Genomic DNA, 58,147 nt, shown 5'->3' on the forward strand with positions numbered 1-58,147 from the left:
AAACTCCCCCAGAGTTTTTTGGTTGGTTTTGTTTATTTTATTCTTTTGTTTTGTTTTGTTTGTTTGGGGTTTTTTTGGGTGGTGATGTGATGGTGGGGGTTTTTTTGCGTTGGGCAGTTCCAGCCCAATGTGGAGTTAGATGAAACTGCTTCAGGTGCTTCAGCTACCAAAAACCATTCTATGTGCAATTATACAAACTGATGCAAAGGAAATGAAGAGACCATAGTTAATTAGCAGATCAATTCTCACACAGCTCTCAGGCATTGCCCTGAATTGTGTATTTACCTGCTGTCATTCGGGACAAGTCCCTTACCTGCTGTTTCTGGCTTCTTCTAAAACACATGAGAAAAAGAATGATTCTGTAAAGGCTTCTGGAAGCCCTAACAGTACATGTCTGAAGCTGACTCACATTTTAGAGGTGACACTTATTTATCTGAGCCAGCATCTGCTTTTCTTTTCTATCACAGTGATGCTGATAAAAAGCTTCATGGAGTTCACATCAGTTGTTCTGAGCCAGCTGTTTTAGCAAGAATATTTTTTGCATTAATTAGAAAATGTGTTTTTCCTTCATAAAACCATTGGTCACTCAGGCCAGCTAACTGAATATAACCATAAATGTCAGTATTAAAGGTGGATCCCTGCTCAGTTCGTAAATGGGAAAGGGTGACAAAGTTTATAGAACGTGTAAAAAAAGGCCAAAGGATGAAAATCTGTAGACTGAAAGAAAATATCCATTCATTCACTAGTTATTTTCTAAAATTTATGAAATACTAAACCAGGTTTATGTATGAAGAGTATTTTGTTAAAAAATAAAAGAGAAATAGAGACCAAGCACTGTTAATTTAAATTTGTTTTAATACATTTTTAAGGAGAAAATAAACAGGTGTGGATCAAAAATCATCCGAAAAAAATCTGCATAAAGTGTAAGTATAGATTGCACATTTACTATGGAAATGCTTAATTTTCTTTCTTTTTATAAAGTGCATTATGCCAGAACTGTAAGACCATATATAGCCAAATTAAAAAATCTTCAAAATCCTATCCTGCATGTGTTAGGAAGTGTACACCTGACTAGAAGGCCATATTGTAAGGGTAAGTGTGAGAAAATATGTCAAACACATTACTGTGCAGGTGTGAAACAGTAATTGCTACTTTTAAAAAACTATAACCTTTATCACAAATTATGGCATTTTGGTAAATGTTTACCCTTATTCTTCCATCCAGATACTGAACAGGATGATGCATCAACCAGTTTTAGCCATTATTATTGCATTTGGTTTGGGATAAAGAAGTAGTTAAATTCAACACAGTGATTGTTATTAAATAAAATTCCAAACAGTACAAAACAATATACATGGGAAACAGCCAAAATGAAGGGAAATCTACATTAAAATGTTCTTATTAAGCATTGTGTCACTCAGTAGATTAAAGAGCTTTTTGATAAAAGCCTGAACTTGTTCACATTTAACTCAATGACAACACATATGAAATTTAATAGGAGTAGAACTTTCATTTAAAATATCCATGCTATGAAATGAAATGTATATTACTTTTACAGTAACAGTCATGGGATAATTGACTATTACATCATGCCCACTGACAATCTCACTGGGTTTTTGATGAATCCTTGGAAGCAAAGACAGGCCATGTGGATCTAACAGATACTTAATGGAAAATGGAAAATAAAAAGATTAGGTGAACAAGAGAAAGTAATCCTGTGAAAATTAAACTATAAAACCTATTATCTTCAATATGCCAAATACTCAGTTTAGAGTTGATCATTTAATCCAGTTATTCAGCACACGGAGTGGCTTCTTAGTCATTGTGGACTTTGCCTACAAATCAACCAAAGCTTAAATACAGCAGAAACCTCCCAGCACAAATGCACTGATGAAGATGGGGCCAAGAAAAGGAACGGCTCTAGATCATTCAGAAGGCAAATGTCACAAGGTTAAGCCATGTGAAAACAAAACTTAATTACTATACCTCCAAGCATCTTTATGCTTAAATTACCTCATATAAATGAGGAACACTTCACAGTGCTTGTAATAATTAGCACTTACCAAGCACCTTTCAGAAGTGCTTTGCAAACATTAAATAAGGTCAGAAATCTCATTGCTCTTTCACTAGAATACCCATAAATATGATGGGGAGAGCTTCCTCATCAATTCAGAGGAAGAACTGCAGGGCTCAACCCAGGGACCTCCAAAAGGCAGTGAAGATGTTTTTCTAATTTTTGTTTGTTTGTTTTTTGTTAGAGAAAAAGGGACAGAGTCCGTGATGAACTGGGGCACGAAGAGACTGCACTGCAGCTGGAGGGTGTCAGAGTTCTGCCTCACAAAGCAGCAATACAACCATACACAGCTACCTTTAGTGCTTTGTACTGGTACTTCTTTAAGCCCTGCCTGACACGAATGGCTTTGAACATTATCTGCTGTTCAACACTGAGTGAGAAAAGACACAGGGGATGAGTAGGACACAAGATTCTCCGGACAGGTTTTCCTTTTCCCCCATCTGGAATGCCAGGAGTGTAATTGTTTGCACCCTTGGAGTGACCATCTCCGAAAAGGGATATTTTCACACACTGCATAATGGCATTACTGAGGTTGTGATGCCATTTCCACAGCCCTTGGAAATGATACAAAAATATTGTCATAGCTCTACACATAAATAGAAAAGGAACATTTACGTGGAAAATTTCACAGATAGGGAATAACCCCATCTCTAGTGTATTCTTTTTCCTCTACAAGAGGAGTTTTTTGAGAGCTCTTGATGCATAACCATTATAAATTAGAAGATCCACGAAGAAATCCAAGTGTATTCTTGAAGATTCTGGGATCTCTCCATGGTTTCTACATGCCCCAACCCTGGCTGTCACATGTCATCCCCTTCTATAAATAGTCATTACATTTTGCTGAGGAAGGTCAAAATGAGTGAGGGGTGTAAATACTGCAGCAGTCATCATTGAGTCATGCCTTGATTTATTCTTGGAAACCCAGGAGCCGTGGAAGTGAGTGCCTTACAGAACTGCAAGTCACAAGTTCCTCAACAGAGTACTACAGTAAAACTTTGGAAACTACAGTCACAGCACTAGCAGGAAGAAATGTCTCAGGTTCATGGAGAAAATGCAGTGGTGCTGTCTCAGCTCCACTCTCCCTGTGTGTTTTGTAACTTGAGGACTCTCTTCCTTCCACCTTCACTCACTCCTTTCCCCTACTGCTTAAAATAAAGGCTGCACACCTGACAGTCTCCAGGCTGTTAGTACACAGGATAGTTCAAAGCATTATTAGACAGGTCAGCTTTCTCCAGTTTGACCCCACTACAGATGTTATCTCAGTTCCTACAATAGGCTTTATAAGAAATATATTTTAGCTGCTTTCCATTCATTTCAATAGGCCATTAAAAGTAATTATATAAAAATTATAGATAATTGTGTTTGCTTTGCTTTGTGCAGTCAAAAATACCTACCTAACTTTGCTGTATTTTAGAAACTGAAAATCTTTATAATTCAACCAATTTCAGTGCATGGTACCTATCTTAGTACTGCCAACCCAGATATACAGACATTTTAACATTTGAAGTTGAAGAACAAATCCAAGTTTCACAGTTCTAAAGTTACCCAGTAGCTACTGGAAAAGGCTTAATACTGGTTTCAGCAAGAAGTAACTCTATATAGGTGTAAAGTACTTCCAAATAGTAACGTGGATCAAATTTAAAAAAACTTTCCTTATTTTGTTAGGAATACTTTTTGGACTTTTTTTAAAGATGGCCAACAAGGAGATTTTACACTGAATTTACTGAGAACTTAAAGATAAATAAAATGTTACAATACAGAATATATGTTGTGTTTCTATTCAATTCCTAGAAGAATATGTTTGTTTTAAATAGCATTTCCATTTAAAGAGGGAAGCAGTAAGGGACTGATGAACGCCACGTTGTGCTTCTCATCACTGGAGTTCTTCATTTGTTTAGAACAGCTGGATCATCGACTCTCTTGATTTCCCAACTCCAACCCATTTAACTAGGGAGGAAAACACATCTGTTAGAACAATTACCAAGAGTAAATATTGCAATCAATGAACTGGAATAATTTTCACCTCTCATCATGCTTCACTACAAACTGGACAAATTTAGGAAGGAAGTTTCGTTGTCAAAAATCCCTTTACTCCAGCTGCACTACCAGACTAGAAAGTGCAGTATACTGAAGGCTGAAAGTATGAAATAATTATACCATAAACACAAAGCATTGCAGGTAGAGGGCCTAATAGAAGGTCAGGCACATTTGTTGCAGGTTTAACTGTCCTTGTCTTGAGTGACAGGATGTTTAGCTACATCCCTACAGAGAGGAAGCCAGAATTCTGCCAGACTCTGAAGTTTTTTGTGATGTGGAGCAGGAGATAGTGATACCCATGTGCCATAATACCAATAAATATGAGGCTGCAGTTATAAACATTATCCAGTGTGAGCAGTAAATTCCACACTGTAACGGTTCCACTACAGTTTTATTGCCCATAGTTACTAAAGAATTGACTGTAGGTAAGTCTCTTTTATCAAACCCACCAAGGCAGCCTGCTTTCACACAGAGAACCAGAGAAATAAAGTAAGGGGAGCTTTATTTACATATCCCTTCACCCACATCTGTGTCCTTGACCACACACTGAGTTTCAAGCTCTGCTATCAGATGCTTCCTGATCCATGAACAATACTGGAACCGCCGCAGTTGTAACCAGCCCATACTGCTCTGAGGCGACCTTTGAGGTGCTTTATGGAAAACAAAAGCACACCTACCATCTTTCCAAGCTTGCTATTGTGGAAATTCCCCTGCAAACACCACCATTTATGCCACACCTAGCTCTTGGCACCTCTAGAGCTCTAGAAGAAAACTGAATGGCTTGACCTTTGGAGATCGATGTGTTAAGATTTTCAATTTTTCCAAAGTGGCAGAACCGGGCTAAACAGTCTCATCTCTGTTATGCAATACTTCTCCTTATATGAGTAAGAATGGAAAAAAAAGTTCTCTGTTCAGAGAGGGATGCAGTGCAGGACGCAGAGAGAAAGGAAGAGATGAGGATGCTGGCCCAAGCACACACTGAAGCATGGTGCACAGACCCCAAAGTTTTCACTGACAGAAGGTGGCAGTTTGCCAAGAACAACACACATTTATCTTTCCCCGGTTAAATCCTTGCCAGCAGCAGCTTGGGGCTCTCTGCAGCACTGCAGACCTGCCTGCTGAACACCCTTTGCTGCTTCCTGGCAAGCTGTCTTTTACCACCATCAGCCCAACCACTGGTACTTCTGTTGCCTCCTGCCCAAACCGAGCGACTTCTGACTAACAGACTGAGAGCTTCCATGGAGCTGTGCCTGCCTCCTGTGCCATCCTCACATGGACACCTGCAGAAAGGCTTACCTGGCACGCCAACATGGTTTTCCACACAACGGATGTAATTCTGGGCCTTGGGTGGGAGGTCCTCCCATTTTCGTGCTCCAGTTGTGTCCGTCTTCCACCCAGGCATTGTTTCATATTCTACTTCCACTTTCTGTAGTATCTCCTGATTAGCTGTGGGAGAGCAATTTTTGTCACAGTTGATTTTAGCTGCTCCACCTTAATAGAACATACCTATGGTTCTTGACCAAAAAAGTCTTTCGACAACATTTAAAATCTGATATATAAAAAAATAGTATTTTTACTGTTTTTTCATTAATTCACTCATTCTTAATTTAGATTTATTTACAACATTTAGGAAGATAAGTCTGAGTTAAGAAGATCCAGAAATCCAGCTTCCTCTTCTAAAAACTGTAGGATGCACTCTATTCTGTCAACATAGAGTCAATAAAAACACTACTGTTTTATTTTTGAGGAAATAGATTTTTTGAGGTTTACAGTAGTTCCTCTTTTTGTTTTAGACTAGCACATAATAAAACAGTAGAAAAGGCACTACTGTCTCAAAGGTTTTTATCTTTATGGAATAGGGTTAAATCAGGCTTGTGAAAAACTCAGATGTTTGCACGCTTTTCCCCCTGGAATTTTCACTGTGTCCACACCAAGGAAGTACAAGCAGTGGTGGAAAAGCTGGCTGCTGCCAGCCTACCCCATGCCTCCAGAATCCCCCATCTCAACAGAACCAGCCCCTCATCTTGGCACAGACTGTCACAGGGATCTTGAAAACATAATTAATGTAAAAAAAATTACATATTATTACATCTTAAAAGTTTTAACATGAATCATTATCGAGGGGCAATATATACTTTTATTAACCACAGTGTTGTTGCTGTTAATTCCAGAAGCAGCTTTATTCTGCTTGTATCCACCTCATATTTGCACAGCTTAAGCACTGTTTTTATTATAACTTTACTTCACTAAAGGCTATTGCCAATGATACGGAGTCACTGACTCGAGTCTTGCTGACTTTCAGATCCCTGGTGTTGCCAGTAAAAAATCTAATGGGACAAGACATAGAAAAGCCCTAACACAAGATTTTATTTCCTCTGAAGATCTTGCCATTGTACACAGACTCAAGGTAAATGAAAAAATCAGTGTACTGGTACAGCTGCCTTTACACAGATACTGCAGCTCCACAAATTGCTACAGAAGGTCCAGCGAACAAGAAATCAAGCCCGATTTTAAAAAGCAAACAGTCTTTCCCTACAGGTGTGACTTAACTGGCAGAAAAGATAAAAATTAACATAGATGTTTAACAACTTACCTGGAAAATATGGAATTCTTTTTCCACCCAATTTGTAGGCAACACCAATTTTAATTTCATCAAGGACATCGAGAATATCCAGTTTTGTTAATGCCAAACTGCACAGAAAAACATCAGTTAAAATTACACATATAATGATCTCCTCTTCAATACTTTTCACCTTTTCTTTTTTCCCTTTCCAAAGTCCAGCTCAGGCAGCCCAGTCAGCAGAAATACATAAATGCATTAAACTATGAACACTGTTAATTCAATTTACGCCTCTGGAATGAATACATGACTGAGTTGCTACAACACATTTCCCAATTCTTGGCTGCTCACACAGGTGCACAGTGTTCAGCTCAGTGCATGAAAATGCACACTAGGTGAAGTGGCACTTGAGGGGCCTGGTTGGGGGGGGGTACAACATTTGACATCATTGACAGTGACTTTTTAGTACTCCTACTGATTCACAACAACTCTATGACAGATTTATTTACTAAGTTACATTTTTATAACAGAGCAAGCACGGTCTGGTTACTAAAACCACGTTTGCAGTTCAGTAGGAAGGATCCCAGCCTGAGATGTGTAAGTTAAAGCAAAATATAAATCCAAGTAAAAAAAAAAACCAACCCAAAACCTAAAAGTCCTTCTGATAAATTAATGAACAAGACCATTGTTCCTTTGTAATATCAGTAGTAGCATAAACAATATTAAATTAAGTCTCAGTTTATAATACATTAAAATTCCCAGTCATGTGTTTGCATATATGAACAAGTTTGCCTGAATGCATCAGTAAGTCTACACCTCATATGAACAGAACTGTTATGAAACTTTTGCAACTTTTTCTGAAGATACAGATTGGTAGTTAGTTACAAATTAATGGCTTGTGATAGCTACTAGTATTTTAGCACTAGACATAAGCTAGCTTGAGGGCATTATGGTCATGAACAGCTCCTTTAAACAGCCACTTTTCCTGTAAAATGCCAATTTTATATGTGTTTTGAATTATAAAATATTTTATCAACCAAGTAAGTCGCTTCATCCCAAAGAAAAAAAATGTCAGCCCATTAAAAGCAGAATTTATAATACAACATTTGACTGTGCCTTTGTAAATAAATGAACTTGGAATGGAAACTGTGCCAGCCACTATATACTTTGGGTCATCCCATTTATTTCACTTATAGAGGCAGTGGTTCCAAATGATGCAATATTGGCCCTACAAGTAGGATCCACTAGAGGCAACCAAAGCTCAAACCCAGCACAAGACAGTATGAAAGCACTGGATCAAGAACACTAGAGCAAACTGCTAGAAAACTGATACATTGATCCAATCTACACCGGCCATCTGAGGTAAGCAAAGTGAAAACATATACCAAAAAAATCACTGCTATGATGTCGTAAAGTTGCTTAATTAAAAAAAAAAAAAGGAATTAGATTATTATTAGCATTAAGACAATTCTCAGTTGCCCACTGTGAATTAATGTATTGCTTAAAATGTAACACTTTACTGGACTTATATTAATGTTACCTACATATTTATTCTGCGAAGCACAAAATTATCACTTCCAAATGTAGCGCAAAATCTTTGATGCTTACGCAGTGAATCCGTTGATCATATGAGCATATTTCAAAATGACAAGATCTAACCAGCCACAGCGTCTCTTTCTGCCTGTAGTTACTCCCCACTCGTGGCCACGGGACTGTAAAAGATCTCCAATTTCCTAAAGTAAGACAGAAAGAATGCTGATGGTATCTCACTGAAAAACTGCACGAACAGCAAGAAGAATATGTTCAATTTCAAGGCTTTTTTTTTTTAAGCAAAAATGAAAAAAAAGTTAAGTTTTACTAGGATGGGACTAAGGCAGAGAACAAAGCCCCTCATGGACAGGATTTTTGTATTGCAATCATTAGCATTTCAAACCACTTATTTAATATGACTATTTCATGTTCCAAGGAGACACTTTTCTTCCTTCTTCATCTAAAAGGAAGATTTCCTTGGCAATTCAGCCATCTTTAAAATTGTATTTGCTTCATCTGGTCTTTTGGCATCTATTGTTTTTACAGACAAGACTGTAAATGCTTGGGACAAGACCAATGCTTGTACAATATCTAGGTCAGACTCCATGTCCATGTCAAGTGATCCCTGGTTCTACCACAGTATGAAACTGTTCCTTTTGGACTGGCAGTGTCTATAACGGGCTAAAAATGAAGAAGGAAGAAACTTCATGCTCATGATTCATAAGCTTAAAGGATACCACTAACCCATCTGAGTTATTAGAGAAAGGATTTTAGTGATTAAATCCTTAAATTAGATTCGGAACACTGACCTAGAGATTGCCATGTGCATAGCTCATAAACAATACCTAAGCTTTCTAGTTTCTTGCTAATGAAAATACAGTAGACAGTTTAAAGTAATCAAAATCTCTCGCCTTCTTTTTACTGATCAATTTGTGCATGACTGGCTGATGCACATGCCACATTTATTCTATAAATCACACAGAACACAGGCTATTAAGCTCAGAAGTTTTATCTTGTAATTTATGCTCTCCTTTGACGTGCTGACAGTTCCAGTCTACAACAAACTCTCACCACTGAAATACACCTAAAGATTTTATATAAGATGATGAAATCTGTTTTCACATAATTCACTACAACAGAAGCATGGTCCCTGCAATATAACATCATCACACTGATGAAAAATACCTTAAGTCTGTAATGTAATTCTCCTCTTCACGAGCGCCATTGCTCGGCATTATTATCACAGTGCTTATTTATTCCTGGTATACCCTTACCGCATTCCATCGACTGCTGTTTGTTGGCAACTGTATACATCACACTTTGTAACGTTAAACCTACATTAATCTGCTCGGTGGGGAAGGCTCCAATTCCCACCCGAGTGGTGTAGGCCTTCACCACTCCATACACATCACCCACGTGCTGGGGAGGGACACCAAGCCCGGTGCACACACCGCCCACGGTGCAGTTCGACGAGGTCACGAAGGGATACGTGCCTGTCAAAACACAGCAGCACAACCCTGTTTCAGCAATGGTAAGAAACGAAGACTGTTTTTCCTTTATCACTTCAAAGGAGATTTTCACCTCTATGTTTGGCTTTAAAGCTAAACTGAAACAGCAGCCAAGGAGCGGGGAAATTCTTCTTGCTACATGTCATTCATTCTTTGTAACTTTCACTGAGGATGGTCCACAAGGGAGAAGCTGAAAAGCATCTTAATACTACATCCATTAGGCATGGGATCTATTATAAGATGCTGCTGCTGTGTAAAGCTTTTTTTCAATGTCTTGTGTATCACAGAAAGTATTTCCACTACATCCAGAGAGCCTGGTGTAAAGGTCACGGTCTGACATTCCAAATGCTCTACACAAGTGGCTCTGAGTATCTGCCACAAATTGTCTAAGTCTTAAGAGGTTACTCATAATCTCTACACCATGACTTCTGATTGGAGAATCTCTCAATTCTTCATTTCATTTTCATTGAGAACTAGGTTGTTTAATTAGACTTTTGGTAAGAAATCAGAGCAGAGACAAACTGAAGCAGCAAGACTTACAGGTTACTGCATGAGTTTAATCCTCCCTCCACTGCAGAGGAATTATCTCAGCAGCACTGCAATGAGTGCCTGGATTGTCTGGAAATGTGTTCACTCATATTTAAAGGTAATAAAGACAATAACGTCTGGAGTGAAATTTCAACTCCACCAGAATAAACTTCTCTAAAAATCAATTTTTAAACCCTAAGCATTTAATTCTGTTAATGATACAATTCCTGTCTTATTTGTGCTTTACTTCTGGGAGATCTGTTCCTATTAAGGAAAGACTATTTTGTTTCCCTATTTTCCTGCTGTTTGCCAAGTCAATACAAACTGAAATCAAAATAAAACTAATCAAAATAAAACCGATCTCTTAGGAGTTAAACTGAGTTTAGAATATGACTTACCAAAGTCAATATCAAGTAACGCTGCATTGGCTCCTTCAACAAGGATCTTCTTTGGAGAGCCATGAAGAGCTTCATACATAAAATACACACCATCTCGAACCATGGGTCTTATTTTTTCAGCATATCCCTGCAAATTGAGTATAAATGTCAGCTTGCCCAGACAGTGGCTGGAAGCAGGGAATACTCTGTTCACGTTTGAAGGACGAAACATACAGATAATTCTAAGCTTCCAGACTCAATAACTGTGTTTTCCTGAAAAATACAACCACTAGTTTACAATTTGAAAACAAATCAATCTATTGAACCACATAAGAAAAGATGACCTATTATGGCATTAGAATGCCATAATTTCTGTATAATTTCTGTTCACAGAGGTGTGGTATACTTAGCAGATTTTGTTGCCGTAGTCTCTAGATAGTGTGTTGATAGTCTAGACACACTGAGAACGGGACTTAGAAATAGTGCAAGCACCAGAAGAAAAAAAAGATCACTCCTTTTGAATATTAAAAAATATCTTTAGGGTGTCAGCTCTGAACAAGAGTGAGATAAAACTTGGGAAAGGTAAGAGATATTTTTATCATCCTCTTTTCTCACATATTCATGAAAGAAGCTGTTTTATCAGTGTCTCTTCTAAACCTATTTATAAAAAGACAATTTTCTTGTAATACCAGGATCCTGAAAAAGGTTTCCACAAACATTTCTTCAGTAATCATGGAAGTCCATCAGAAAGACTGGAGAACGCTAACTGAAATTCTCACCCTGCATTCTCTTGACTACTTTAATACAACAGTCATTTTAAACAACGCAAAAAAGTAAAATATTACAGGAGAATTAAATCATCCACAAAGTTTAAATTAATGCCTACAATAAGAGAAAACATTCTATTACAGAGCATAGTTACTGCTTATTAAAGCTTTTATAACAATGAATGCATGCATTTTTCATATAAATTAGTTAATTAGTTTAATCAGTGGTAGTTCTAGTACACTTTGGTTTTACTTTTTAAATGAAAATAAATATTACAACTGTTAAATCCTTACCTTTAGTTTTTTCAGTTGTCCTTCTGTATCAATTTCCAACGTGGGAAACATTGACTTGTATTGCTGTGCCAGATTTTTAAATCTGAAAAATATTGAAATTGTATCTCTGAGGAACATAGTCACTGTTCACAGAACCTTTGGCAAGAAATCAGTTTATATTATTTGCAGCATATACTGAGAGCTACAGGGAGAAAATACCAGGACCTTGATACCTCAACCAGTGCACTTCCCAATGTACAAAATTACATTTTAAATTATGAGAAAATCTGTGAAGTACACAAAATATACACACACACATTCTTTCCAGTTTTCTTCTCCTTCTAGACAATTTATATACAAAATTCAGACATATATTTAAAAACATCCCCTTAAAAGCAAATCTGTCAGCCAAAATATATCACTCTTTAACATAATATTTAGAAACGAAAATAGTTTTACCTTGAAGAAAATTCATCAAAGTCAGAAAGGAGGTCACAAATCCGAAGGCCTGTTCGTGCAGCTTTGGAAGAATATGTTGGTCCAATCCCCTTCTTCGTTGTGCCAATACTAAGTGAAAATAACACCCACCCCACCCCAACATGTATAAATATATGCAAAAATACACTTTATGCCAAGTAATTTCGTTAAAGCTCTTCACTATATCACATATTGGGCGGGAGGTCTGAGACATAAAAAGATATTAAAGTTCTATAATAACAAATATATACCAACTTTCAGGCTTTGCATAAATATTGCTAATATTTGTGGTATGCAGTGAAGCCTTGAGTCTGGCTGACAGTTTGTTAGTTTGTTCACTAACATAAGTAGAAGCAGAACTGAGTCACAGAATTAGTAATATCAACAAGACTCTTTGGAGATACAATGCACTTCTGTTTTCCAAAATTACACCATTTTTTTCAAATTTGCGTAACTATTAATGAAACTAGGGAGTTGAAAATATTTACTTTTTGCCTTCTTGTGCTTGACGCTGCACTTCCTGGAGCCCATCTACTGCCTGGTGAAAGTCAAACACTGCAATGGAAAATCAAATGGATTTAGTGGAAGACCAAAGGAGAAAAACATTCTTTACATCACGCACATCCATAATTTCAAGACAAAGTGCCTTTACTGTCACTGACAGTGCACAGGCCTCCTCAAGAGAAAACAGAGCGAGTATTCCTTAAAGGTTGTGAAAACATGTAAAACATCACTCTTCAGTGGCTACAAATTCCATTATTATCCTTCAGACACACAACATATAAAGAAGCTGTGTTAGATCAAATACATCACTCCTCTTTAGCATCGTGAGCTAAGCAATCATGTGCAAGGTTTTTTTCCCCCTTCAATCGTCACTTACCTATATGTGCTCTATCTGATATAATCAGTCTTTTCTCCCAATCTTTTAAACCTGTCAGAAGATATAAAGAAAGGTAGGATTTCAGCTGAGCTGATTGGTCAAACTTTGACATTGACTTTCAGTTTTTCTATGCTTTTCTTCAAGTTTATATAGCTTCTTGTTAAGAAGACTCCAGATAAAATCTATAAACCATAAGTAAACATCAAATATAGCAATGTTTCTGTTAACAAACTTTTATCATTTTTAAATTATCAGCTTTCTCATTTTGGCATGGAAAAAGATACTCACTTCTTAATGCCATAATGCTGTGGCTTACACAGAATTCTTACTTCAAGGAAATCTTGTTTAACTCACTATACCATACATCACTTAAACTCCTTTTGTGCCTCAGAAAATAGAGGATTTCTATATAGAAACATAAAACAATCTAGGTAGTAAGGGACCTTGGAAGGTCATAGGGTCCAAAGCCTCACTCAAAGCAGAATCAACTGAGTTTATATTTGGGCACAGAAACTCTGGGTTAAATCATCTCAGTCTGAGGTCAAAGGGAGCTTACCACACACTTTAGGATTTATTTTCCATCTAGTGTGGTTTCAAATGCCATAAAACTCCCCAAAACACATGAAAAGATTGATTTTGAAAATATGTCTGAAGACTACAACACAATTAAACATTTTAAATACTGTTTTTAAAATCCAGACTGTTATTGCACCAAGTACTTACGGCCAGAAACAACAGCTTACAAAAAACCTCAACCTGGCTGTCAATATAAAGGTAGGTTAAAAATTACTTGATACAAACCTTTCTTTTCATTCTTTTCAGCTTCTTCAAACAGGCCTGGTAAATGTATAACCACTCCATTACCTTTGGGAACATAAATGATTTATTTTAAAGTGAGGAATAAAATACTCACTCTTAGGAAGTAAGGCATTGTAAACACTTGCTGTCTGAAGTTTTATTTAAAAAGCAAAACTAAATTTCTCACAAAGTGATCTTGAGAACTTTTTGGATAAATCCTGATTCTGGGTAAGCAGCTACTAGCCTACTAAAATCAGGAAAACCAGAGCGGGCTTGTTTCAGGCGTGAACGCCAGGCTGCTGCACAGCCAGCTGAGGTAAGCAGATTCTTGTCTTTGTTTGTGGTGGACTTTGCCCCACGACTTCAGCCTCAATTGTTCACAGGGAGAAGCTCAAAGAAGTCCGTGGCGTGAAAATACGTAAATTTTCTTCAATACTCAGGTATTTGTTTTAAACTCAGCTCGAACTTGTGCTGTAATGCATTAGCAATGCTTCACCCCTGCTTTTGAGCACAACATAGAATCCACAAGCAGTACAGGGCAGTGCTGGCGAGATGTGGAGGATTAGTGATGCAGTGGGCTGGAAACAGCTGCTGCCTCCTTGGGAACGTCAGAAATACATGCAAGAGCCTGTCTCAGCCTAAATTTAGCAAAACTTAAGTAATAGTCATTACTAATTGACAAGGGAGTAAAACAGAAAGCAAGATAACACAGCATATTTAGCTAAGAGGAAAAATATGTTTAATATATTTCAATCATTTATTTGGAAATTATCAAATGGAAAAAAACTGAAAGTCCATGACTCACTAAAATTAGACTCATTTCTTGCACAGACTGTACATAATTTCTGTCAGAAAGAATCATAAGTTTGGGCCTTAAATTTGCCTATCATTTGAATATGAGTTTAATGCCCAGTAGGCAATGCAAACCTTTTTATGATGCCATCTGCACCAAATATCTTTATAGCAAAATACAACATCACCCTTAACAGCTGGTACTGTGAACAAAAAGGAGACTGGATGACAACCTTCCAAGCAGAGTCTGGTATCTAGGGGCCTGCTTCTGAAAAGTCAGTAAAGAGATGTCAGAGATAAATTATTTATTTATTTAGCCTAAGTCCTGGGGTTAGTGTCCTCAAAGAATAGCACACAGATTTCTGACAGTATAAAAGGAGTGTACAAGTGGAATCCAAACTTGCACCATAAAGTATAAGAAAGAGTAAAATGATAGGAAGAGGGTGTTCTTGCTCTCAGCTTTCTAACAGCAAAAACTAAACCGACATTGAAAGTAGAGTAATTCTTCATGTTAAAGCAGCAGTGGAATAGAAGTCATACAGCTGAAGCAAATCTGACTGTCACTTATATGATTTTCTTTACTTGTTACTAAAACATACAGTTGCAGCTATCCACTATACAATGTAATTTTATATAATAAATTGCATAATTGTCTTACCAATAAAAGAAATTGCCTTTGGATTAATGATGCCACTAGGAAATAGGTGAAAATCATATTCTTTCCCATCAACGACGACAGTATGGCCTGCGTTGTTCCCACCCTGCAACAGAAAGAAACACCTGAAGATTAACTGCCTTGTATCATCACCTGAAACTCTCAATAGATGATTTGACAAGACCATCTTTTTTTATTTTAACATATCTTTGGTCACTGCTTTCTCCACCTTACAGTTTCTTGTGAAAAGGTCTCAGATAGGACAACGAGGAGGCTGAAGGATTTCAGCAAGACTGTGTAAAATTATGAAGCAGAACAATACCATGGAGCCAAGGCAGGGCTGGGGCAGAGCAGGAGTAAACCCAGGAGTGGTGACAGAAGCTAGAAGAGAACTGAAGCTTTCTGGGAACAAAATTGGAATTAATTACCACCCCTGGAGTCTTGTCTATGACATGCCTACACAAGCCCATCCTTTTTAGGCATCTTCTCTACATGGTCATTTCCTTGGGTTTAAGCCTACAATGCCCAGTATTTCCTCTTGAATGGAAGCTCTTCCTGCTGCCCACCTACAAACAGCTACTGCTTCTCTTCATGTTCAAGACAGAAGGTCTTTGTAAAAGCAGGAGCATGTGTAGTCTTGGCAGCTTCACTGAATGTCCTTGTCAATCACAGAATATCCCGAGTTGGAAGGGACCCACGAGGATCATCAAGGTCCAACTCCTGGCTCTGCACAGGGCCACCCCAAGAAATGGTCAAGGGATGATCTTCCCAGTTGTTGCCGCCACCACTTTATAGAGTCTGCTACAATCCATGACTTACATGACTATCTGCCAGGACTTAGAATAGGAGATGGTATTTTCCTCAATAAACTGCTTTTTCACAAACAGTTTTAAAAGAGAGTGATGCAACAACACACAAACTTGGAAAGAGGTGAGTAAATCAAGGCCATGAGTTGATTTGACCAGCAACTTAACGAGTTTTAAAAATTAAAGGTCCAGTTTTCTCAGCAGGCTTAATGTTTGTTGCTGTTCTGTCTTGATACAACTTCATCTCCTACTGATAAGGTTGGGAAATCTGACTACTTGTCTGCTCCAGTGCTACAGGCCTTCAGCTTTCCAAAACAATTACAAATCTTCGTGGACTTGAAGTGATGTCTGAATGATGTAAAGCTGTCTAGAATGAGGGTATCTGCTGGGAGGAGAACTGAGACTGTCATTGGTGATTTGCAGACAATGAAGAGTGTTGGCTGAATGAATGCAGTTATATGAAAATTCTGAGAAAGGATAGTCATTTATAAAAATGAATACTGTAACACATGTTATTCCAGAGTTTCATTTACCCTTCATTTACTGATTTGCCCTTTTGTTTGTATGTAAAGCACGGGAAAGTGGCAACTGGCAATCCTTTCAAAATGTGGATAAATACTGAACACAAAAATTAGAAAAGAAAAGCTATGGCTTACAAAAAAAGAATTTTTTTTTTAGCAGTGTGATGGAGGAAAACTAGGAAATATGCCTTCAAATACGACAAAACTAAATTTCATGCTCTGGAAGATGTGAGCTCAACAATGAATTTTAAAGTGATAATCTGCTAAGGGAGAGCTGGGTAAGAGTTATAACACAAATTTCATTTGATTAAAAAACTTCAGGGTAGCTCATCCTTGAGATGGGAAGGATTCCCAAGTATCTTGCTAACACAGAATTATAACTTGTCCAGAGAATCCTGAAGGAAGTTGAACCACCCTGGGTATTTTGTTTGCCTCTCAGATATAATAAAGCAGTTGTAGGATCCTGGATCTAGTTAAGAGTATTAAATTACCTAAAAGGTTAATAAATCAGGTAGGAGAGTCCTTTACATGGTATTTAAGAGGTCTGACACAGGATGGATTGAACTGGTTGAAACACTGGTTTATTTTATTATACTGGTATCAGGCTGAGAAAGAGGTTAGTAACTTCTGCTGGGACTGCCAGTGTTCCCTTTCTGCTCACCTACTGACGATGGCAAGATGGAAACTTTAAAAGAATTAACTCCCTCATTTAACATTGATTTAATTTCTACAATAAACAACAATTTTCATGTTTCCTCAGAAAATGGGGAACCAGGCTGCTTCAAAAGTATTTGTTGTCACTAATGCTATAGTTATATTTTACTTAATCAACATGAATATGAACAAATGAAGTCAGGCTTGAGGACTCACATTCTGAGACAACGGCACTCCTAAATTATAGTCAAAGCTGTTTTCTTGTATCCTGAAACTTCAGAAGTTGGGATACACCAGTATGAGAATATTTATGAAAGACAGTTTATGCTTTTGGAAAATTTCCTGAACAACTGATACCCAGACAAATGCTGCCTCTTTCTTTTGCAAATGCTTAAAAGAGACTTTAATCAAGCAGCTGTGAAAGTTGGCATACATAAAAAAATTCTGAAGCACAGAAACACCAGCAGATCTGATATATCCTTCAATGCCCAAAATATCTGAACACACTTTCAGTCTCTCTGGATAGATAACATGATTCAAGAATTCAGTGACAGACCTTATAAACCAGCATTTTTCTGAATTAAAGCTAGTATTGACAGCTCTGGTACTGCTTTTTGCAGTGGTCATGCTAGTCTGTGTTTTCTGAACAAGTGTCTTACAAGTATATTTTTACAGCTCAATTAATTACATTTTTGTAAATGTAATTAAAAGTGGTAGCAGAGCATTGAATTGCCCAACAGACATGACCACACCTGCAAAACATAACACTGATCTGATGAGGTACTTTCTTTTTATTATCTGGTCATCTCAGTAGTTTCTCATGTTCAGTTACACAGTTATTCTAACCATATGGGTAGTCTAATAGCTCAGATATTGCAGACATTTACTAAAGTTTTTTTACTCAAGTTCTGAGAGTCAATATAGGGCCTCCATGAGCCATTGCTTGAAACTGCTCGAAATATAAGGGAACCTAAAAGCTTGTACAGGCTTAATTTGAAGATTACATGTTTAAAAGCACAGAAAACCTCCTGGTACACTGCAACTGTGTAAGTTCCCTTCTTTCCCTCAAATGGTATTTCAATAAAGTGCTGTGAACACTAATGCAGCAAGTGACAGTGTTCTCTGGACCCTCAGGATGCTTCCTGTTGGACCAAGAAACTTTTAGTGCCTCTGCTTGGCCCGTGCTTCAAACATTTCTGCATAATGAACTTCCATTTAATATCCAGACTCTGGCATGCACCACTGAGCCCACCTGAAGTTTATTTATGTTCTCTGTTTGCAATTTCCCAGGTCACTAGAGATGGTATCTGCCGCCTTCTGCAGTTCTTCAAACACATCTCTAACACAGGGAACGTTAAGGCAACAACTTCTGACAGGTTAATCACCAGTGTCACTCTGGCATGATCCGCATTGGGAAATGATGGTATGACCAGAAATAACAATTAGCATTCACCTTCAAAGACTTGGAAGCCTGGGCACCCCATTAAACTACTCTGGTGTGGGAATTTCTGTTCCCAAGAAGGCACCAAAAGGCTCAGAGTGCAACTGGGATGACAGCAGTGACTTGAACATTAGTAACCCCCTCAACCCCAAACCTTCCTTACAGGTCCTGCAGTGATTCCAACATGATCAGCAGCACTTGTATATCTTCTGTTCAGCCAGTTTAATCTCCAGTGACTCAATTAAGACTGTGCCACATGCAGGAAACCCTCCAGGTGCACGTGACGGGGACTATCAATTACAGTAAACTGCAGCAGCGAAGTGGGACTTGAGAACTGGGAAGTATTACACACACCACAGGCAAGGGGATAGAGATTACTACTACAGTAATAAAGAGACCTACATATCATTTCAGAAGCTTGTCTCAAGAGAGCACACAAAAGCACTTCCTTTGAGGCACTACCTAAATGCAGCAATGATTTTTGACTGTGCAGCCACAGCTGGTGTTCTTCATACCAGCCACATTCAAGTTTCAGAGCGCACAAATGCTTGTTTCTGGCTGTATTTGGTAGGTGTTAAAGTTGTTCCCATTTAAACCAGGCATCTAAGTAAAAAATAATTACTTCATTGAAGTAATTCATAGCTTTATTGGCTTTGCATGGTGAGGTTTTACTAGTGGGGTGGGGGCAGGGGCTACAGGGGTGGCTTCTGTGAGAAGATGTTGGAAGCTTCCACCACGTCCAATAAAGCCAATGTCAGCCAGCTCCAAGAGGGACCCACCGCTGGCCAAGACCAAGCCCAGCAGCAACTGCGATGGCGCCTCTGGGATAATGTACTTAAGAAGGGGAAAAAAACCAACCAAAAAACCCAAAACAAAACCCAGCAACTACAACCAGAGAGAGAAGCAAGAATGTGAGAGAGAAACAGCTCTGTGGACCCCAAGGTCAGTGCAGGTGGAGAGAAGGTGCTCCAGGTGCTGGAGCAGAGATTCCCCTGCAGCCTGTGGTACAGATCCTGGTGAGGCAGCTGTGCCCCTGCAGCCCATGGAGCCTATGGAGGAGCAGAGATCCACCTGTAGACTCTGTCTAGAGCAGCAGGATGCCCAAAGGAGTCTGCGACACCATAGGAAGTCCATGACAGGGCAGACTCCTGGCAGGGACCTGCAGACCCATGGAGAAAAGAGTCCACTCTGGAGCAGGTTTGCCCAGAGGGGACCCCCACTGGAGCAGCCTGTTCCTGAAGGACTGCAACCCATGGAAGCAACTAATGCTGGAGCAATTAATGAAGAACTGCAACCCTTGGGAAAGGCTCATGTTGGAAAAGTTCATGGAGGACTGTCTCCTGTGGGAGAGACCCTCCACTGGAACAGGAGAAGAGTGTGGAGTCATTCCCTGGGGAGGAAGGAGCAGCAGAGACAATGTGTGATAAACTGAACACAGCCCCCAACCCCTGTCCCCCTGGCCACACGGGGGAAAGATAATTTGGGAGAGAGGTTGAGTTTGAGAAGAAGGGAGGGGTCAGGGAAAGGTGTTTTTATGACTTGGTTTTATTTCTCACTATCCTACTCTGATTGATAATAAGCTGAGTTTTCCCTTACCCCAGTCTGTTCTGTGCATGACTGTAAGTGGTGAGTGATCTCTCTCTGTCCTTGTCCCAACATGCCTTTTGTTATATTTTCTCTCCCCTGCCCACCTGGGCAGAGGAGTGACAGAGTGCCTTTGGTGGGTGCCTGGCATCCAGCCAGAGTCAACCCACCACAACAGCCTGCAGTGAAAAATTAGTATACAGCCTTTTCAAAGTACCTACATTACTCAACAAATCAGTTTTTATTAACTTAGAAAGCAGAAGAAGTTGAAGACTATTAGCAGCAATGAGGTCTGGGGTTTTTTTTAGATTATTTTTTTAAAAAAATTATGAAGTACTTGGATAAAAATTTATATTTTCAAAAATATTATAATCCAAGTGTAAAGTTACATATTGTCCCAGTACCAGAAAGAGCTAGAGAAACTAATCTACCTCATAAAACATCATAAAAAAATGCATTTCCAAGCTTTTTATGTGCTGATCTATTTGTGATATTGGAGTCTTGTACTGATGTACTTTGATTAGTATTTCAGAGTGCTTGAACACCAAAACTGCAACAATACACTAAACTGAGAAGCTATATCTTACCAGTGTTATCAACTGTATGCTGGTATAAACATTGTCTTTTAGGGAATTAATATTGTTATGAACAGGTTGGTAGAGTACACAGTCTGTCTCTGTAGTAGAAGTTAAAAAAAACCACGAAGAAACAAATCCACTTCCCAAAGTGCTCAACCATTTCAAGGCTCCTGTTTTGTTCTGTATCGCAGCCAAAACATCCCAAGATAAAAAGGGAATTTCTTTTGAGATCAGCAGTGAGGCTGTTCAGTACCTGCAGCAGGAAATCTATTTTCCCAGCTAGCCTTAAGATACATGTTTGAATAGGAATGAAATGCATCCTTATGCTCAGAGGTGTTTCTGCCTGCTCTTGTCAGGTAGGTAGTGTGCAGAAGATGGCATTATGTGTATGTGGGAGGAATGTTTCCAGATGATCTGCTGTTTGGCACATCCTTCATTTGCTCTGTGCTTCCCACAATGCCCAAATGCAACTTGATTAAGTAGATTGATATGAAAAAAAAATCATCGGAGCACATATAAAATACCTTAGAACATGATGATAGTTTCAAATTATATTTGTGTGAACACAAAACAGGCCTATTACTGCTGGGTCCCACGAGGATCAGTTCTCACCCTCTCCCAGTTGGCAATGCAATGGGGAAACAACAAAAACTGGTTACTGAAGATCTGCAGCCAACACCACCGTGGTATGAGTGACACACCAGGAGTACAGAGCAGCTCCTTAGCCCATTGGTACATGCAGTGAATGTATAAAATGCCATGACCAGGTTTTGAATAAATGAATTCAAAACAAAAATGTAGGTCAAACTTTGGATGGGAGACATCTGTGCTAGGAAGCACGTGGAGGTATCTGAACACAGTTTCAGTACTGGCTGATACGCCCAAGGCAAACCTCACATGGATAAACGGGAATATTAAGTAGGAGTAGAAAGATTGTATTACCTCTCCTTTTGGCAGTGGTGCAACTGCTACTAGAATACTGTGTCCTTGGTACTAGGACAAGATTACATGATGATCCCCTCTGGCATTATTATAATATATGAATTTATAATCTATGAATTGGAATACCAGCCACAACCCAGCAGTTTGGGAAGTCTGCATCTGAAAACAAATCCTATGACTCCTGTCTATCTCTCTTCATTATAAGTGTCCCAGCTCTACTAATTCCATCCATCAATGGAGCAAAACATTTTCTGAAATTCAGCTGTATCTGGAGGCCAAACACCTCTCTCATCATACTAACAAAGAGGCTATAAATTACTTCTGCTTTCTTACCTGAACTATTTTTCTTTCACTTTTAGCATTTTATATGTGAATAAACAAGTAGGAGCATTGTTACATAAATAATTTCTTAACAATTTTATTAAAATTGGCTGTCTAACTTACCTCAAAAACTACCTGGAACTAACTTGAGTAAATGTAACTAATTAGTGCTACCAGCACAACAGGCTCTGACATGAACTTTATAATAATATAGATCCATTGACTTTTATGATATTTCTCGCTATTTATACCATTGAAAATCAGGTTTGAACATCATTGGTATAAAAAAAAAATCCAAACAAATGCAATGCATTAAGTGCTTTGAACACTCAGACCCTTCAACGCAATGTCACTGAATCACCTGTGTGTGAAAGCTTTAGTCAGGGACTGGAAGTGCTGCACATTCCAGTGGGGAAGTTGCTGCCACAAGTGCTTTTTATAGTTTCCCCTATTGGAAGTTTTTCTTGCTAATTTTTTTTTTTCCAGTTTAACTATCACGAAATAACACCCAACTCACCCCAACTCAAGTTTCAAGAAGTGGACCATTATTTATTTATTTATTTATTTATTAAATCAAGTCATTGGGAAGAGCAGGGTTGGCAATAGTCACAGGTATCCTTAGACCAGAAGAACTAAGGGAGAGGTGATGTTTAAAGCTGTGGTGGTGTCAAAGAACTGGAGTGAGCTGCAGGTTTCTCTCCCAACACCAACCACCATCAGCCAAATCTAGTTTATCTGGCTCTTATTCCCAATAATGGTTTCAAGTACAAACAATGCTGCACAGAACTGCTGTGTCTGGTTCCTGCCTCTGTTCAAGTGTGCCCCTTCTCACTGTCTCAAACAATGAACAAAATCCACAGGCTCCCACCTTCCCAATTAAAATAGAGATCTCTTCAAAAACTCCCAAATTCCCACAGAAGGAGATTTGCTAAAGCCTAATGAGATAATTAGCATGATTATAAACACAAATACTCCTACAAAGAACTGACCAAGATTTTTGAACTTTAAAGAAACATGTAAAATTATTTCTAGCATAAATATAAAACTCGAAGCTTATATCATATATTGCACCAATAATGTAGTATATTTCCTTTACTAGAAGAAATGACCCTAATTTATGTGGATACTTTGGTCTTCCTAAATATCTGAAAAATGCAACTGGAAAAGCCAGGTCTAATTCAACTCAGGTTTTAAACAGCAATCAGTGCAGGCAAACTAGACACTCAAACTTCAGTTATTTTCTCTCAAACTGTATTCAAAGTTTTATCAAACCACATAGAAACAATATACCACGACAGACCACTAGAACAAAACACACACTTACTCCAACAAAAGATACAAAGAAAATAAATGCAAGGTGTATTGATAGAAAATGCTATAGTGGAAAAAACATTCTGGCCAAAGTTTGTAAAATACTAAAATAAAGGAAATCAAACATGAAAAAAACTAGTCATGTCTGCTCGTCTTTAGTCCTCTCTTCTGAAGAAGTGTAGTCATAACCCTGTGGGAAGTAACACGATCCAAAGATATGAACATAAGTTTTCTTATATCTGTAAACAAGTTATCAACAGGAATGAAATAGAACAGATGCCATTTCAGCTTAATTTTCAGCTGTTTTCTTTTGATGCTTGTAGAGGATAATAATTCATCAGGCTTTATAAAGGGGATTGAAAATTAAGCTTGCTTTCTTATGGAGATTTGGAAACTTTAAACCTGACCTTCTCACACAGTATTTATAATCCTGGTGGTCCTGAGATCATCTCGCTGATGCCCAAAGGAGAGACTAGTTTAAAATAGCAATGTCACCATGTCGTTCTAAAGTTTAAAATGATACAGCGTGGCATGTAAGTATGTACAAGGAAAATTAATTAGAAAATTGGATAAAATACCCTATAAGCGACAGGTTGCTACAAAAAAGAAATCAGTTTTGGAAAGGTGGACTTATTGTAGCTGAGGACAAAACTCACACTTTCCTCTGTTGAATAGATTTCTACTTGCTTTCTTTGCAGGGAATCTTGCAAAAAATGACTTAGAAATACAGCTGTATGAATGTACACACAAATGAGATTATCAGCCCTCCCTAACATTCAAGAAATCAAAAACAACAGAGTCCTGCAGTCACTGCACACTCATGACTCCAAGGTCATCAATCTCTTCACTGAAGATCATCAAGCACTAACTCATTAGGAGATTAAAGTCTTTCCATGCTACTTTATCCTGTAGGGAGAAATGCTAAATATCAGGGTTAAATCTCACTGAAAGGAGAGCAAAACACAATACCTACACACAGAAAAGCAGTAGCCAACAAGCCCCTGTAACTCCACATAATCATCACATAAAACTGCCCTAATTTAATCCCTGTTGTAAACAGTTCCAGCAGCCCATGATCAATAGGGAACAGTCACAACAACGTGCTGCTGACAGGGCAGGGTAAGCAGCCACAACAGAGGAACAAAGGAAACTGCCCCATTTCCCACCTAAATCACGGAGAGAAACTACTCGTCTGGCATTTCTGCCACGCTTGGTTTTTATTATTCGATCACTTGCCCACAGTATTTTCCTTTGCATTTCTCTAAGTACTGCTTCAAAAATATACAGTATTTACAATGCACTCATTAAAACATTAAACCAAGGAAATAAGGAAACCAGGAATAATATGAGTTACTTTTGTTGAAGCATAGGGCACGTCCCTTCACCCTTGCCTAGATCCTTCTCTAACGTTGCAATGGTATCCCAAACCATTGCCAGGTTTTTCCTACTGGTTAGACCCTCCTAATCTTATTTGTTAGCATCCACTACATCAAGAAAACTGGCCACTCAACACTCTTGGTGTATGACTTGGTTAAATCTCTCAGTCTAAATAACTGTGAACTACTCAACCACAAAAGACCTTAACAGTCAGATTTTCTGAACCTTTTTCAACCTCCTAAGCTTTTCTTCAGTATTAACTGTAACTCTTGTCCATTTGCCTCAAAAGATGCTTTTTTTGAAACCAAAGCAATTCTTAATTTGAGAGGATACTGACTTGGATAGAGGAAATGTTTTAAAAATGACTGCATAATTAGTACAAAACAAAACCTTTAATATGAGAAACTTAAGAAATTTAATAACAGCTCTTCTTAATGCAATCAACATTCTTACCATTTGGTGTTGCCTCTTAAATGTCATTTCTTGGGGGAATGCTGACAACATCAGGCAGATTGTTTCCAGACTTCCAGAAGGCAGAAGTGTCACAGGACTGACACATCCAGCATTGTCATGGGCACACTGGAACAGCAGTGCCAAATGACATCTTGAAAAATCTTAAAAACTGTCTTGGCCTAGTCCCTATTGCTGAATCACTGCCGCTGGTGCTGGTGTGAAGCAAAGGAAAGGTGCATTTGTGCCACCACTGTTTCACCCATCTATTCAGCAACTGGGATGTGACCCACTGCAGGTAATGGTGATTATCACAGGGGCTCTACTCACTTACTAGTGATAGTTTTTGTATCTTTCACATTAAGCTTTTGGAAAGTCTTCCCTTCTCTTCAAAATTTTTGTCAAATTGTTTATGAGGCATTTTCCTACAGCGTTTTGGGTTGCTTTGTTGAAAAACAATGTTATTGCCCAAGAAAATTTCATCAGGAAAGGCAGAACTGTTTACTCCCCATTACAAGAGAAATTCCTAGGCATTCTTGGCACACACTTGAATTATGAAAGTGTCTCATGAGTAATTTGCCACTATTGGCAAAGATGCAAGGTACTTCTCCTGCCATATATGACAATGTACACGATTTTCCTTTTCCAATCACAAACAGAATTGTCCAGTAAACACATTCAGTGAAAAGTTATTATTACAGTGTACCTTACGTAGTCTCAGTTTAAGGAAACAGCTAGAACTGTATGACCACCAGCTGGCCTCAGTTAACTGAGGACATACTACATATGACTTTTTAGGAACAGATCTAGTTTAAGCAGTGCTTCTGGAAGCCTTCCACCTTGGCCCTGGTGACAGGTAACTCTTTGATCATGCTCCAAACCAGATCTGAGAAATTATCTAATTAAAACCCTGGTACCTAATACCAGCCACAAGTTCCAGCGTTGAAGGTAGGCACAAGACAGCATATTAGGTGATGTGAGAAAGGTACAGCTGGAATGAGAGCTGCCACTGAAGACATCATGATCTTAAACCATGTTTTGAACAACACCAAACCTCTCTTCTTTAGTATGTTATACGTACCCAAATTACTTCATCTTATACAAGGACTTCTTGTTCTATGACAACATGCTAGAAGGCCAGGTAAAAAGTGAACTCTCTTTATGTCCAATATTCTCCTAGTTAAAAGCTTTAAACAAATGCAAACCCTGTTTTTAAAAGAAGCATCAAGATTAACTATTTGTCGCTGAGCTCCTTGGTTATACCCTTCTGTGAAAATATACCAGAGATTAGAGGTATTGCACAGCATAAGGCAGCTCCATGCCCCAGGAGGCCACAGTAAGAAAGAAATATTGGACTCTGATGTTCTGCTTCTGAGTGCCTTCGCTTGCTGAAAGAGCAATTTAGAGGAAAAATGTTCTTGATGTTCTCCATTAATAACCCGAACTTAAACCTACTCAGTTCCTTAACAGCCCTAAATGGCCTGCTGTTATTAGTTTATTCAGGAATACCTTTTCTGCTTGTTTATGTGGGTTTGTGTGCCCATGTGTCTGGTATTTTAATGAAATTTTGTACAGCACCATCTACAAGAATATCCAAGATCTTTTACCCTTTCTGAAACATCCTCTTTCACAAAGAATGTCTCGAGTATACAGAGGAAATGAAATCAATTACTTCAGGTGAACTAAGTTCTCATATTTAAATTATGTCACATATTTCACTGTTGCCAAATGGTGTGCACCTAACTCTTTTGAACTCAAGACTGTGTATAATCTAAGTACTGAGAAAAACCGAAACAACGTGACCAATAAACTGACTCATCAATTCATGTGAAATTAAATTCTGAACACTCAGGAAAATTAAAGAGGTTGGATTTTAATACAGAATTTTCTTTAACATATTTGAAGTTTCTTCCCTTGTGCCTGTGATGGACTTCCTGTTCCCATTCACCTGCTTGCCTTTCTTTCTAGTACCCAGAAAATACAGTTTCGTTTCCTCTGCAGCAATCCATGTCACAGATTTTTCTTATGAAATCAACACACTAAAATACTTGAGAAGCATGTAATGAAAATTATTTCCTTTCACAGGAACATTAGGGAACCAGTATTTTGAGAAAACTCTTCAAACTCAAATTTGGCTTTGGGTTTAAATTCCTATACAGGGAGGGGGGAAACCCCACCTTTTTTTGAAAGGTTAGCTCAAAGAGTATCCTACTACATAGCTGAGACACAGTTTCAAAAGACAAATATCCCCCTTTAGACATTCCTTTTAGAGCTTTCTCTACTTCCATTTCACTGAGAACTAAAACAAGCTGTTGAATGTAATTTCCATCAATGTCTCAGAAAACAAAGTGGACAGGACATCAGGGAATAACCTTGTCAATCACCATATTATAAACCACAAAAAAGTCCTGGTGGGATTTTTTTTCTTACTTTTTTTTCCTCAAGTCTCTAATAAGTGAGACATTCAGTGTTTCTTGTTTAAGGAATTGCTTCTAATAGCTGCTATGGCACTAGAAGTTTTTCCTCAGTTTCCAGGAGGAATGTGAAGCAAGCAAGATTCCGGTTCAGATGGTGAGGTTTTTGATGGCACTGCACAGCATTAATTAAGTTCCTCTCAGGCTGATTACACCTGTAAGTTAATGACCTGCCATTATCACACTGGGAGAACTCATCAGCACAGCTCACATCCTTAGATATATGCATATCTTTACTAAGCTTTAACAGTCTCATTTGACTTCTAACAGAGGCAAAAATCATACACCGTTATGTACTTGCATGATTGGCTTTGAAAGTATGAAATATTGAATTATTAAAATGGCACATTTTTTAAAGCATGCTTGAATTGCCAAATGTGCCAAACACCCACTTAAGTATTAAAAAAAATCCACTTCTCACTAAAGTTTTATAATACTTGCAACTCAAAAGTAAATCCTGACTCATATTTTATCTTTCAAATACTTCATAGTAGTCCCTAAACTCCAATCCTGAAGACATCTCCATCTGACCAGTATATCAGTAATCCTATTATAGTCACACACACGGTGTGTGTGCAAGTATGTCAGTGAACATTATTCTGAAAAGAGTCCAGAGCTGTTCTAGATCCACCTGCCTTACATCCACCCCAGTGTCACCATCAGGCTACAGAAAGACAATCTGGATGTGCCCAGCAGCACATTAACCCATCTAAGCCACCAGCCTGTTGCCAACACACTGACCCTCATGCACGAGGAGTCCTGTATCCTTCTGAGAGTTTTCTGAGGCTGCACCTGGGGGCCACGCTTGCAAATTAGTTCTCTGGAAGGACAGCAAATCCGCCTTGAAAGCAGCCTCAGGGCATCCCTCAAAATTGAATCTAAAAAGAACTAACATGACTCCTTGCAGCAGTAACAGTAACCTCATGAGAATGCACTGTTTGACGATGGCCTGTATGAAATGCTCCTCCTCAGCTAAAACTTTTAGATTTTCCTTTCTCACCAAAGCAATCCTGAGACCTGAGTTTAAATTCCTAGTAACACGTTATTGGGGGAGGGAAGAAATAAATACGGAAAAATAGCTACAGTCCTGATAACACATTTTCATTAGGTACCTTTTGCAGGGAAACTTCTCCCCAAGGTGATTCAAGATCTTGGGAGTTTAATGTCCCAAATAAAAATACTTCCTCCATCTTCTAAATATTTAACCTTTATGACAACATTTATTTACATAATATACTTAATTAGACAAACGTCCTTGGATTTATTATCTTGGATTCAAGGATGTCTGTAGCTTTTCAGTAGCTATCATGCATTTTAAAGCAGAATAAATTTCATGGTACATATCAGCTGAGCTGGACTAAGCTGACTACTTATTAATGCGCTCACATAGTTTAAAGGTACAAGAGATAGATTATTAGCTGTATTGATCTAATATGTTCATAACTAATATCTGAAAAAAGTTCTTTAGAAGTTATTACCATTACTGATACTCCATCCCTGGAAGTGTTCAATGCCAGGCTGGATGGAAAGTGTCCCAGGCCATGACAGGGGAGTTGGAACTGGGTGATCTTTAGGGTCCTTCCAAACCATTTTAAGATTCTGTTTGGGATCACCTTTGTGTCTAATCAGGTTTGTACTAGGCAAATATATTGTTTTGAGAATACTCGCATCATATTCAACTCAAAAATAGATATAAGCAAAGCCACGCAAGATGTTCCCTGGTTTCATGCAACTCTAAATCTTGTATTTTTTACATAACTTGTTTTTTTTTTTCCCCTATTTTACTCACGCTCCACTCTAAAATATTTTTTATAATACAATTCCAGGCGCTTTGCAGGGAACGCAACCCGCCCATCCGAAACAGCCCCTGCAGTAAAACTTTGGCAGACTCCTGAGGTTCATTAGCGATTTTCCCCGGAGAAGCAGCACGCCCGGAGACACCCACCCAGCCCTTCACAGGCAGAACATCCTTGCAAGCCCGGACCGCACCCGGGTCCCCGGGTCCCGGCTTCCCAAGGCTCCTCCCCGGGCACCCCCGGGCAGGCGGCCCCGGCCCCCCTCCCTCCCCCGCCCCCTCGGGATCCAGTGTCGCTTATCGTGGAGGGTCAGCTATTTATATTTATAGCTCAGGGCTTTTTCTTTCCGAGTGGCATTTGGAGGCGCAGCCGGGGAGGGTCGGAGGGGGGGGTGTGGGGGACACACGGCTGCCCACCGGGACACGCTCGCGCCCCGCCGCTGGCTGCGGGAGAGGGAGCGGGGAACCGGGAGCGGGGAGGGAGGAGACCAGCGGGAGCGAGGAGCAGCAGAAGAGCGAAGAGCGGCGGGCAGGCGGAGGGAAACAAGGCTGGAGGGAGGAAAAGGGGGAGCAGCAGAAGGCAGAGGGGACCCGCACGGCGAGGAGGGCCCCGGGCCCGGGGGGAGCTGGGGGAAAGCGGGAGCCGCGGGGAGCACGGAACGCAGGGCAGGGAAGCGCCCAGGGAGCGGTTGATAAGAGCCGGCCCGGCACCCACCTGGCACCGGCACACAATGTCCGACTCGGTGGCCAGCAGGTCGACCACCTTGCCCTTGCCTTCGTCCCCCCACTGCGCCCCCAGCACCACGGTCACTCTGTTACCGCCCGGCTCGCTGCGCGCCCGCTTCAGCCCGCCGCCGGCGGCGGGGTGGCTGCTGCGGTCGTTGGACGCCCGGGTGCCCGACATGCTGTGTGGGAGGGTGGCTGTGGCTGCAGCCGCCGCCTCACGCTGCTTTCGCTCCCCGCCGCCGCCGAGCCCTGCGCGCTGCCCGCGCCGCCGCCGCCCGCCTTTAAGGGCGCCGCCGCCGCCGCCGCCCGCCCCGCTCCGCGCTGACGTGCGGGGCCGCTGCCCCCCGGGCTCGGCCTCGGCCGCCCGCCCGCGCTCGCACGCACGGTCCCTTCGCACACACACGGTCCCCTCAACACACGTGTATGGTCCATTCACCCATGCACGATCCCCTCATACAGACGTACAGTCTCCTCACACGCACACACACGATCCCCTCACACACGCGCGGTCTCCTCTCCTGCTGCACCCACAGCACCACTCGCGCATGGTCCCGTCACAGACACACACGCACAGCACGTCTCACATGCAAGGTCCCCTCACACAAACACGCGGTCTTCTCACAAACGCACAGCACTGCTCACACAGTCTCCTCACACACACACAGTCCCCTCACACACGCACACACAGTCCCCTCACACACACACAGTCCCCTCACACACACACAGTCCCCTCACACACACACACACACACAGTCTCCTCACACACATGGACACCGACCCCCAGATGTGGAGGCTGTGGCACCGTGGGGTGTGCACAGCCCTGGGGCTCGCGTGTGACGGGCACCTCAGAGGGACATGAGCCCATGGCACCCTCAGGCAGACATGTGAGTCTGAGGCAGGTGGGCTTCTGGCACAGACGGACAGACTGACAGAGAGACAGACGTGGAGCTGGGTCATGCAGGGCTGCATCACTGCAAGGCACGCTTACCCACGGGTGTGAGGCGTGCGGCTGTGTCACTCTGTCAGGGGCTGAGGCACACGGCTGTGTGACAGAGCCATGGCACACGGGTCCAAGGCATGTGGCTGTCGCATCAGTCTGAGGCCTGTGGGGCTGTGTCATGGGGATGTACGGACACATGCTGCACTGAGGTGCGTGACTGTCACTGTCACTGAGGTGTGACAGTGTGTCACTGTGAGGCACATACAGTGTTCTCAGGCACATGAGCCTGTGTCACTGACAGACAGACAGACACTGGCCTGAGGAACATGGGCTACTATCACTGCAAGACAGAGCTTGCTCTGAGGCATTTGGGACTGTTGCTGTTAGACACACAGAGAATTTAGCTCTCAGAGAATCCTGGCACATACACTCAGAGTATCCTGTGATATGCAACAGTCAGAGGGAGAGGGACAAGCAGACAAGCTGCTCTGGCACACAGGGATCATGAGACACAAACATCCACCCGCTGGCCCGACAAACACAGGCAAGGCGCACTTGGAGTTTGACTGACGCACACCTTAGCCTAAAATACATATGACTGTTGTTACTGAACTGGCATTACCCTGTTGACAAGCACATACATAGTCTGTCCCATGGCCTGAGATACCCGAGACTATTTTGGCAAGGCACACATGCACACCCACACATGCACTCACACACTGACCTGAAAAAACACAGGACAACCAGTGCGAGACAGATAAACAAACGAGGCATGTGGAGCTGTGTCACAGGGACCCACTTCTGTGGTGTGACAGGCGAACAGACCATGCCTGTCACCCATAACTCCTTCTCCATGCACGAGCCATAGGTTACGCTTGGCTTTCTCTGCAACATGCATTCTGTCGCTCCAGGCATGTGGTACCATGCCCTTAAAAGAAGCAACTTGAAATGTGTAAGGTTAACAGACTAGTCTGAGGCACATTCACCTGTGTTAGTGTGAGGTGCGTATGTGCACATACGTACCAGCGCACACGCACATACATGCACGGAAGCTAAACAGAAGAACATACCAGGTCACAGCTTCAGGCAGGGGGAACTGTACCAGCTGCTGCTTCCACGCTCCTCCTGGCAATTGCATGTGTGTGATCCCTACCAAGAGAGTAAGGGACAGAAATTCAGCATTTTCCAGTGACATATTCCTTCTCTTACACTCTGGCTCAGATGAGACGCTGTGATATGTATGAGATCACACAGACACGTGGCTTGTGCAGTGTTCAAAATGCAGAAGGGTGGTTCCACAATTCATTACTCTAGTATAAGGAAGAAAAAGATAGTACTGGACTACCCTAATGAACTCCTGAGAAATAAAAAAACCCAGCCCGTTTCAGTCATGCATATGTGTGCCCTGTATGTGCACTTGTAAACATCTACCCATGCCTGTACACATACATGTATGAATTTGTGTGTGTGCATGTATAGAAGTAGCATAGGACATAATCCAGACTCCAGGACCTTGTAGGGGTTCATGGTGGCAAACAGCAAATACTCGCTTTACATAATTTCTAGCACGTGCAGTATTTCCTCTAAGAAAAGGAGGTAGAAAAGATTTAACACTCTGTATGCTCTGGCTGAGTATTTAGCATTGATTAGTGGAGGTGATAAATCTGGAAGAGAAGACTGGAAGGGAACTTCTGATGTTTGAGCCTAGTTTCCTTGGCTTCTGCAGTCAACAAAATCATACAACACAATGCTGTTCCTAATGAATAAGTTCCAGAGCTGTTAGAAACCTCTGCTAATTTCCAAACTTCTGGCCAATTTATATCTATATGTTCTGTGCTGATGTTGTCATTTAGTTTAAGTATTTCTTGCTTTTCCTTTCCCGTGTGTTTATTTATAGAGGGAATTACATCCAGTCTCTGGCTTTGTTTTGCTCTGCAGAAAAAGACAAGATTTTTCACTCATCTCTAAAGACAGACTCTCAAATTGCTGATCATTCTCACCTGCCTGCCCTGCACCTGTTCTGAATTTGGTTCATTCTTCTTGCATATGGGCAGCTAAAATAGTACACGCCAAGTATCCTAGTACCTTCTATGTGGAGATCAATGTCTTCTCCTTTCAGATGGAGATATCTCACCTAAAACATTTTTGGACTTGCCAAGTTTCACATACATGATGAAACTCAGCTCCTTTTCCACACTTCACTGCACTGCTGGTATCTCACACACTGAAATACCACTGCTGCTTTCTGCCATTGGCACTTCACATGCACAATTCAGCTACTTGGCATTTGATGTATATATTCACAGCCAGATGCCACGTGCAATCTAACATGGACTGAAAGACAAGCCTCCAGCTTGGGTTTCAGAATTTTCCATTATGGAATTTTAATCTTTATTTTTATTTTTGACCATTTCTTCAGTTGTAAGGATGTGTGGTGGGTTGACCTTGGCTGAAGCCAGTTGCTCACCGAGACACTCCCTCACTCCTCTCCTCAGCAGAACAGGGGCGGAGAAAATAAGATGGGGAAAAAACTCATGGATCAAGATAAGGGCAGTTTACTAAAGCAAAAGCAAAGGTTGTTTGCATGTAAGCAAAGGAAAGAACCCAAAAGATTTAATTCTCTACTTTCCATCAGCAAGCAATATTGGACTATTTTGTGGGAAGCAGGGCTTCAGTATGTGTTGTGGTTGCCCTGGAAGACAAATGTAATAAATAATGAATGCCTGCCTTCCTTCTCCTTTGTCTTAGCTTTGGCTGAGTAGAGCCTTTGGTCAGTTTGGGTCGGGTATCCTGGTTATGACCCCTCCCAAGATCTTGCCCACCCCCAGGCCTACTGGTGGAGGGGGGAATGTTGGAGAGACAACCTTGATGCTGTGCAAGCACTTCTCAGCAATAGCCAAAACACTGGTGTGTTATCAAAACCCTTCTAGCTACCAAAGCAAATTACAGCACTAGGAGGGCTGGCATAGGGAAAATTAATTCCATCTCAGCCAGACCCAATACAGGATGGAACATTACTGTGGATTATTTTAAGGTGTTTGATTCTTGTGGTCTATTATGCACAGAAATAGAGCAACCACAGCTGCTCAGGCACAGGCTTTGCTCTTTGGGCTTCTTGCCCTGGTACCAGCCAGTCTAGAGCTGCCCAATGTCAGACCACTAGAGCTTGAACTTGTTCTGTCTCACATAGGAACTCCCAGAGCTGTCCATGTTTCTCTTCCCAGCCATGCACTGACAGCTTTTGGACCTCATCTGAAAAATTTCTGCTCTGGTCTGTCATCTCCTCGAACATATGCAGCCAGTCTGGTCCTGCTGTGCAACAGAAATTATTGTTAATGACTTCTCTTTACTTGATACCTTTAGCCTCTCTTGTAATTGTTCTCACCCCATACTCACACACTGAGTGCCTTAATGAAGTCCATGTCTACTGCATTTGGTCTATCTTGATAGTTGTCAAAGGGCACCAGTGCCAGAGTGATCTGTTTTTACTTTTGCTTTTCCCTTCTGTACTCTATCCCAGTTTCATTCACTTCCAGGCTTTCATTTTATTTCAAATTTTCCTCTAAAGCTTCTCTCACTCTTCTGTCACATTTCAGATTTTTTTGCTGCTTAGTAACAAAATAATTTTGTCCATAAAATAATAAAAGCTGCACCATCTCATTGTGGAATAAATATTTGTCAGGCATTATGTTTATGGTTGTTTTCACAATTTGAAAACAGTAGCCCCAAGGACAGCAAAATGTAGCAGTGGTGACACTTAGTTCCCTTATTAGTTCTCCTCTAATTCTCCTCAAAACCGATGACATGTGAGTCAGCCCCACACAACTAGAATATAAAAACCTTTGCTTCAAGAAATACATACTCCTGGTGCTGCCTCTCTGCAAAAGAAGCTGTTTACAGCTACATTTGAAGTCAGAGAAGACACCAGAGTTTTATTTATTATTATATTTATGGCATTTAGTATTACCATTCGTGCATATTTGTTTTTTTTTTTTTTCTCTCTTTATGATACTCTACACCTATTAGTATAGGAACTCAAATATTTTTCCAGAGTAATGTTATTGCTGTTCCTGCATTTGTTTGGGTTTTGGTTATGTTCTTGTTTTTTTAAAAGCAAATCATCCTGGCATGACCACTTATAAATTGTCCTGCTTAAGGAAAGACTCTAGTTTTTTTGACTGGACATGACAGAGTTTTCAGCTATTTGGTCTTTCTGGCTCTCAGCCACAAGAATATATTCATAACTTTCATATATCTTCAAAGTGACTGGCTTGATGGAAATTTCTGCATGTTTTTGTGCAAAGAAAGGTGTATCCATTGTCATTTTGAGATGGCCAGAAACTCCAGTTGTATTTTCTTTCCAGGGCCACCAATGTCAAATATTCTATTTCTGCAAACTGTTTTACATTAAAAAAAATACCAAATACTTTACAAGAAAACTAATCAACCGGGGAACACTTCTTTTTATAAAAGTTCAAACCATTTAGCTCAGCATGAAAATAATATGAAACAGTTAATTACTCAAAGTGATTTATTATTCTTCTTATGCCAAGTCAAAAGCAAACTCAAATCTATGGACATCAATGGATTTAAATACATTTTGATGTGTGAGATGAAAAAAAAATCAAATATTCAAGGTAGATTTTGCTCAGTTAAAAGCAAATGTTTGACTTTAAAATTGAGTAAGACATTAACAGTGGGGTCGTGCAGAGTTCCATGAGACTTGTAAGGGTAGGCAGTGTCCCTGTCCCCTCTGAGTCACTTAGTGCTGGATACTGATAGAGAAGGGAATGAGCTGTTGGCTCAGTGATCAGAATCGGTGTCTCAGAGGAGCTCCATCTTCCCGAGAGCTCTTCCATTAAAACCAATTCATCTGCAACGCTTGACCTTTGCAATTCCACAGAAAAAAATTCCAGCATTTCCCTCCTCGGATAAAAAAATGCAGTGCTTTTTACTTTAGGGCAACTGATAGGAACAAAATATGTGCATGGATTAAAGCAGTGCACTTTAGATTAAATTCAGAATAAATTAACCCATACTATACTGTTTCTTTTCAGAACTGCATTTTTAACAAACCCTTGTTTGTTCACAGCCCTGATAAATAAAGTAAAATGGTGCAAAAGCACATGAAGATCTGTGATTGAAGAGTAGTAAGGAATGAATTATTTGGACAAAGCGTACATCAAATCATAAAGGCCGTGTTTGTGGTTAGGGTTTTTTTCTGTTTCCATGAAAGACTTGGAGTATGCAATGGAGTGCATTTATTTAGTGTGCAGATGGCATGAAGCTGGAAGCGACAAATATCATGCTGGAAAACAGGATGCCTCTCTGAAAAGGAGTCAAAATGTTAACATGGTTGCAGGAAAGTCAAACACCATGCTGAGATGGAAGAACAACCCATAAAATGCAGGCAGGTGTCCTTTCACTCTGAACTGCCCAGCTGGAGGCCCAACATTGCATTGTGGGGAACATGAGATCCAGTTGAAGAAAAAGAGGAAGAGAGCCACAATTGCATGAACATAGGTCTGGAAAACCCTAGGATGAAAAAACTAGGAAAGTCTAAGGCTGAAAAACAGAAAGAGTTGTTAGTCTAGGAAAAATGAGACGAAGGGTGACATGATAACACCCACCAAATATGTAAATGCTGCTGCAAATTAAAAGGGAGTGGTAATGTGTTTTCTCTGTTGTGCATAGGATGAAACGAAAAGTGTTTGCATCTTTTATTAGACTAACAAACTAATCTGATAAACATGGACAGGTATATAAAGCTTTACCAAGCTTGAAATGGAGGCGGTGAATAAGACCAGCTTTGCTCCAACACAGCTCCTCAGGACAGCATTTGAGCACAGCAGCAGCTTGTCCCGACTTCAGAATTCTTGTGTCTTTGGGCATTTTTGAGAAGAGATCAGGCAGAAATGATTCAACTGTCACCGTAGATTGCCCAAGAAGTTAAGGGTCTCAGGTGGGATGTGACAATCAGTGCTGCTTCAGATCTCTTTTTGCTGACCAGAGATATTTATTTAGTCTGTGGAATCCTAGAGCAAGCCCTCTAGTAGTTGAATCATAGAATGGTTTGGGTTAGGAAGGACCTTAAAGACCATCTCATTCCAACCCCCTGCCATGGGCAGGGACATGTTCCACTAGACCAGGTTGCTCAATGCCCCATCCAACCAGGCCTTGAATACTCCCAGGGATGGGCCAGCTACAACTTCTCTCTCTCTGCCCAACAAATAAGCTGATAGCAAAACTGGAGGCTTCTTCATATTATTTCAGCTATGTGAGTAAACAATGTGCACAGAAATAAGGTTGCATAAAGCCTGTGGAAAGACTTAAAGACATGTTTTAATGAAATGAGCTCAATTTGAATCACCTCTCCAGCCAATATAAGATTTGGAGATTGTGTAGGGAGATGTATATTTAAAAAAGAGATTAAAGGAACACTGCAATATGGTTATACTCATTTATGCCCTGAGACCATGGCCTGAAATCTGCCAGGCTCCCAGTGAAAGAACTGTGACAAACTCATTGAGCTCTGGAGTGCAGGTCAAGTCTTTTTCTTTTGGTTTCTTTAAAAAAAAAGAATCTTTGCAGTTTTCCAGAGTTCATGTGCAATTAATTTAACTCCTTAACAGTTTTATATTGCCAGATGCAATTAAGAAGCTTTTTTCTCATTTACTCACCATCTTCTTTAGGAGATTAAGGGCCAGATAGTCTATCCTTTCATTTGCACTTAAAAATAAATAAAATAAAAATACCATGACAGTGTTCACAATCAACACAGGAAAAACATTTGCTCAGGGTCTTATTTGCTAGTGTGTGATTTAAACCTGCAATTCACAGATTCAGGTACTTTTGTTTAGCTCTGTTTACTAAAATGAAGACATACAAAAGGGGAATACACCCTGGATTACAAACGTGTTATAGTATAATTGTTGTAAGAAAACTGCACACTGAAAGTTGCACTTATCCTCAATACACAGTTTTTAAACCATTATTAGGTGCTTTAAAAAAAACAAATCCAAGCAATACAACAGTAATCCAGTAAGCTTTTATCAGCAGAATATTAGCTGATTTCCCCAGCTCTTGAAGACTAGATGCTTTTACTATTGCAAGACCAATTTCTGTTGGTGACATTTTATCATGTATCAGCTGGATACTTACAGTCAAATGAGTAAGTCCTGTGTAAGTACATATAATAAGAATTTTGCCAGAGAAAAGCTCTTGTATGTTACCCTGGATATGTCAATATATGAAATTGGAATGGAGATCTGCTTTTGCTGTTGGTTTCTATGTGTAACAATGGTAGTTATGCTCTGGAACTCCTGTACTGTTCATCAAAATTTACTTGCTCTTTATCTTTTAATACCATTTCATTTTCTGCTGCAGTTACAGTATTATAGTAACACACATAAATTCTCACCAGATACTTAACTGCACATTTGCATATTTTATTCTTAAGTGTTTTTGTTCTGTTGCTTACTCTGGTCATTAGCTGAGCTCCAAAATTTCCATTAGAAGCAGCTCATTTTTCCACTTGGTTAGCTAAAAAAACCTCTGGTTGCCATTTCTCTTGAAATAACACATATATAATATATGATGTTTTTCTTGAAGTGACATATAGAATATAGTCCTTGCAAGTATCTGACGGAATTCTCCAGAAGAATTTAAATGCCCAGTAATGGAAGATGCTGCAACAGAAGCTGAAGAAAATAAAGCAGGAGAGTTGCTTAATCCACTATCAAACATGGGGAAAAAAATCTTAATGTACATACATATGTAAACATGTTCAGAGAAGTTAAAAAAACCCCCAAAATCTAAATGTCAGAGTCCCTAAAATAATCAGGAGCCTGTCACCAAATTTTGGAAATCCTGTCTTAAATATTATTCACAGAAAACCTGTTTTTAATATGCGGAATCCAGTAGAATATTGCTCATTTCTCTTAATTTTACCATACGTCTGAACCACAATCTCTGACTTGGCTTGGTTCTCAGCAGCCCTCAGTACCTCAAGCCCTCCCTTGTAATCTGTTAATGACACATCAGCGATGGGGGCTTCTGCCTTCACCTCTCCTGATTGAACTGAGGAGAGCAAGACTATTGCCTGCCCTACAGGATATTGCTGCTGTGTGCTGTCCCTGGCAGATCTGTCAGCTGCAGGGAAATGATCCTCAGACAACTGGATAAACCAGATATTCACACTGACGGAGCATGTGACTGCGGTTAAGGTCAGAGATTCAAAGGCTGCAGGACTGGGACCTTAAGCAGGATTGCCCTGTGTGCTGCATATCACTGGCACCAAGGGAGATACCTGCAAAGTTAAAGGTGTGCTTCATTCTTTGTGGAACCAAACCAGGCCTTGATAATCCTGTAAGCACGTGCTGATAGGGGTTCAACTGATTTACTGTCTTTTCATTCCCTTCCTCAGAAAATAAAGACTTAACTTGCTGATTATATGATTCAAGAAAAAAAAAAGAAAGAAAAAAGTTTTTACATAGACTGAAGAATGTTAAGATGAGCTTCAACATCCTGTGATGCCAGGGCTGACACCCTCCGTATTTTACGTCACCATATCCTGAGCAAGATCAAAATAGATTATAAAGATTCCTGATTCTCATTGTTACCACTGCTATGCACAGTTCTCTAAAACAAGTACTGAAAAATAATTCAGACTCTAAAACAAGTACTGAAAAATAATTCAGACTCTAAATGCTCTTTCATGTTTAAGTTTATACCCCCCTAGAATTAAATCCGCCTTCTCACAAAGGACCAAAAATAACAACAGTTCCACCTAAACCTCCTGTTGTAAATACAGAAGGTTCTTCTGGTCTGGTGCTCTTTTTCTTTATAGGTTTCAAGCAGCCCTTTAATTCTTACAACTGGTGACGTTTGCTTTTAATTTCACTTTATCATATACTAAATTACTTTTCTGTATTTATAGCATAAAGGTTTATTGTTTTAATCTGCAGCTTTACATTCAGTGTGTTATGATTGCAAAGTATGCAAAACATTTGTGATAGAACTTGTCAAGACAACACTAAAAACTTTGTTTTGGTCAGTTTTCAATGGATTTTATGTATTTTAAAATTGTATTTCTAAAGATAACAGTGAAAGAGGAGCGAAAAGAAGGCCATCTATTTAGACACCAGCTACAAGAAAAAACACATTCTTCCAAGGGTTGATCATCCAGTGTAATGTGCATGAACTCCACTCAGATTTACTAATGCCTTTTTTGCAGCGGTCCTCTGAAGAACCAAGAATCATAACCAAATGTTATTGGCAGAAATCTTCAATAAAAGTGGATGCCAAGTATTTGCCAAAATAAAAATTTAAAATATACACATGCCAATGTTAGCATTAGATGTACTTCACACCCAGGGAGGCCCAGCACAGCAAGTGCTTTACTGCATCAATCAGCTGTGCTTCAGCAGAGCACAGAGACTCCTTCAAGCACAGACATAACTGCTTTAAGGAATCAGATCTCTGATCAGAAAAAAGCAAAGTTGTGGTAACAATAACACCAGACACATGCTGCATGAATTTCGAGTCTGTGCAGCTTTCCATACCCCTAAAAGTCTCCAAACAACTATGCAGAGCGATAGCAGGATACCCTTCACCTCTTAGCAAAGTGGTGGGTGACATTTTTTCCAGCATCCCTATCATGATTTCTTCCAAGCATTCACTTGCACTGGAAAATTGATAATTGATGTCTTAATACACTATCTGCTTGACAACATCATCCATGGCAAAATCACTCTCATTGTATTAGATCAGCCACAGTTTACGGAGTAATTCCTTCTAATTAACAAAAGACTGGCTAATAAAAACAATCAATTTTTGTTAAATGTACTGCACTTTCCATACTCTCTCTTTAGCCTCTTTACATCTTCTCCTTTAAGTTCTTTCTTCCTTTTCTCAGACTTTGCAACCTGCTCCTTCCTTTCTTGATTTTCCTGCATTCGAACAGAATAACAAATAAAAAAGTAAATAAGAGTTACTGAAGGAAAAGCTTGTTAAGAAACTCAGTTTGCAATGAATAGCTACTCTGACATGACCTATGCACACTTAAAAATCTCAGCTGCCGGGATTTGGGGGTAAACAGCAGAACGGAGCTTCCTGGTCAATCCCTTTGCCCTTCTCCATGTGATGATGTTACCAGCAAACTATTTAATCAGCTTTAACTGCAACTTTTCACTATGGACTGAAATGCATTCTTCTTAATTAGTCCCTTTGTCCACAAAACAGAACATTAGTTTAACTTAATTAGCATTCTAGAGATTTATCCCGTAGCAACCTTGTTTGTATTCAGGGATTTCTACCAGAATTTTCAGGAACTGTTCAACTGTGTTAAACAGCAATTCACAGTTTCTCTTCAGGCTCCCGTTAAATTTGCCAGCAGTATTTCTGCATTAGTGTTCAGGGGCAGAGGCTAGGCTGGATGTTTGTTGGTACCAGTCACATAACTGCCAGGATGGCATAAATCCTGTTGGGATTTATGCAGACAGGCAGGACTCTGGTTTCCACAGAGCTGCTGGTACCAGAATGATATGATTAGTGGAGGAAGAAAAAGAAGTTGAACGATTATCACTAGTAAAAGAAGAGCACTACTCAGTGGAAGAGTATTTCTGGGTTTTGATAAGTAGCACAATTTTAGGAAAAAGTAGTTCTGAACAACTGAGATGCCTGTAGCAGAACATTAAGATGATAAAAGCCATTTTCTTAAATGCAGTCCTTGTTCCAGAGCTGTAGTCATCACCAGAACACTGTCATCCCACCTGGAAGCTTCCCTGCTTTTGATTGCAACCAGTGAGTAGCTAACCTATGTGCTGCAGATAGATCAGTAGTTATAAGGCCTGCTGTCACAGAGATTTGTGTCATATGAAAAGACTTAATAACATCCAGAAAGATATTGATGATTTGGTGCAGATAGGATTCTTGATGAGACATGTCTGGTCTTCTTTGCAGAGAGTTTGAAGCAGAAAATACATTTTCCCATTATAGTGACAAACCTGGTTGATTTCTATGGATCATCTGCCACTGTTTCCATAAGATGGGCAGAATAAGTCCCAGGAAACATGCACAAGTTTCTTACAGCCTTCATAGAAATTAAAAGCCTAGGATCCTTTTGTCCTAAGAACTTTCCAAACGAATAAACTTGTGAACATCAACAGAGTTATTCTGTCTGAAATATAGGAGCATTACAGGCTCAAGGCTATAGGGACCTTCACTGGATTCCTAGAAAAGGAAAGAAAAACAGTGTACTCTTGAAAAAGAAAGAAAAGGATCTATTGGCCCTGAATAGAGGGTGCTTCTGAAAGAATGAGGTACAGGCAGTGAAGTCTTTTGGAGGGCTAGAAGCCTTCTATCAATCTATGCCTCCTACACGCTTGCCTGATTAATTCTTGCTGTGCCTTACCACGAAGTCTTTGAAGTATTATGGTTGTTGAGAGACTTGCAGATTTGTGGGTCCTGGGAGAAGGTTTCTACATAATATGACACAAGAAATAAAGAAGATGAATTCATGGATACATTGTCCTGCTACTTGAGCAGCACACACAGTAGTTAGAACAAACTGAAACACATTAAGAATAAATTTATAGATTAAGTAAGCCTGAACTGAATCTTTCAGAAAAATTGTAAAAAAAAAAAAAATAAAATCCCCACATAACAATTCAATGCAAATTAACAGAGTGTCTTCAACACAAGAAAGCCCGAGAAGGTAAAGTGGTTGCAAGGCAGAGGAATGAATATTCACAATCCCCTCTCCACCCTCCTGGATTACTGAAAGCAGCTGCAGGGATGAGATTCAGTGAAAAACGATGTTGCTTTGGATTTGCACTTCGTGGGATGATAGATACTTGCTTTATCTTTGAATTAAAAGATGCTCCATGACAACTCTTTATCCCCACACTGTCTAAAGCACATCCTGTTCCAACAGCACAGGCACCCTACTGAGCAGCTGCTCCAGCTCAGTTGTCCCAGGGGAGCACTGCGAGGAACTATCCCTGTGCAGAGCTGTCTGTATAACCTCTGGCACCAACCGAGTACTTCCTAGAGTAGATTTTGGTTAATATTTTTTTCTCTTTTTCCCAAGATTGGACTGTCTCTATGTTGGGACCTCCCTTCTTTAAACAGCTGCAAATGCTAAGGGAAATCAAATGTTTCCCCCCAATCCCCTATAATCACACAGTGATTCTTTTCCCCACAATTTTACCACTCAGTTCTCAGCATAACTCCAATTCTGGCTTTTTTTTTCCTTGAGCTGAGAAGCTATTTTCTCCCTGTCTCCTTCCTCCTGCCATCTGCTCCTTTTATTTTTTGAGAACTGGTGAAACAGTCATCAGCCCTGGGTGATGAACCAGTTCCCTTTCATGCATCAGTTTTGGAGATTTTTTTTTTTTTTACTCTCTTCAAGGAGATGGAGAGAAATATGGCAAAACCTTATTATAGTAATTCCATTTGTGTGGCTCACTTTTTGTTACCTGGAGGACAAGAAGTTGGAAAGAACCCTCAGGGAAGGGAGAAAGATCTTGTTTATACAAAGTAACAAAACCAAAATTTCTGTAGGTAAGCTTCGGAGACATGAAGAACCACTATTTATCAAAACTATTTCCCTTCTTATTTGATGTGGGAATGGAAAGATAGCACTAATGATTTTGGTAGCACTAAGAGACCTGCTTTACACAGAAGACTGATCTCAAAATAAAAGTTACACCTTAGCATTAAAGCTTAAAATAAATGGCACTGGGAAGAGAAGATGGCTGTGGCTGATTGTAGTAAAAATCAAAATTACAGAACAAAAAGATGCTTTAAAAATTAAAACCTTCAACTTTTCACCTCAAACTGCAGCCATAGGGAGAAAAAGCAAGGCCAGAAGGAAGAGGAGATTATTTACAGGTCTGCAGTGAAGGTACGAGATGCACACAACATGGCTAACAGCTGTGGTACCTTCAAGGGGAGGTGCTGCTGAGAAATGGAACTGAAAGTAGGATGAAAGGGAGTTTATGTGTTTGGTATATAAAAAGAAGCTTCCTTCTAGTTGCTCCAACCTGGCTGTGAACAAGCAGCACCCAGAAATGTAGTTTACATCTCCTGCAGCTATACTAGGACACTACACAGCCTTTATTACGACTGTTTCTTAAAAGAACTGCAGTACCTGGAATTACCCCTCACAGTAAATTTCCAGTATAGCTCTCTACAGATGCTGAGCCATTCTGTTCCTGACTCCCTTAATTCTTTCCTTCATGTTCAGAGTTTTATAAACTTTGAGGATCAAGCATATTGCCAAAACATCTGTGGTTTGTAGGGTTTGTTCTCCAGACTGTCTGTGGCAGTATCACATTATTTCAGAACCTGGGTATCTGCATTGCTTGGAACATTACAGCCCAGTGCCCCACAGGAGAAGCAGGTAGTGGGAACAGTACAGGATGTATTTTTCATCTTCTGCCACTTCCTCAGAAACTCCATTGTTTTCATCTGAAGCTATGGTCTGCCCTAAAGCACTCCTCCAGCCTCTCTTGACCAGCAGAGCTGTCTGTGTTCTTGCAATTCTTTTTGTAAGGTGGATGGTTGCCTCTACGTAAGGCAAATCCAAGGCTGGGCCTCTCCTGGAGTCAGCACAGGAGTGGGAAATTATTGCTGTTAAAATATATAAATGTGAAGCCACTGTCCCCTGGCATTAAGAAAACCCTAGAGGAACATACATTAGTGTGTAGCTGGGGTTGTGAAAAGGAAGCTTACTGGAGGCTTACTGCTTGGGAGGTTCTCTACACAGCTTTTACAGGGAAGTTGCTGTTTTCTGACCCCTTATTGCAAGGAGCACAATCCTATAAGTTAATAAAGTGCCAAATATAATCTCTTGGGAGAATCAGGGGTTTCTTGGGAATCCAAAACATACTGTTTGGAACTAACTAGTACAATGAAATACTGTCATGTAAACATATCTTCCAATTAGGCTTTGCCTGTTGGAAAATCTACCTCTGGCCTATCTGCAAAGCCTATAAAGCATGTCATGTTGCATTTCCTTCACATGCCATGAAGCTCCTATTGCACTGAGGACTGGCTAATAATTTTACAGTGGAAAAAACAACTTGGAGGGTCCTTAGCTCCCCATTGCAAAAAAAAAAAAAAATCCCATTTTATATTTGTCCACATGCCCATTTGCCACTGCAGGTTGCAAGCACATAAAATTACTTTCATTTACTTCTGCAGCCAGGGTTAGGTAGCCCAGCTTGAAATAGAAGAAAAAGCAAATTCTTTCTTGCATAAGAAAAAAAGAAAAGTTCTCAACCTATTTCTAAACATTCACAAATGCAAACCACCTGTAAGGCCTTGAGGAAGATCTCTCTGAAGGTTTTCATTGTGCTAAACACATCTTCCAAAGACAATTTTGTTCGGTCTTCACAAAGATAATCAGCAAGTTCTTCCTTCTTCTTTTCAATGGTGACAAACTCCTTCTGCAGGTCCTTTGAAGCATCGAGGCTGTCCTGAGACACATTTTGCAACACAACTTATGCAAATTAAGAAGTAGCACGTTCTGAGCTGCCCACAAGACTCGAGCCAGTTAACACAGAGCAGTCAGTTTTTAAAAAACTGACAAATAAGGCTGGTTCACAGTGTGTGATATTTACTTCTGAATCAAACCATCTGCATTTCCCCTCATTTCATTTGGCCCAAAGCAGCTCATTCCATGATAAAAGTTGCACTTCTCCATACAACCCCGTGGAAATTAGGCACTACCTGGGATTACTGGCCAAGGGAAATACAGCACCAGGATTTCTACCTTTTAGCTTTAGTTAAGTGACCTGTTTTGCAAATATGAAAAGCTAGGATGTTAGGAAATATGTATGGAGAAAAAAAGCATATTGCAAATCTGTTCACTTTAACCCCCAAACAAAGCATGTTTCTGTACTGTACCGTACACATTTATAGTTGCAGCCTAATTTTCATATTTAGGGCCTTCCTTTCTTTTACCCACACAAACAGCTGTCTGGTCCTCAGCTGTTGCCATATCCCAATATTACAGCTGTTTCCATATCCCAGTATCACGTTACAAAAATGGAGGAAAATCCGGGATGCTCCTTCCATCAGGACACAGGAGGAGGGTAGTTATGACCCCTTTCCCATAGGGCTCTGCATCCAGTTGCAACCTGAATCACAGTGCCTTTGAGCAGAGGGGGTTTAGGAAGAAATGTGGGAAATGTGCCACACTCACATGACCTACTTGAACAAATTGTCCATGCTGTACTTTTAAATCGTCTGTTGATGACAATAAACGTTTCTCTATTTCCAACAGTTTCTTCAAATTGGCACCTGCCTCAGCCTGCATGACACCAATGTGGATTCTGAAAGGTCCACAAAGATACATTGAAGGGGAAAGTCTTTTGTTTTCTATAAGGTTATTACAAACATTATAATCTCTGCAAATGAATGTAGAATTAATTGTCCAGCCCTGCTTTTGCAGGTGGTTCTCCTCTATGTGAATTCTTTTTTTATGTGCTCAAATCTTCATCTAAGAAAGAATCTGTGCTTTTGCCCTCACTATCTCCCTGGGCAGACTGTGGAAGAACCTCACAGAACCTCCCTGTCCTAGTATTCAAAAAACTCCAAAAAATTTCCAGCCTATTTTTATTCATAGGCAACACAAGCTCATCTTCCCCGTGCCAATAGTGTCCTTATTTAGCTAGTTCTTTTCCCTCCTTGCCTCTTCTCCCTAGTCTATTTATAGTCCAAAATTGTATCTCTTCTCTGAGTTACTTTAGCTCATGTGGAGATCCAAACCCAAACACTGCCAAACCAACATCCTCTGTACTTCTGAACTACTCTTCGTGCCAGACAAAATCTACTGAATCAGCAAAACCTGGCTTGGTCTTTCACGGTGCATCCACATGTAAGCAGCCCTAAAAGAGTCCCTTGCAGGGTTTGCATTGCCCACAGTTCTCCACAGGTTGATTAGCAAATCAATTTTGTAAGTTTTAGAGTTTGACTGAACTAGAGGGCAATTACTTCGTAAAGAAGAGCATATTTGTATCATTGATGAGCAAGATCTTGTTTCGGATAAGAAAAGTATTTCTATTATGATACAATCCAAGAAGAAATTCATGGTTCAGGGCAACATCCAATTTAAATTCTGCAAAGATAACTCACAAAGGCTGTAGTGGTTTCTGTTCAACTACCAAATTAAAATACTTTTAAAAAATTATGTAGCTGTTACATTATAAATGTCAGTACATCTCCAGATTTAGAAGTTACCCCTGCTTCAAGTTACAAATCTAAAACACTTCAAGGTTCCTATTAATCCCATGAATTCATAAAAGGATTAAAGATGTTAATCCTGGTGCTTCAAATGTGGATTCTGATTAACGTAATTTAACATATCTCCATGTGATTCATCTGAGCTAAACAGAAAGAGCTGCTGGTAGACTCATGAGCCTTTCAGGCACATGGGATGAAAGCTGAAAGTCTGAGGAAACAGATTTTTTCTTTCTACCCACATATATTAGAAATGTGCTGATACTCAACTCAGGGAGTCCTGAGGTCCCCCAGTTGCCATAAATCATCCCAGTCATTCCTTCCTTACCCCTGCTCTGCACCTCCTGATGGGCTTGCAACTAAAAATGACTGAGAAATTTCAGGGAAGTTATGTCTCTACTGAAATATGTGGAAGAAGAATCTAGTCCTTGAAAATGAGGGAAGTTTCCTGTCTACACAGTTTTACTACTAAGGTAGTACTGCAACAATCAAAAGAAAAATCACACTGAGCCCCACATAAAAGTTAGCCAGGTTGATTCATAAATCTCAACATTGTTTGGTGTTGGAAGGCAACCACTCTCTCCCACAGCAGCGAAGTCCTGTGACCTTATTACACCACCATAAAATGACTCAGCTCCTCGTTAGATTTAAAGAGGTTGGCAATTCATACATGACAGAAACAAACAATAACGTCCTACCCTGCTGCCTTGGAAACAAAGTCAAGATCTCTGGGAAGCTGCAGCAGATCTCTGTGGTTTTTTTCGACCTCCTAAAATTGAAGGGAAAAAAAATTGTTAGCTTACACAGGCAGTCTAAGGGTATGAAAGTTTTTCAGCTGGACAACATCAGGACTGAAAAATTAACACCCCAGTTTCGTTCTTATAACTACAGGGATAAATTCAGTCTTGTTCATTCTTTTCCTCATGTTAGCACCCACAGGGAGTTAAAAAGAAAGCAAAAGGCTCTTTTAAGTGCTCAGGCTTCCATCCCATGAGCTGCCACAGTGTGCAGGCTGATGTTGTCTTCATACCACCAAAATAAATTTCCTTTGACAGATACGTTTAGGATATACGTCAGTGCAAGGGAGCAGTTGGAGGATAAAGAAAACAGCAAGCAGACATGTCAAGTGAACTTGAGAAAGGAAACCTAGTGCTAACTCTCTAAACATTATTGCAAATGAGTTTGATCCCATCTGCACAGAGAAATGTGGAAAAGATTTCATTGTATTTCATGCACGGAGGTTCACCATCCAGATAGCAATGGAGGGATACTACTGAAGTGAAAGCCCCTTAGGTTCTGGGGAATTAATATTTGAGAATGATGCACACAGGAATAATTTCCCAGTTTTGTTGTACCTCCAAAATATGGTGAAGCAGAGTGATGTGGCTTTGGTTTGCTTTTGTTTCTTTTAGTCTGAGCAAGGCACTAATTTTAAAACCTCCAGCATCTCCAGTGTGATGCCCCTAGAAGATACAGAAAAAAAGTTTCTTCCTTCAGTTGCCAAGTCGTGCCTTGTATTTTCTGTTATCTTTAGAATATAGCAAGTAAAGAAATCAGTTTACTTACATAGTTCAGAAAGTTTCCAACTTTAAGAATCAATTGGCAGAAAACTGGCAGTCGGTGACTGGTAAGAAGTGCTAAAAAATAAGAAGAGAGACATTCTCAATAAATTAAATTAAATTATCTGAAATAGGATTTTCCTTAGGTTTGACAGTGATGGTAACAAAATTTTCATCCAAGATTATGTCAAGCCATTGTTATGGATTTGGAAAAATACCAGTACAGAAATAAATCAGCTGAATGGAAGTGGAATGAGTAAGTTTCTATTGTGATCTCTTCTTTACAAGTAGATAGAAAACTAGTTTTCACATTAAGTTTGGAGTACAGATGTGTCAACCCTGCAACCCTTATGATGGAGAACCACATATGAGAAAGTGTATAAACTTGTGAAAGTCTATAGCCCCCATTCCCAGCACATATGCTAGGTTAAGAAGAGCAAAGGGCTTTTTGCCTTTTTATCATCATTAGTGAGAACAATAACCAGAAGTTGTGCATTTTAGCGGGGGAATCTGGGGTAAGAATAAAGTTTTTGGTAGAACTAGAACAGAAATGCTGACCCACACAATGGGATGGAGGAGGGATGGGCATGACGGGGGGGACTGCAGAGGGCTGTTGATTGCACCCCAGTGAACAGTAACCACAGCACTGGCATCAGGCAACCAGGTATAGCCACATTTGTGCAAACATAAAGGTTTTGCACTTTAAATGTTCAACAGGAGAACAATGATTCTCCAAAACCACTGAACTGAAGCTGGAATCCAAGGGCACCTTCAAGAAAGAGCCAACTTAAAACTAAGGCTAATGTTATGTGAAAGGGTCTCCTGAAACATTGGTGAACGTCATCTGGGATGTCCTCTTTGGCAGCCAAACCTGATTCTGGTGTGCCATGATGGCCTGCTCCACTGAAGAGCTGAGCTGGACTGCAACCCGTGCACACTACAGGAGAAACTGGAACTGATTCATTCCTAAGGACAAAAATCTCCACTGCACACAAAAATTTAACCTGTATTCAAACAGACTCTGGCATTGACATCTCCATCTCGGGGAGACCTTATCACGCCCTACAACTACCTGAAAGGAGGTTGTAGCAAAGTAGGGGTCAACCTCTTCTCCCAGGCAACAAGTGACAGGATGAGAGCACATAGCCTCAAGCTTCTCCAGGGGAGGTTCAGGTTGGACACAGGGGGGATTTCTTCACAGAAAGGGTTGTTAAGTTTTGGAATGGACTGCCCAGGGAGGTGGAGTCACCCTTCCTGGAGGTGTTAAAGAAATGACTGGATGTGGCACTTAGTGCTGAGATCTAATTGACAAGGTGGTGATGGGTCAAAAGTTGGACTCGATGATCTTAGAGGTCATTTCCAATCTAACTAGTTCTGTGATTCCGTGATCCCTGGAAGCGTTCAAGGCCAGGATGGACCCTTCCAAGCCAAACCATTTTATGATTAAGGAAATTTCCTTCTTCTCTGCCGAACCACTGACACTAGAGAGATTTATGTTATTCTTGCCAACAGAAGCTCCACTCCAGAGCAGAACAGCACAAACTACAGTTCTGCAGAATGAATTCCAGGAGTGGGAATCTACAGAATCATTTTGATGTTTGCTACACATTCAGCAATTAAAAGGTTAATTTTGATTAGATTATAGCATATGCTACCACTGCTGCTAATCAAGTAGAAGAGGGTGGCTGAGCCTGGGCTCTGGTGCAGCACTGATGTACTTACTTTCACAGGCTGTCCTGATGGCTTGTGCTTTTGGCCACAGACACTCCAGCAGAATTTTTGTTTCCTCACAAATCAGCATACATTCAATCCGCAACTGGTAACTAAAAGGGATCAGTGGAAAAAACCACAACAAATACCACAAGAAACAAAACTCCACAGGCTTGATTAATTGACTTGTGTTCAGCAAGAGCATCACCCATTTTAGGCAAAGCACAGCACCAGCATTCTTATGTTCTTTTTAGTGCTCTGACATGAGAACTGGATTATAAATAAATCAAACATAGATATTTTCTAAGACCTCCTAGAAACAATTATCATCTCTTTCAGAAAGCAATGCTGGACTGACATCTGGCAGTGACTACCTTGCATAATGAAGCCATAATTTTTTACAATTTCTGGGCAGCACTAGCCAAGATTTTAGTTCCTCCTTTTAACTTCACAAACAGAAATTTGAAATGTTTTGGCAGTGATGTCCTTTAATGACATTCATGCCTTGCCATGAATTAGTACTGTTTAAGAGCCATGAAAACATTTTCTAAAGTACTTTTAAAGCTAACCAGAAGTTTGAGAAAATGAAAAGCCACATTTTCACCACCACATTTTCAAAAAAGTGTCTCTGGTCGTGGCATGGCAACTGATCAGATTTATGAAAGGATATTGCTATTAATTATGACATATCACCATGTTTTTATGAACAGCAGAAGGTTTTCTCTGTGTGCACCTCATTTGACTTGGTAAAAACGAGGGAGGTGGTGAAAGCACAGGCACTGCTGTGATTCACTCAGGAGATTGTGGGCTCTCTTTGGCAAACTGGAATCTGTAGCCCAGGGGTGGAGTGAATCAGCAGCCTGGTGACAGGATTCAGTCTGCAACTTCACGCCACACAGGAGTAGCTGTTCAACAGTCAAGAGTTTTTTTGTACCAAGGTTATTTTAACTGTAGTTTGCCGAAGGTGCCTGAAAGTCTCTTTGGCCTCTGCGAAGGAAAAATTTCTCAAACCAGCTCTACAAATAGCAGCCAGATGATTTATCCTGAAGACCGAATACCAGGAACATCCCTCTAGCCCAGGAGGCAGAGACCTTAATTCCTATGGATGAATCTTATAAGAACCACACTCAAGGGTTGAAGACAAGCGAAGTTTTGCTTACCTGGGAACTTCCAAAAGATGGAGATAAAACTGATCTGCATTTGCTAGTTGTGATTTTTCTTCTTTGCAAGTTTTCAGGCTATTTATCTAACAGGGAATAAAAGAGTAAAATAACCACACAAATATTTTTTCTGACAGGGAATAAAGGAGTAAAATAACCACACATATATTCATGGTGCCTGTTGCTTCTTAGAGCCACGAAACTGGCTTCTCTGAACTTGCTGTGTGCACATGCACTGGGACTGAGGTAGATGGACAATAAATTCTACATGTGAACTGGTTTTCAAGGGCAAACATATAGGTTTTGGTTTTGACTGGAAGATCTTTTGCATTTGTACAGAATCTCCTAGGATGAATTCCTAATCTGTAGGCAGGGATTCAGCAAGTTATAGTGCACAGACACACAGAAACCCCTTTAAGGGATGGATCCTTTTCCTTTCTCCTCGTTGAAACCTGCTCTGAAAGTTTCTCTATTCACCTAAGTCCACAAATCCTAATGTCCTTCATCCACCTAATTAAAACAATGGGACAGAGAACAGCACTTGATCTACACCCATGTTCAGTCTCCCAATGTGCTCTTGCCCAACCTCTGTGTAAAGAGGCCAAACTGTTACTGGGCTGGACTTCCCACAGCTCTGCCTTGGAATGTCATTGACCAAGACAGAGCAGGAGGATGTGGGATCTAGTCATAGCTTCTTGCTGTAGCAGTGCAAATGTTTGAAGCTGAGTACACAACACACTGAACTCCATCAGAATGACACATTTATTGATACCTCCTGGTCTTCAGGCAGCAGTTTAAGTAGCTGCTTCAGTATCTCAGCATCCAGCTTGGATCTATCCCCTTTCTGAATCATGGCAACAATCTCTTCATTGGAGCTGCAGGAAAGAGAGAAGTGCTGTGAAGCAAGGGGGAGTAACGTGAGACTCCAAGCTCTCAGCTAGCACTGCAGGTGTAGGTGAAGTAATTCATACTATACTTGCCTCCCATTACATTTTGGTTCATAGTTGTCAAAAGCATGGTGCAGATATGAAAATGCAAAGTATTTTTTTTAAGCCTAAAGCAATATTCCTTATAATTTAGGTATTCATCTTTACACAATGAACCCCCAAAGCTCTCCTTTTACTGTGGGTGTCCGGTGTCACCAGGTTTACATTTGAATTCCTCCACTGCTTCAGCAAAGACAAGGATAAACCCAATGGCTCCCAGAAGGTTTTATCCCAAATCCTTGCCGGAAACTTTGGCAAGCAACACGTCTTTGAAATGATTCCAGACTGCTGTGGTTTGGGCTCTGGGGGTCTGGGCTCCCTGCAGCCACCAGCACTAACAGAGGCAGCACTGGGCTGCAGAGCATCCTCCTCCCTCATGAGTGCAGGCAAGGCCCAGATCCCACGGTCACCAGCTGCTCTCAGGAGAGCTCAACCACTGCCCAGAGAATCATGAAGAGAGAGGAAATAGCATCTGGATTAGGCTATGCACAGTTCTCCCCCGCTGAGAAGCAGTTTGTAATGGAAAAAGAATAATAATAATTAAAAAAAAAATCCCTCTCACTGATTCTGATTTATTCTTAATGCAAAGGAACTCCTAGGCTGAGCTGCTTCTTGAAGCCCTTTCAACAGGGCCATGACACAAAGGGCAGGGAGAGAGCAGAACATCCATCTTCATCCTGCAGTAGCTTCAGGGAATCTAAGAGTAAAGACATTTTCCCAAGAACTAGTAGAGATTCCTTTCCTTCCCCATCCCCCACCTCCCTGTGAGGACTGTGACTTGGTAAATTTCCATTTGTTTAATTATACAAACTGTTTCCTATTTATAGGAAAACTGCAAATAAAAACTATATATGACTTTGGATCTGAACCACTAGAGATGTCTCTTTAAAAGCAATTAACTAACTTGAAACTTCCATTCAATGATCTTCACTAACAGCTCCTGCCAGAGCTTGATATTTATGTCAATAATAGCAAAGAAAAATATGTTTCCACATGATTGTGCTGTTATTTTTCGATATTGTCTCTTTAGGAATTAGTGGATCCATTTTAGAATTAATACCAGTTTGAGACATGGTATTAATTGTCTGGAAAGAGACTGCCACATCTCATTATGTTAAAAAAAGAGGAAAAAAAAGTTGACTCCTTGTTAGAGAAAGATAGTGGTTGTAAAGTATATCTGCCAAATAAATTTCATTTAAGGTCTGAATAAACACATAGACATACTCAAATCAGTAATTCAGATGTTACTCTCCAAATCTTACCACTTAAATTGCTTCAGAAATATACTCAGCAGGAGGTTTTTCCTTGGACCTATGAATGTGATCTGTGAAAAGAAAAAAAAAATCAGTCAGCTAGAAATACATTTATCTGGACTTTAACAGATTTTTTAGAGCTTTTGTTTGTTTATTGAGTTGGATTCATCTTCTCTGGTAATAACATTATCACCAACCTTCATTGATCAAGCCCCAAGCAATTTAGAATACAGACAATTAGATCTATTTTAGAAAGAGGCAAAGGCATAGAGAAGGAAATTGATTTGTTTAGAATATTCCAATTTATAAGAATGAATACTGAAATTCTCGTGTCCTCCCTCTCTCAGATGAAGATCTGTCTCAGCAGTTACTTTAACATGCTTAATGCTAAACCTCTCCTGTGCTTTTCTTTCTTTCTTTTTTTTTTTTTTTAAGGCAACTTCAGGCAATGGACTTTAAAATATTTCAAACTTTCTTATTATAAATGACTGACAACAATAAAGAGTGAATAAGCTTTTCATTTGAAGAATTTTGCCAGGCTTTACAAAAAATGAGCAGTCCAAGTACCTCTCTTGCTTTCTTTATTTTTGGCCCCCTTTTCTCCTGAGGTGTTGTTGTTGGGACAGAGAAAAGAAGCTCCAAGCTTGCATAGTCAGGCTCCAGAAGCTCCTTGCTACTGCTTGGTGTCACAGCCCACATGGAGTGGCTTTCTGGAAGAGAATAACACCTCAAGATGGACCACAGAGTTTGAGGAGCACTTCCAAGGCATTGTGATTTGTGAAAGGGAAAACACTTTAGAGGATGAATGAAATATGATGCTCATTAGTCCTGGACAAATGTTAATTATTTAAGAATGACAGCTCCCACAGAGAGCATCCCGAAGGTTTGAAGGCTAATTAAACCTGGAAAACTGCTGCAACATTAGATTCGCTGAACTGAAGGCGGCAGATGAACTTAATGGGCTGCTCCAAATTGGTTTTGCTAATGCTGACCGGCTACACGTCACAGAATTGTGGTACCCAAACAGGGGATGCTGCGTCCTAGTAGGTAAACATCTCTTTTTGCAAGAGATGAGGAGTCCCAAGCCCAGCATTATTACCAGAATCATCAGGAGCCATCCAAATAACACATAGAACTTCAAAACATGAACTTGTGTACAACACCAGAACCTTTAACAAAGGATCTCACTTCCTTCTTCTTTAGGAGAGGCTGCAGCAGTGACACCAAATACACTGGGGATGAATCTCAACTTTTATCTCTGCCCAAGAAAGCAGACTCTGGCTCAAACAGTTTTTTTACATCTGTGTTTATGTATTTTATCACACCAGCAATTCTTACCCTTGATGTCCCCCCGTCTTGGTGATAAGCGAGGGAGAACAACTGAGATCTGTGTTGTGTGAACTGAGTATTAAAAGCCATAGTAAAAATGGAAATACGTTCCCAGTCTTCCTGCTGGAAGTTGAACAGGACTTTCAAGCCCCTTTGGCAGAACACACGGTAAGCACAGACCTTAGTGTTATTGGGGGGGAAACCCCCCACAAATCACACAGCTGTGGTCAGTATGAAATGAAGTTCAGGGCTATGCTGAGGGTACATGTTCCCCAGGCCCTACTGACAAGAATTTTCAGCCCCAGATCTTGGCTGATGCATCTTCTGGCTATGCAAGGAAAAAAATAAATAAAAAAAGCAAAAGCTTCAGCTGAGAGTTTACTCACTGGAGTTCATCAGGAAGAACCCCAGAGCACAACTGTTCAAAGGATCTTTCCACTCAACAGCACTCAGAGCATTTTGCAAACCTTAATCAGTGCAGACTCACAACTGCCTTTCAATAAGCAACAAACAGAGATTGAGAGGTTAAGAGAATATAATTTTAGCAGCCACAGAACCTCAGTTCGGAGCTTTTCTCAAACTACTATTTCCTCCATTTATTGGCAAAGGCCCAGCCTTCTATATTTATTCATGATTACTAATTTTTTGCACAACTGAGAGTAAGCAATGGGACCACCTGTGTGACCTGACTTAACGAGTCAAGGCTTAGCCCCCCAACATCAGTGTTTTCCTTTGGGTGCAAAGCACATGAACTGATCAGCCCAGCCTTACAAACAAGCACGTACGTCTCACCACGTCAGAGGGGAGCTTCTGCCAGTGGAACACCTTCATCCTCAGTCTTGGTGTCTTCTGAGGGGGGGGCCGCCCCCCACATCCACAAGCAAGATGATTGCACCCAGGATTGCTGCATGGCTGGGGAGGTGGGAGCGATGAGGTGTTTGTGCCAGGCACAGAAATGGGTGGAAGAGGCACCTTGTGCCCTGGAGGTAGAGGTGGAGGGGCTGGCAGCTGTGGTAGCAGAGCTGGCATGACAGACTGTCCTTGGGAGGACGAGGAAACACTTTTCTGGGAAGGTGACACATTCCATGGACACTGCTGTGATTTTCCAGAAAGGCCAGTTGTTGGAGAAAGGCTCAGGTCTGCACTGGGGTTCTCCTTTCCTGAGTCCGTATCAACTTCAGTGCACCTGTCCACCTTTTGAACAGATCTTCTAGATGCTGTTGTGCAGTGATGTGGGCTCTGCATGCTTGATAGCAGGCTCTCCATGGCTTGCCCCGATCCCATTTTCCTGCTCTACGAGACAAGGAGGTGCATGGATTAGCAAAACTGCTGGCTACTGCTAACTCCCACAGAGACACAGAAATAACAGTGACCTTCCTATTAAGGTAAACAACAGGAATATTTCCAAGTGCTTTACAAGGGACATTTCCCCATGGTTTCAGCTGTGCAAGTCCAGAGCAAAGCAGTACTGCTGGCCACAAGGCTCCTTTTTGACTTCTCTTGGTCCTTCTGCCTTCTTGTGACACATGAAAAAAAAAAAAAGAGAAAATGCTATGAGCAAAGTAAATCCCTACCTGGTTATTTTTTCCTTCTTGCTGCTCAGCCATTCAGTGGGATTTTTCTTTCAAGGGGATAAATGGATGCCTCTGCTACAGTTGGTCTATGGAGGGGACATCTCAAACAGCAGGGACAGAGTCACTTATTCCAGAGAAACTGTGTTGCCACAACTTACCTTGAGTGCAGAAGGGTGGGGATTCTAATAGAAACTTTCAAAACAGCCTAATGAATTAAACAAGCTACAGCTGAGGAGGAGGACAGGCTGAGCTGATTAGGTATCTGTGGGCTCACATGAGATGACTGGTAAGAATTAAAATGAGTAAGACAGTCTTGTTACGCCCCTCAAATTTTCTTCCAGAGCAAATCTTTATATCTGCCTTGAGTTTCTCAAGTATTTGCCTACACAGTTTCTCTCAGAGCCTTTTGCAGAAGACTTTGCAGAAGTCCCCATCTTGTGTGTATGCCCAGTTTTATACTTGGAGACAGAGCTACCAAAGTTAGTACAGCACTTGCTGGTCAGGACTTGGTTTTGTTTGCTTGACTGAAGTGAACCTTTATTTTGCAAACAACTGGATCTCTTGAGGATGAGCAGTGTCCTGGGACACTAAATCTCAGTAGCTGGAGGTGCTGTGTGATTTCTCTCTTGACAACCTCTGCAGCAGCAGAAACCCCATGTGGTAAAAGGGGAGCAATGAGCAACTCTCAGTGCTCCAGAAACAATGACACAGTAGGTGCAGCTTTTTTAGGGACTGTATGTAAGCAGAAACAAAGCCCCTGCCATCCCAGTCTTTAACAAAACACACATTAGTGGCATCGGCAGCTTTAACAGAGTTGACTAGATGGGGACTTTCATTTTCAGTGCAGGATCAGAGATTTATTTGGTATACATACCATGTTTATGTTCTCAAAGGGCTAAATTAATACTTTTGAATGACCATTTTCCTCCTGACACAGCAATTTTAGGCAATGATTTACACAGACAAAACTCTTTAAGGGAGCTACATTAAAACTGAGAATTCATCCACCTCTAACCAATAGCATAGCTGTAAAGCATCTCCTATAATTTACAACAGTTTGTCTTTGAAACCTACTGGTTCATACTGATCATAGTCTCCAGCTCTTACTACAGCCTCCGTAAAACTGTGAACCAATGGCTCTAATGCAAAAGA

General features: G+C 40.4%; 1 protein-coding gene across 1 annotated transcript; it reads right to left on the reverse strand.

Annotated features, from left to right (window-relative positions):
* Positions 1-837: 837 nt before the first annotated feature.
* On the reverse strand, positions 838-30,501 carry ADSS1 (adenylosuccinate synthase 1). Its single transcript, XM_051769983.1, has 13 exons — positions 30,226-30,501; positions 15,260-15,362; positions 13,813-13,875; positions 13,012-13,062; positions 12,620-12,686; positions 12,114-12,221; positions 11,676-11,757; positions 10,636-10,762; positions 9,540-9,694; positions 8,280-8,404; positions 6,705-6,802; positions 5,408-5,557; positions 838-4,021 (listed from the first exon to the last, which is right to left on the reverse strand). Exons 1-13 carry the CDS (start codon positions 30,412-30,414, stop codon positions 3,969-3,971), a joined length of 1,371 nt encoding a protein of 456 aa, XP_051625943.1. The 5' UTR covers positions 30,415-30,501; the 3' UTR covers positions 838-3,968.
* Between the last annotated feature and the right edge of the window lie 27,646 nt (positions 30,502-58,147).

The sequence above is a fragment of the Manacus candei genome, unplaced genomic scaffold, assembly GCF_025592945.1.
Source record: "Manacus candei isolate 608988 ecotype Guabito, Panama unplaced genomic scaffold, ASM2559294v1 h1tg000113l, whole genome shotgun sequence".
NCBI lineage: Eukaryota > Metazoa > Chordata > Aves > Passeriformes > Pipridae > Manacus > Manacus candei.

Excerpts from the sequence above, each read along its gene's own strand:
- ADSS1 (XM_051769983.1), bottom strand. The coding sequence starts at position 30,414 with ATGTCGGGCACCCGGGCGTCCAACGACCGCAGCAGCCACCCCGCCGCC. Across the intron at positions 13,876-15,259 it reads AAAGGCAATTTCTTTTATTG|GTAATGGAGTGGTTATACAT; the intron begins GTAAGACAATTA and ends ATGTTCCCAAAG. Across the intron at positions 8,405-9,539 it reads TCCCCACCGAGCAGATTAAT|GAAATTGGAGATCTTTTACA; the intron begins GTAGGTTTAACG and ends GTCTTACTTTAG.